Source organism: Triticum urartu, chromosome 7A (assembly GCF_056163025.1).
Source record: "Triticum urartu cultivar PI428250 chromosome 7A, HENAU_Tu73, whole genome shotgun sequence".
NCBI classification, from domain to species: Eukaryota; Viridiplantae; Streptophyta; class Magnoliopsida; order Poales; family Poaceae; genus Triticum; species Triticum urartu.
Window position 1 is genome coordinate 696,873,019 of NC_141879.1, and position 70,048 is coordinate 696,943,066.

At 47.8% G+C, this 70,048-nt stretch overlaps 8 protein-coding genes and 2 pseudogenes across 8 annotated transcripts; 3 read left to right on the forward strand and 7 right to left on the reverse strand.

Moving 5' to 3' along the window:
* Window positions 1–4,937: 4,937 nt before the first annotated feature.
* LOC147961692 (transcription factor IBH1-like 1) lies at window positions 4,938–5,750 on the reverse strand. The gene has a single exon (XM_087537298.1). The coding sequence runs from the start codon at window positions 5,694–5,696 to the stop codon at window positions 5,166–5,168; it is 531 nt and encodes a 176-aa protein (XP_087393424.1). The 5' UTR covers window positions 5,697–5,750; the 3' UTR covers window positions 4,938–5,165.
* A 6,103-nt stretch (window positions 5,751–11,853) lies between these two features.
* On the reverse strand, window positions 11,854–12,666 carry LOC147961693 (transcription factor IBH1-like 1). Its single transcript, XM_087537300.1, has one exon. The coding sequence runs from the start codon at window positions 12,610–12,612 to the stop codon at window positions 12,082–12,084; it is 531 nt and encodes a 176-aa protein (XP_087393426.1). The 5' UTR covers window positions 12,613–12,666; the 3' UTR covers window positions 11,854–12,081.
* Window positions 12,667–18,765: 6,099 nt separating this feature from the next.
* Window positions 18,766–19,578, reverse strand: LOC147961694 (transcription factor IBH1-like 1). Its single transcript, XM_087537299.1, has one exon. The coding sequence runs from the start codon at window positions 19,522–19,524 to the stop codon at window positions 18,994–18,996; it is 531 nt and encodes a 176-aa protein (XP_087393425.1). The 5' UTR covers window positions 19,525–19,578; the 3' UTR covers window positions 18,766–18,993.
* A 6,294-nt stretch (window positions 19,579–25,872) lies between these two features.
* On the reverse strand, window positions 25,873–28,039 carry LOC125555809 (protein FAR1-RELATED SEQUENCE 5-like; annotated as a pseudogene).
* Window positions 28,040–35,794: 7,755 nt separating this feature from the next.
* Window positions 35,795–37,054, forward strand: LOC147961695 (uncharacterized; annotated as a pseudogene).
* Window positions 37,055–38,098: 1,044 nt separating this feature from the next.
* On the forward strand, window positions 38,099–38,770 carry LOC125521000 (histone H2AX-like). The gene is made up of 2 exons (XM_048686038.2): window positions 38,099–38,353; window positions 38,438–38,770. The coding sequence occupies exons 1-2, from the start codon at window positions 38,156–38,158 to the stop codon at window positions 38,657–38,659; spliced, it is 420 nt and encodes a 139-aa protein (XP_048541995.1). The 5' UTR covers window positions 38,099–38,155; the 3' UTR covers window positions 38,660–38,770.
* An 8,466-nt stretch (window positions 38,771–47,236) lies between these two features.
* LOC125508358 (tetraspanin-8-like) lies at window positions 47,237–50,539 on the forward strand. Its single transcript, XM_087535077.1, has 2 exons — window positions 47,237–47,831; window positions 50,008–50,539. The coding sequence occupies exons 1-2, from the start codon at window positions 47,328–47,330 to the stop codon at window positions 50,311–50,313; spliced, it is 810 nt and encodes a 269-aa protein (XP_087391203.1). The 5' UTR covers window positions 47,237–47,327; the 3' UTR covers window positions 50,314–50,539.
* A 6,374-nt stretch (window positions 50,540–56,913) lies between these two features.
* LOC125522923 (transcription factor IBH1-like 1) lies at window positions 56,914–57,868 on the reverse strand. Its single transcript, XM_048687963.2, has one exon. The coding sequence runs from the start codon at window positions 57,810–57,812 to the stop codon at window positions 57,282–57,284; it is 531 nt and encodes a 176-aa protein (XP_048543920.1). The 5' UTR covers window positions 57,813–57,868; the 3' UTR covers window positions 56,914–57,281.
* A 1,453-nt stretch (window positions 57,869–59,321) lies between these two features.
* On the reverse strand, window positions 59,322–60,133 carry LOC147961696 (transcription factor IBH1-like 1). Its single transcript, XM_087537224.1, has one exon. The coding sequence runs from the start codon at window positions 60,077–60,079 to the stop codon at window positions 59,549–59,551; it is 531 nt and encodes a 176-aa protein (XP_087393350.1). The 5' UTR covers window positions 60,080–60,133; the 3' UTR covers window positions 59,322–59,548.
* Window positions 60,134–65,988: 5,855 nt separating this feature from the next.
* Window positions 65,989–66,801, reverse strand: LOC147961697 (transcription factor IBH1-like 1). Its single transcript, XM_087537296.1, has one exon. The coding sequence runs from the start codon at window positions 66,745–66,747 to the stop codon at window positions 66,217–66,219; it is 531 nt and encodes a 176-aa protein (XP_087393422.1). The 5' UTR covers window positions 66,748–66,801; the 3' UTR covers window positions 65,989–66,216.
* Window positions 66,802–70,048: the final 3,247 nt, after the last annotated feature.

Below are 70,048 nucleotides of genomic sequence, written 5' to 3' on the forward strand. Positions count from 1 at the left end.
TGCCATGCACTGTTGGAATACCATCGCCCCCAATAAGAAAAGAGGACTCTCAAGTTACGATGAAATTTGCCTGGCCAGCTTAGAGCAACTCCAATGGGGCGACCCAAACGGACGTCGCATTTATCCGTTTTTTGTCTGTTTGGATCGGCCGCCCGCCTGCCGTCCTCCCAGTTTTGCATTAGGATCGGCAATGCGTCCAACACGCCGACCCATTTCATGTCCGCATTCAACTTTTAAATAAAAAACGCCTGCGGCCGATCATGCCAGCAGCCATGTCTCATGCCAGCGCCGGCATACAATGCCGGATTCAGAAAACACCACAGTTCATGCTGGCACACATGTCAGCACACAAAAAATGGTGGGACTTGAGTTCGACCACGCCATCACGGCTCTCGTAGTCATGCCGGCACACCTGCCGGCATACAAAAAGATGGCCCCTCGACGCCATAGATCACTCGTCGTCGAACTTGAGCATGTCGGCCTGCATCTTCTCGAACCACGACCTCTTCCTTGGCGATAAGGCGTTGAGATCCACCTTCATGATCTCCACCCCGGTCATCATGCTTGCAAGAGCCACTTCTTTCGCCTTTGTCTTGGCGTTGGCGGCCTCGATCTCTAGCATCTTGGCTTGCTTCTCCGCCTCGAGCTCGAACATCTTGGCTTGCTTCTCGGCGTCAAGATCAAGCCTCCTCCTTTGGATCTCCATGAAAGCATCCATTTGCTCCGCCTTGAAACGCCGGCGCTCCTCCTCTCTTGAGTCCTTCTTATTCATCATGCCGTCCACGCTCGCGTTCAAGGCGTTGGTGGCCGCATCTCGCTTGTCCTCCTTGGAGTTGGTCTTCCCCCGCGGCCGTGCCGGCTCGCCCTCCCCAACATCCTCCACGGCGCGCTTCCCCCCACGTGCCTTGAGCGCGGCATATTGTGCCTTGAACTTCTCTTCGTCCTTGATGACCCGATAGCAATGGGAGAGGTTGAAGCACTTGCCATTGTGTTGAACCTTGAATGCCTCTAAAGCTTGAAATGCTTACAAAATGTTTCCATGCAAGCATATGAGCAAGTGATCTTGATGGCACAAAAGAGGGCGGCTTGCTAGCATACCATGTCTTGCACGCCGATGCCGCTCACGGGGCGGACCTTGACGCTCTTAAGGGTGGCGCAAAACTTGTTGCACTCTTGTTGGATCACCCTCCACCGCTTGGAAATGGAGACCCACCCGCGCGTGCTCACAAATTGGTAAGGTGGAAACTTCTTGCGCTCATGAAACTCGCGGTGCGCACGAGTCCAAAAGGTCGAATGCTTTTGCTCGGCGCCCGTCTTTGGGTCTTGTCCAATGTCTCGCCAACACTCACAAAGAAGTTTGTCCTCGACAGCTGTGTACGCCTTCGTGCGCTTGCTCTTGCGCTTCGGCTTAGGACCGGCGGTTTGGTTGGCGAGCTCGTCCTCGAACAAAGGCTCCACTTCAATGTCGCACTCGTCATCTTCCTCTAGCCCATAGTCCTTCGGGAACTCGTGGTCGAGGGGGAAGCCGTCCAGGTCGATGCCGACCTGATCACGCATGAAGGCCGCCTGATCGGGATCATAGCCAGCGGCCGGCGTGAACGCCCCGTGGCCGTCCTGGCTTTGCGTCTCCTCTGGATCGTAGCCAGCGCCCGGCGCACCACCCTCGAAGATGAGGTGTTGCATGAAGTCCTCGTCGACGGCGGACGACATTTCCTCGAACAGGTTACGGGCGTCCGGGAGACCGCCGGCCGGCGTCTGTCGCACGCATTTCCTCATGCCTCCAGACGACGAGCCACCGACCACCGGGTGGCGTTGAGGTCGATGGGCACGGGCGCGGGCGTGCAAGGCGCAACCACGCTCACGTCGGGTGAGCACTCCCCGGAGAGGCGGGAGGCCTGTGGGTAGACGTGGAAGCCGGGGACCGGGTTGCAAGCCGATGCGCAGGGTGAGTCGGGCATCACCATCCGAGGAAACGCCGACGAGCCGGTGCTGGCCGCGGCAACGGCGGCTTGGATGAGGTTGTGCTGGCTAGGGTTTACCCCAAGCATGTAGAGCGCCTCCCTCGTTGCTGCGGCGACGCGGGCGTTGGTGAACTCCTGCTGCGCGGCAGCGACGGCGGCGACTGCGCAGCGGCCTCATCCCTCGCGTCCGCGGCATGCCTCCGGCCCTTCATCTTGGCCGACTCGCTTGCCCGTTGTTCGGGCGTCAGCGCCTTCTTCGGCTTGGTTGCCGCGGCGGTCTTGCGCGGGGCACGAGGCTTGCCTTTCCCGGAGGGGGCGACGGCGCCGGACGAGGCGAGGGAGGCGAGGCCGGCGGCGGCGTCGAGGTCGAGGTCGATGGCGTCCTCCATGGCTGGTCGGGGGGCGGGGGCGCACGCGGGCGGGAGCGTTTTTGGAGAAAATGAGGGGAAATGATGGTGGCTGCCACCGACAGGCGGGCCCGGGAAGAGGAGTAGGCGCGCGCGTCCGTCTCGTGTCCGCACCGACGCAAATCCGGCTCAAAATTGAGCCTGAAATGGGTCGCCCGCGGACGAAAAATGGACGCGCGTCCGTTTGGGTCGGCGCGTTGGGCCGCCACTTTTGTCCGCGCCGACCCAAACGGACACGGGCGTACGAAATGGATCGCTCCATTGGAGTTGCTCTTAGTCCTTCCTATAGATTTGACATTAGACATCATCGTCATGGGATGCTGGAGTACATGGATGGTCAGAAATGATAAGATCTTTAAGCAAGTGCCTGCTCATCCTATCAGCTGGAATTCCTATTTGAAAGAAGGACTCTATTATTCAATGCTGAGAGCTAAACAAGTCAAGGCCAACAAGCTTCAGTCCTGAATTAGTAACAATCTGTAGTCCATGATTAATTTTGATAGAGCTGGTATTGGGTGATTTATGATGTATTCTGGACTTCCTTTGTATATACTTTTTTTAATATAATTGAAATACCGTAAAGCAATTCTTCTACGGTAAGAGTTTAAAAAGAAGTCCGTGCATCGCATATGATTGCTTTTACAAAATTAGCACCCTACCGCGCATGTTTATCCGTAGCATGTGTGACAGTAACACACCTCTAGCAAACCATGCAAGACAATGATTCACATCTGTGTGTGCGATAGTTTTTTTTGAAGTGTATGTAATTACCTTAACTGTACTAGTGCTAGTATTGACCAAGTACAATAAGCTCACTTGGTCGAAAAAGTGCTGGTACAAACCAAAGTTTAAGATCGCGGCCAAAAGGGTTTAGCGGCTGGCTCTTCAAAACGCTACGGCCGCTATGCCATTTAGCGGGAACAGTACATATGCATGTTTGTCTAAAGAAATTTAGGATTTTCAGCAGAAAACAGAGGATTTTCTTGGAAGCAGTGTTGAAAATCTAAGCTACAACCTACAAGTCGTGCAATACCAATAGGCTGACATGCTTGCTTGTATTGAATCAACAAACGATAGAGATTAGAGAGGATCAGAGCAATCCTGTACCTCCTGGAGATATACTGCGAGTTGGAACCGTGTGAGACTGAGCTATCATTATGGAGTGTGGACACATCGACGTCGTCCTGCAGAGGCCTTCGTCGCCGGTCGCAGCGTTGGCGTTACGACAGCAGTGTAGGTTGCGGCTCCTGCCAGGTGCTCTGGTCTCCGCTTTGCTGCCTCGCACATCAGTGCATCCGACTTCCGGCGAAGCAGCCGCCGGCCCACCGAGCGCAGCTGGGAAGAACCGCGCAGCCGCCGCAGCAGCTGAGAAGGGAATGGGGATAGCGATGAGTTAGGTTTTCTGGATGAGCTGCTCCTCTGTCCTCTCCATCGGGGCAAATGTGGGCCTGGCTCTTGTTGGGCCTCTGTTTCAGCCCGTCCCAGCGAAATTGCAGCGAGCGCAAATGAGTTTTGCGCCGTTTCGCGCAGCGATCGCGTGATTAGCCACATATCGCGTTTTTTAAGGCATCGCGTCGCGGGAAGGCTTCCAGCCAGCGATCGCGCAATTTTCGTCCGCGATTTAAAAGTTTGGTACAAACTCAAGCAAACCTAAAGAAAAAGTACAAAAAACCAATTACTCGTCGCCATCCACCTTGTTGATGAGCTGTTATGACATTTATTCTTTTTCGAGCTCCCCATCAAGTGTTGGTGCCTATATATAGTTTCCATCAACCGTGGTTCATAGTGATCATATAGCCAGAATCAGATAACGATAGGATATTCATCCGTTGTGCCCACATAATTTATCTCCGAGTATGCTAGTCATGGCAGATAGTACTCAAGACAATTCCTCTCATTTTATTTTGTTAAAGTCATGTTTTTAGGAAATATGAAATATATATTGGGCCATATGTGCACACTACTACAAATATGTTAATTAGATTTGGGAGGCGTTAGGAAACGATTATCTTGTAGACACTACTCCAAAAGCGGTGAATCAAATGACATTTTTCCTATAAGAATTGAGATGCATGACATCTATTATTCTTTGTTTTTTTTCTATTCCTATCACTATTTTAAATAGCCCGCTATAGCGTTTACAAAAGGTCTTGCGCTAAGAGACTTTGGTCCAAACAAATAAACAAACATTTTAAATAGCGCGCTATAGCATTTGAAGAGGTCCGCCTCTAAGATGCTTAGCGCGCTGTTTAAAACTATGATTCCTATCCTATGAAACAAAGAAGACCTTATATGTGTGCAATATTTTTATAGTAGGCTTTGGTACAATTTCCTGTCACTAGCTACATCCTTGCCCATGAATTTTATTAGACTTAATTTCCTAGCTGTTTTCCATATAGCTGTTTCGGGTGTACTGCAGTAATACGCAGCATACATATGCCAGGTCTCAGTTATTTACATACTTATTAATTTTGGATTTTAGAATTTTACCATTTGTTTCCGTAGTGACAAGACAGTGACCTTCATTTGGAGCCTATGTACGAGCACTTGTGGCCTTCTCCTTTAAATGAGTGAGCACTGCAAGTTGTTTCAGGTTCTGCAGATTTCCTGACTAATGCAAAAGCAGACCTTGCATTTAAACTGCACATGCACGCATGATCTAAATAAGTAACTTTTCACACACTCTAATATCTTTAAATAAGTAACTTTTCACCACTTTTCACAAGGGGCAATATGTTGTGCGTAGCTTGTCCTTCTGTTCGCAGAAGCATTGACAAGCCACCACCTGGTACCTTAATCATGCCTCCTTTGGCAGTGCACGGTTAGAGTCACTGGAGCTAGATGTTTGCACGGTTTTCGAGAGCCAGCGGAGCACGTCGACCTGAGCGCGCAGGTGCATGGCGTAGTCCATGGCCTCGCGTAACAGAGTGGCCTCGTCGACGGTGGAGTTCCGGCCTCCCGGTATCACCTCCCTCAGTGCCATGGTCCTGCTGCTCACCAGCCTCCCCGGAGTGTCGCCACCACCGGCGCGGCCTGATCTCCCCAAGTACCTCTTACGGCGGCAGCACCTCCTCACGGTCCTCCTACACCTCTGCACCTTGCACGCGCTGGACGCCGGTGCCAAGATGGCCTTGGGCCACCTCGCTCCGCCTCCATGCGCAGCCGCCATGGCGACGTCCACGGAGGACTTGACGGCGCGCTTCCTCTCGTGGAGGCTCGTGGCGCCGCGGAAGGTTGTGCTCGTGCGTGCTTGGAGCTGGAGGCTTGGGAGGAGGTTCTTGAGGAACTCCTGCTTGAAGGACTTGATGCTGGTGCTAGGGCCTTGCATGGCTTCTCTTCTCTTTTGACTTTTTGTAAGATGTCTTCTCTTTGCTTGGGCAGACACAAGATGTACTTGCTGTAGTAATTAGTACCAGAAACAGGGGCGCTCCTCCTGCTTAAATAGGACTAGTCTATCACCGGTAGCTGATTCATAATTTCTCACACATGCATGAACGATTTTTGCCGTTGTTGTCGATAATAACATTTTCTGCAGTGCTAGATCCGGCTTCCTTCTTCTTTGTGTCGAATTGTGTTTTTCAAACTGGTCGGCTTAATAGCTCGGTTAGGTTTTGGCGATGGTTGTAAGGGTTGACTCCTTGCCCTGGTGATCGAGGGGGGGGGGGGGGGGTCAGGGATCTAGAACTTGTGTTGTATTCCTGGGGTGCGTTGTCTGAGACTACTAGACTCTGCCTGTTTTTGATTTCGTTAATGAAATCGGAGGAAAACCTCTTTTATTCAAAAAAAAAGATCCGCATGTCGGCGACTTGAAGCTTAAAAGTATGGCAAATTTTAACATGCTCATTACATTTAATTACGATCGCCCTGATGTCGCAGCTAGACATGCTCATATTCTTCCATGATAATGATGTTGATGATGATGTTTTGTCTTATGCTACGCGTGGACGTACAACCGACAAGTACGGCGTGAGATGCCCACAAGCTTAAGGTCCCCCAAGCGCATGATGGTAATGTAATTACTGGTGATCAGCTGGCTTCGCGGGTGTCATGGTCAAACAAAAATGGATTGAAAAGTTGAAAGAGAGTTTTGCAATATACGCACGTTAGAGTACATCACAACACATGCCCACCATTGCAGGTACACTGACATCTCAACGTCTCACATTCCATGTGTGTTTACTACGTGTAGTATCATTGTGTGTTGTCGTTGCGTGCATGGATACAAGATGGGCAAGTATGATACGAGATGCCCACAAGATCTTCCAAAGTCTCAAGCGCATGATGATGAAAATAATAATAATAACAAACATAATCAGTGAGCTGGCTCCCGTGTCATGGTCCCCAGCACCAGAAAAAAATGGGTCTTCAAAGTTGGAGACACGGGAGCTCTGGGAGAGGTAAACACAAGACGCACACACATATTCTTGACAACGAAATGTCTGGGACATTGGCCGCTGCGTAAATTATTTTGTTTCTTGCTTCCTGTTTGTGATAGGTCCGTGCTGTGCAATGAGCACACGGAAGAGATATCCATTGGGACTGCAGTTTTGCCATGCACTGTTGGAATACCATCGCCCCCAATAAGAAAAGAGGACTCTCAAGTTACGATGAAATTTGCCTGGCCAGCTTAGAGCAACTCCAATGGGGCGACCCAAACGGACGTCGCATTTATCCGTTTTTTGTCTGTTTGGATCGGCCGCCCGCCTGCCGTCCTCCCAGTTTTGCATTAGGATCGGCAATGCGTCCAACACGCCGACCCATTTCATGTCCGCATTCAACTTTTAAATAAAAAACGCCTGCGGCCGATCATGCCAGCAGCCATGTCTCATGCCAGCGCCGGCATACAATGCCGGATTCAGAAAACACCACAGTTCATGCTGGCACACATGTCAGCACACAAAAAATGGTGGGACTTGAGTTCGACCACGCCATCACGGCTCTCGTAGTCATGCCGGCACACCTGCCGGCATACAAAAAGATGGCCCCTCGACGCCATAGATCACTCGTCGTCGAACTTGAGCATGTCGGCCTGCATCTTCTCGAACCACGACCTCTTCCTTGGCGATAAGGCGTTGAGATCCACCTTCATGATCTCCACCCCGGTCATCATGCTTGCAAGAGCCACTTCTTTCGCCTTTGTCTTGGCGTTGGCGGCCTCGATCTCTAGCATCTTGGCTTGCTTCTCCGCCTCGAGCTCGAACATCTTGGCTTGCTTCTCGGCGTCAAGATCAAGCCTCCTCCTTTGGATCTCCATGAAAGCATCCATTTGCTCCGCCTTGAAACGCCGGCGCTCCTCCTCTCTTGAGTCCTTCTTATTCATCATGCCGTCCACGCTCGCGTTCAAGGCGTTGGTGGCCGCATCTCGCTTGTCCTCCTTGGAGTTGGTCTTCCCCCGCGGCCGTGCCGGCTCGCCCTCCCCAACATCCTCCACGGCGCGCTTCCCCCCACGTGCCTTGAGCGCGGCATATTGTGCCTTGAACTTCTCTTCGTCCTTGATGACCCGATAGCAATGGGAGAGGTTGAAGCACTTGCCATTGTGTTGAACCTTGAATGCCTCTAAAGCTTGAAATGCTTACAAAATGTTTCCATGCAAGCATATGAGCAAGTGATCTTGATGGCACAAAAGAGGGCGGCTTGCTAGCATACCATGTCTTGCACGCCGATGCCGCTCACGGGGCGGACCTTGACGCTCTTAAGGGTGGCGCAAAACTTGTTGCACTCTTGTTGGATCACCCTCCACCGCTTGGAAATGGAGACCCACCCGCGCGTGCTCACAAATTGGTAAGGTGGAAACTTCTTGCGCTCATGAAACTCGCGGTGCGCACGAGTCCAAAAGGTCGAATGCTTTTGCTCGGCGCCCGTCTTTGGGTCTTGTCCAATGTCTCGCCAACACTCACAAAGAAGTTTGTCCTCGACAGCTGTGTACGCCTTCGTGCGCTTGCTCTTGCGCTTCGGCTTAGGACCGGCGGTTTGGTTGGCGAGCTCGTCCTCGAACAAAGGCTCCACTTCAATGTCGCACTCGTCATCTTCCTCTAGCCCATAGTCCTTCGGGAACTCGTGGTCGAGGGGGAAGCCGTCCAGGTCGATGCCGACCTGATCACGCATGAAGGCCGCCTGATCGGGATCATAGCCAGCGGCCGGCGTGAACGCCCCGTGGCCGTCCTGGCTTTGCGTCTCCTCTGGATCGTAGCCAGCGCCCGGCGCACCACCCTCGAAGATGAGGTGTTGCATGAAGTCCTCGTCGACGGCGGACGACATTTCCTCGAACAGGTTACGGGCGTCCGGGAGACCGCCGGCCGGCGTCTGTCGCACGCATTTCCTCATGCCTCCAGACGACGAGCCACCGACCACCGGGTGGCGTTGAGGTCGATGGGCACGGGCGCGGGCGTGCAAGGCGCAACCACGCTCACGTCGGGTGAGCACTCCCCGGAGAGGCGGGAGGCCTGTGGGTAGACGTGGAAGCCGGGGACCGGGTTGCAAGCCGATGCGCAGGGTGAGTCGGGCATCACCATCCGAGGAAACGCCGACGAGCCGGTGCTGGCCGCGGCAACGGCGGCTTGGATGAGGTTGTGCTGGCTAGGGTTTACCCCAAGCATGTAGAGCGCCTCCCTCGTTGCTGCGGCGACGCGGGCGTTGGTGAACTCCTGCTGCGCGGCAGCGACGGCGGCGACTGCGCAGCGGCCTCATCCCTCGCGTCCGCGGCATGCCTCCGGCCCTTCATCTTGGCCGACTCGCTTGCCCGTTGTTCGGGCGTCAGCGCCTTCTTCGGCTTGGTTGCCGCGGCGGTCTTGCGCGGGGCACGAGGCTTGCCTTTCCCGGAGGGGGCGACGGCGCCGGACGAGGCGAGGGAGGCGAGGCCGGCGGCGGCGTCGAGGTCGAGGTCGATGGCGTCCTCCATGGCTGGTCGGGGGGCGGGGGCGCACGCGGGCGGGAGCGTTTTTGGAGAAAATGAGGGGAAATGATGGTGGCTGCCACCGACAGGCGGGCCCGGGAAGAGGAGTAGGCGCGCGCGTCCGTCTCGTGTCCGCACCGACGCAAATCCGGCTCAAAATTGAGCCTGAAATGGGTCGCCCGCGGACGAAAAATGGACGCGCGTCCGTTTGGGTCGGCGCGTTGGGCCGCCACTTTTGTCCGCGCCGACCCAAACGGACACGGGCGTACGAAATGGATCGCTCCATTGGAGTTGCTCTTAGTCCTTCCTATAGATTTGACATTAGACATCATCGTCATGGGATGCTGGAGTACATGGATGGTCAGAAATGATAAGATCTTTAAGCAAGTGCCTGCTCATCCTATCAGCTGGAATTCCTATTTGAAAGAAGGACTCTATTATTCAATGCTGAGAGCTAAACAAGTCAAGGCCAACAAGCTTCAGTCCTGAATTAGTAACAATCTGTAGTCCATGATTAATTTTGATAGAGCTGGTATTGGGTGATTTATGATGTATTCTGGACTTCCTTTGTATATACTTTTTTTAATATAATTGAAATACCGTAAAGCAATTCTTCTACGGTAAGAGTTTAAAAAGAAGTCCGTGCATCGCATATGATTGCTTTTACAAAATTAGCACCCTACCGCGCATGTTTATCCGTAGCATGTGTGACAGTAACACACCTCTAGCAAACCATGCAAGACAATGATTCACATCTGTGTGTGCGATAGTTTTTTTTGAAGTGTATGTAATTACCTTAACTGTACTAGTGCTAGTATTGACCAAGTACAATAAGCTCACTTGGTCGAAAAAGTGCTGGTACAAACCAAAGTTTAAGATCGCGGCCAAAAGGGTTTAGCGGCTGGCTCTTCAAAACGCTACGGCCGCTATGCCATTTAGCGGGAACAGTACATATGCATGTTTGTCTAAAGAAATTTAGGATTTTCAGCAGAAAACAGAGGATTTTCTTGGAAGCAGTGTTGAAAATCTAAGCTACAACCTACAAGTCGTGCAATACCAATAGGCTGACATGCTTGCTTGTATTGAATCAACAAACGATAGAGATTAGAGAGGATCAGAGCAATCCTGTACCTCCTGGAGATATACTGCGAGTTGGAACCGTGTGAGACTGAGCTATCATTATGGAGTGTGGACACATCGACGTCGTCCTGCAGAGGCCTTCGTCGCCGGTCGCAGCGTTGGCGTTACGACAGCAGTGTAGGTTGCGGCTCCTGCCAGGTGCTCTGGTCTCCGCTTTGCTGCCTCGCACATCAGTGCATCCGACTTCCGGCGAAGCAGCCGCCGGCCCACCGAGCGCAGCTGGGAAGAACCGCGCAGCCGCCGCAGCAGCTGAGAAGGGAATGGGGATAGCGATGAGTTAGGTTTTCTGGATGAGCTGCTCCTCTGTCCTCTCCATCGGGGCAAATGTGGGCCTGGCTCTTGTTGGGCCTCTGTTTCAGCCCGTCCCAGCGAAATTGCAGCGAGCGCAAATGAGTTTTGCGCCGTTTCGCGCAGCGATCGCGTGATTAGCCACATATCGCGTTTTTTAAGGCATCGCGTCGCGGGAAGGCTTCCAGCCAGCGATCGCGCAATTTTCGTCCGCGATTTAAAAGTTTGGTACAAACTCAAGCAAACCTAAAGAAAAAGTACAAAAAACCAATTACTCGTCGCCATCCACCTTGTTGATGAGCTGTTATGACATTTATTCTTTTTCGAGCTCCCCATCAAGTGTTGGTGCCTATATATAGTTTCCATCAACCGTGGTTCATAGTGATCATATAGCCAGAATCAGATAACGATAGGATATTCATCCGTTGTGCCCACATAATTTATCTCCGAGTATGCTAGTCATGGCAGATAGTACTCAAGACAATTCCTCTCATTTTATTTTGTTAAAGTCATGTTTTTAGGAAATATGAAATATATATTGGGCCATATGTGCACACTACTACAAATATGTTAATTAGATTTGGGAGGCGTTAGGAAACGATTATCTTGTAGACACTACTCCAAAAGCGGTGAATCAAATGACATTTTTCCTATAAGAATTGAGATGCATGACATCTATTATTCTTTGTTTTTTTTCTATTCCTATCACTATTTTAAATAGCCCGCTATAGCGTTTACAAAAGGTCTTGCGCTAAGAGACTTTGGTCCAAACAAATAAACAAACATTTTAAATAGCGCGCTATAGCATTTGAAGAGGTCCGCCTCTAAGATGCTTAGCGCGCTGTTTAAAACTATGATTCCTATCCTATGAAACAAAGAAGACCTTATATGTGTGCAATATTTTTATAGTAGGCTTTGGTACAATTTCCTGTCACTAGCTACATCCTTGCCCATGAATTTTATTAGACTTAATTTCCTAGCTGTTTTCCATATAGCTGTTTCGGGTGTACTGCAGTAATACGCAGCATACATATGCCAGGTCTCAGTTATTTACATACTTATTAATTTTGGATTTTAGAATTTTACCATTTGTTTCCGTAGTGACAAGACAGTGACCTTCATTTGGAGCCTATGTACGAGCACTTGTGGCCTTCTCCTTTAAATGAGTGAGCACTGCAAGTTGTTTCAGGTTCTGCAGATTTCCTGACTAATGCAAAAGCAGACCTTGCATTTAAACTGCACATGCACGCATGATCTAAATAAGTAACTTTTCACACACTCTAATATCTTTAAATAAGTAACTTTTCACCACTTTTCACAAGGGGCAATATGTTGTGCGTAGCTTGTCCTTCTGTTCGCAGAAGCATTGACAAGCCACCACCTGGTACCTTAATCATGCCTCCTTTGGCAGTGCACGGTTAGAGTCACTGGAGCTAGATGTTTGCACGGTTTTCGAGAGCCAGCGGAGCACGTCGACCTGAGCGCGCAGGTGCATGGCGTAGTCCATGGCCTCGCGTAACAGAGTGGCCTCGTCGACGGTGGAGTTCCGGCCTCCCGGTATCACCTCCCTCAGTGCCATGGTCCTGCTGCTCACCAGCCTCCCCGGAGTGTCGCCACCACCGGCGCGGCCTGATCTCCCCAAGTACCTCTTACGGCGGCAGCACCTCCTCACGGTCCTCCTACACCTCTGCACCTTGCACGCGCTGGACGCCGGTGCCAAGATGGCCTTGGGCCACCTCGCTCCGCCTCCATGCGCAGCCGCCATGGCGACGTCCACGGAGGACTTGACGGCGCGCTTCCTCTCGTGGAGGCTCGTGGCGCCGCGGAAGGTTGTGCTCGTGCGTGCTTGGAGCTGGAGGCTTGGGAGGAGGTTCTTGAGGAACTCCTGCTTGAAGGACTTGATGCTGGTGCTAGGGCCTTGCATGGCTTCTCTTCTCTTTTGACTTTTTGTAAGATGTCTTCTCTTTGCTTGGGCAGACACAAGATGTACTTGCTGTAGTAATTAGTACCAGAAACAGGGGCGCTCCTCCTGCTTAAATAGGACTAGTCTATCACCGGTAGCTGATTCATAATTTCTCACACATGCATGAACGATTTTTGCCGTTGTTGTCGATAATAACATTTTCTGCAGTGCTAGATCCGGCTTCCTTCTTCTTTGTGTCGAATTGTGTTTTTCAAACTGGTCGGCTTAATAGCTCGGTTAGGTTTTGGCGATGGTTGTAAGGGTTGACTCCTTGCCCTGGTGATCGAGGGGGGGGGGGGTCAGGGATCTAGAACTTGTGTTGTATTCCTGGGGTGCGTTGTCTGAGACTACTAGACTCTGCCTGTTTTTGATTTCGTTAATGAAATCGGAGGAAAACCTCTTTTATTCAAAAAAAAAGATCCGCATGTCGGCGACTTGAAGCTTAAAAGTATGGCAAATTTTAACATGCTCATTACATTTAATTACGATCGCCCTGATGTCGCAGCTAGACATGCTCATATTCTTCCATGATAATGATGTTGATGATGATGTTTTGTCTTATGCTACGCGTGGACGTACAACCGACAAGTACGGCGTGAGATGCCCACAAGCTTAAGGTCCCCCAAGCGCATGATGGTAATGTAATTACTGGTGATCAGCTGGCTTCGCGGGTGTCATGGTCAAACAAAAATGGATTGAAAAGTTGAAAGAGAGTTTTGCAATATACGCACGTTAGAGTACATCACAACACATGCCCACCATTGCAGGTACACTGACATCTCAACGTCTCACATTCCATGTGTGTTTACTACGTGTAGTATCATTGTGTGTTGTCGTTGCGTGCATGGATACAAGATGGGCAAGTATGATACGAGATGCCCACAAGATCTTCCAAAGTCTCAAGCGCATGATGATGAAAATAATAATAATAACAAACATAATCAGTGAGCTGGCTCCCGTGTCATGGTCCCCAGCACCAGAAAAAAATGGGTCTTCAAAGTTGGAGACACGGGAGCTCTGGGAGAGGTAAACACAAGACGCACACACATATTCTTGACAACGAAATGTCTGGGACATTGGCCGCTGCGTAAATTATTTTGTTTCTTGCTTCCTGTTTGTGATAGGTCCGTGCTGTGCAATGAGCACACGGAAGAGATATCCATTGGGACTGCAGTTTTGCCATGCACTGTTGGAATACCATCGCCCCCAATAAGAAAAGAGGACTCTCAAGTTACGATGAAATTTGCCTGGCCAGCTTAGAGCAACTCCAATGGGGCGACCCAAACGGACGTCGCATTTATCCGTTTTTTGTCTGTTTGGATCGGCCGCCCGCCTGCCGTCCTCCCAGTTTTGCATTAGGATCGGCAATGCGTCCAACACGCCGACCCATTTCATGTCCGCATTCAACTTTTAAATAAAAAACGCCTGCGGCCGATCATGCCAGCAGCCATGTCTCATGCCAGCGCCGGCATACAATGCCGGATTCAGAAAACACCACAGTTCATGCTGGCACACATGTCAGCACACAAAAAATGGTGGGACTTGAGTTCGACCACGCCATCACGGCTCTCGTAGTCATGCCGGCACACCTGCCGGCATACAAAAAGATGGCCCCTCGACGCCATAGATCACTCGTCGTCGAACTTGAGCATGTCGGCCTGCATCTTCTCGAACCACGACCTCTTCCTTGGCGATAAGGCGTTGAGATCCACCTTCATGATCTCCACCCCGGTCATCATGCTTGCAAGAGCCACTTCTTTCGCCTTTGTCTTGGCGTTGGCGGCCTCGATCTCTAGCATCTTGGCTTGCTTCTCCGCCTCGAGCTCGAACATCTTGGCTTGCTTCTCGGCGTCAAGATCAAGCCTCCTCCTTTGGATCTCCATGAAAGCATCCATTTGCTCCGCCTTGAAACGCCGGCGCTCCTCCTCTCTTGAGTCCTTCTTATTCATCATGCCGTCCACGCTCGCGTTCAAGGCGTTGGTGGCCGCATCTCGCTTGTCCTCCTTGGAGTTGGTCTTCCCCCGCGGCCGTGCCGGCTCGCCCTCCCCAACATCCTCCACGGCGCGCTTCCCCCCACGTGCCTTGAGCGCGGCATATTGTGCCTTGAACTTCTCTTCGTCCTTGATGACCCGATAGCAATGGGAGAGGTTGAAGCACTTGCCATTGTGTTGAACCTTGAATGCCTCTAAAGCTTGAAATGCTTACAAAATGTTTCCATGCAAGCATATGAGCAAGTGATCTTGATGGCACAAAAGAGGGCGGCTTGCTAGCATACCATGTCTTGCACGCCGATGCCGCTCACGGGGCGGACCTTGACGCTCTTAAGGGTGGCGCAAAACTTGTTGCACTCTTGTTGGATCACCCTCCACCGCTTGGAAATGGAGACCCACCCGCGCGTGCTCACAAATTGGTAAGGTGGAAACTTCTTGCGCTCATGAAACTCGCGGTGCGCACGAGTCCAAAAGGTCGAATGCTTTTGCTCGGCGCCCGTCTTTGGGTCTTGTCCAATGTCTCGCCAACACTCACAAAGAAGTTTGTCCTCGACAGCTGTGTACGCCTTCGTGCGCTTGCTCTTGCGCTTCGGCTTAGGACCGGCGGTTTGGTTGGCGAGCTCGTCCTCGAACAAAGGCTCCACTTCAATGTCGCACTCGTCATCTTCCTCTAGCCCATAGTCCTTCGGGAACTCGTGGTCGAGGGGGAAGCCGTCCAGGTCGATGCCGACCTGATCACGCATGAAGGCCGCCTGATCGGGATCATAGCCAGCGGCCGGCGTGAACGCCCCGTGGCCGTCCTGGCTTTGCGTCTCCTCTGGATCGTAGCCAGCGCCCGGCGCACCACCCTCGAAGATGAGGTGTTGCATGAAGTCCTCGTCGACGGCGGACGACATTTCCTCGAACAGGTTACGGGCGTCCGGGAGACCGCCGGCCGGCGTCTGTCGCACGCATTTCCTCATGCCTCCAGACGACGAGCCACCGACCACCGGGTGGCGTTGAGGTCGATGGGCACGGGCGCGGGCGTGCAAGGCGCAACCACGCTCACGTCGGGTGAGCACTCCCCGGAGAGGCGGGAGGCCTGTGGGTAGACGTGGAAGCCGGGGACCGGGTTGCAAGCCGATGCGCAGGGTGAGTCGGGCATCACCATCCGAGGAAACGCCGACGAGCCGGTGCTGGCCGCGGCAACGGCGGCTTGGATGAGGTTGTGCTGGCTAGGGTTTACCCCAAGCATGTAGAGCGCCTCCCTCGTTGCTGCGGCGACGCGGGCGTTGGTGAACTCCTGCTGCGCGGCAGCGACGGCGGCGACTGCGCAGCGGCCTCATCCCTCGCGTCCGCGGCATGCCTCCGGCCCTTCATCTTGGCCGACTCGCTTGCCCGTTGTTCGGGCGTCAGCGCCTTCTTCGGCTTGGTTGCCGCGGCGGTCTTGCGCGGGGCACGAGGCTTGCCTTTCCCGGAGGGGGCGACGGCGCCGGACGAGGCGAGGGAGGCGAGGCCGGCGGCGGCGTCGAGGTCGAGGTCGATGGCGTCCTCCATGGCTGGTCGGGGGGCGGGGGCGCACGCGGGCGGGAGCGTTTTTGGAGAAAATGAGGGGAAATGATGGTGGCTGCCACCGACAGGCGGGCCCGGGAAGAGGAGTAGGCGCGCGCGTCCGTCTCGTGTCCGCACCGACGCAAATCCGGCTCAAAATTGAGCCTGAAATGGGTCGCCCGCGGACGAAAAATGGACGCGCGTCCGTTTGGGTCGGCGCGTTGGGCCGCCACTTTTGTCCGCGCCGACCCAAACGGACACGGGCGTACGAAATGGATCGCTCCATTGGAGTTGCTCTTAGTCCTTCCTATAGATTTGACATTAGACATCATCGTCATGGGATGCTGGAGTACATGGATGGTCAGAAATGATAAGATCTTTAAGCAAGTGCCTGCTCATCCTATCAGCTGGAATTCCTATTTGAAAGAAGGACTCTATTATTCAATGCTGAGAGCTAAACAAGTCAAGGCCAACAAGCTTCAGTCCTGAATTAGTAACAATCTGTAGTCCATGATTAATTTTGATAGAGCTGGTATTGGGTGATTTATGATGTATTCTGGACTTCCTTTGTATATACTTTTTTTAATATAATTGAAATACCGTAAAGCAATTCTTCTACGGTAAGAGTTTAAAAAGAAGTCCGTGCATCGCATATGATTGCTTTTACAAAATTAGCACCCTACCGCGCATGTTTATCCGTAGCATGTGTGACAGTAACACACCTCTAGCAAACCATGCAAGACAATGATTCACATCTGTGTGTGCGATAGTTTTTTTTGAAGTGTATGTAATTACCTTAACTGTACTAGTGCTAGTATTGACCAAGTACAATAAGCTCACTTGGTCGAAAAAGTGCTGGTACAAACCAAAGTTTAAGATCGCGGCCAAAAGGGTTTAGCGGCTGGCTCTTCAAAACGCTACGGCCGCTATGCCATTTAGCGGGAACAGTACATATGCATGTTTGTCTAAAGAAATTTAGGATTTTCAGCAGAAAACAGAGGATTTTCTTGGAAGCAGTGTTGAAAATCTAAGCTACAACCTACAAGTCGTGCAATACCAATAGGCTGACATGCTTGCTTGTATTGAATCAACAAACGATAGAGATTAGAGAGGATCAGAGCAATCCTGTACCTCCTGGAGATATACTGCGAGTTGGAACCGTGTGAGACTGAGCTATCATTATGGAGTGTGGACACATCGACGTCGTCCTGCAGAGGCCTTCGTCGCCGGTCGCAGCGTTGGCGTTACGACAGCAGTGTAGGTTGCGGCTCCTGCCAGGTGCTCTGGTCTCCGCTTTGCTGCCTCGCACATCAGTGCATCCGACTTCCGGCGAAGCAGCCGCCGGCCCACCGAGCGCAGCTGGGAAGAACCGCGCAGCCGCCGCAGCAGCTGAGAAGGGAATGGGGATAGCGATGAGTTAGGTTTTCTGGATGAGCTGCTCCTCTGTCCTCTCCATCGGGGCAAATGTGGGCCTGGCTCTTGTTGGGCCTCTGTTTCAGCCCGTCCCAGCGAAATTGCAGCGAGCGCAAATGAGTTTTGCGCCGTTTCGCGCAGCGATCGCGTGATTAGCCACATATCGCGTTTTTTAAGGCATCGCGTCGCGGGAAGGCTTCCAGCCAGCGATCGCGCAATTTTCGTCCGCGATTTAAAAGTTTGGTACAAACTCAAGCAAACCTAAAGAAAAAGTACAAAAAACCAATTACTCGTCGCCATCCACCTTGTTGATGAGCTGTTATGACATTTATTCTTTTTCGAGCTCCCCATCAAGTGTTGGTGCCTATATATAGTTTCCATCAACCGTGGTTCATAGTGATCATATAGCCAGAATCAGATAACGATAGGATATTCATCCGTTGTGCCCACATAATTTATCTCCGAGTATGCTAGTCATGGCAGATAGTACTCAAGACAATTCCTCTCATTTTATTTTGTTAAAGTCATGTTTTTAGGAAATATGAAATATATATTGGGCCATATGTGCACACTACTACAAATATGTTAATTAGATTTGGGAGGCGTTAGGAAACGATTATCTTGTAGACACTACTCCAAAAGCGGTGAATCAAATGACATTTTTCCTATAAGAATTGAGATGCATGACATCTATTATTCTTTGTTTTTTTTCTATTCCTATCACTATTTTAAATAGCCCGCTATAGCGTTTACAAAAGGTCTTGCGCTAAGAGACTTTGGTCCAAACAAATAAACAAACATTTTAAATAGCGCGCTATAGCATTTGAAGAGGTCCGCCTCTAAGATGCTTAGCGCGCTGTTTAAAACTATGATTCCTATCCTATGAAACAAAGAAGACCTTATATGTGTGCAATATTTTTATAGTAGGCTTTGGTACAATTTCCTGTCACTAGCTACATCCTTGCCCATGAATTTTATTAGACTTAATTTCCTAGCTGTTTTCCATATAGCTGTTTCGGGTGTACTGCAGTAATACGCAGCATACATATGCCAGGTCTCAGTTATTTACATACTTATTAATTTTGGATTTTAGAATTTTACCATTTGTTTCCGTAGTGACAAGACAGTGACCTTCATTTGGAGCCTATGTACGAGCACTTGTGGCCTTCTCCTTTAAATGAGTGAGCACTGCAAGTTGTTTCAGGTTCTGCAGATTTCCTGACTAATGCAAAAGCAGACCTTGCATTTAAACTGCACATGCACGCATGATCTAAATAAGTAACTTTTCACACACTCTAATATCTTTAAATAAGTAACTTTTCACCACTTTTCACAAGGGGCAATATGTTGTGCGTAGCTTGTCCTTCTGTTCGCAGAAGCATTGACAAGCCACCACCTGGTACCTTAATCATGCCTCCTTTGGCAGTGCACGGTTAGAGTCACTGGAGCTAGATGTTTGCACGGTTTTCGAGAGCCAGCGGAGCACGTCGACCTGAGCGCGCAGGTGCATGGCGTAGTCCATGGCCTCGCGTAACAGAGTGGCCTCGTCGACGGTGGAGTTCCGGCCTCCCGGTATCACCTCCCTCAGTGCCATGGTCCTGCTGCTCACCAGCCTCCCCGGAGTGTCGCCACCACCGGCGCGGCCTGATCTCCCCAAGTACCTCTTACGGCGGCAGCACCTCCTCACGGTCCTCCTACACCTCTGCACCTTGCACGCGCTGGACGCCGGTGCCAAGATGGCCTTGGGCCACCTCGCTCCGCCTCCATGCGCAGCCGCCATGGCGACGTCCACGGAGGACTTGACGGCGCGCTTCCTCTCGTGGAGGCTCGTGGCGCCGCGGAAGGTTGTGCTCGTGCGTGCTTGGAGCTGGAGGCTTGGGAGGAGGTTCTTGAGGAACTCCTGCTTGAAGGACTTGATGCTGGTGCTAGGGCCTTGCATGGCTTCTCTTCTCTTTTGACTTTTTGTAAGATGTCTTCTCTTTGCTTGGGCAGACACAAGATGTACTTGCTGTAGTAATTAGTACCAGAAACAGGGGCGCTCCTCCTGCTTAAATAGGACTAGTCTATCACCGGTAGCTGATTCATAATTTCTCACACATGCATGAACGATTTTTGCCGTTGTTGTCGATAATAACATTTTCTGCAGTGCTAGATCCGGCTTCCTTCTTCTTTGTGTCGAATTGTGTTTTTCAAACTGGTCGGCTTAATAGCTCGGTTAGGTTTTGGCGATGGTTGTAAGGGTTGACTCCTTGCCCTGGTGATCGAGGGGGGGGGGGGGGTCAGGGATCTAGAACTTGTGTTGTATTCCTGGGGTGCGTTGTCTGAGACTACTAGACTCTGCCTGTTTTTGATTTCGTTAATGAAATCGGAGGAAAACCTCTTTTATTCAAAAAAAAAGATCCGCATGTCGGCGACTTGAAGCTTAAAAGTATGGCAAATTTTAACATGCTCATTACATTTAATTACGATCGCCCTGATGTCGCAGCTAGACATGCTCATATTCTTCCATGATAATGATGTTGATGATGATGTTTTGTCTTATGCTACGCGTGGACGTACAACCGACAAGTACGGCGTGAGATGCCCACAAGCTTAAGGTCCCCCAAGCGCATGATGGTAATGTAATTACTGGTGATCAGCTGGCTTCGCGGGTGTCATGGTCAAACAAAAATGGATTGAAAAGTTGAAAGAGAGTTTTGCAATATACGCACGTTAGAGTACATCACAACACATGCCCACCATTGCAGGTACACTGACATCTCAACGTCTCACATCAAGAAATCTCGGGCTGCTCCCACAGAGCCCTTGATGGTTGAACCCCTCTCTCTCATTCACCCCAATGCAGAAAGACGACTGACAGTTCATGAGCCTACTCCCACAGAGGCTCCTGAAGCTGAAGACATACCAGCAGCCGACCCAATAGCTGCTGAAGACATTGGTCATCAAGACAATGTACAAGATGATGCAGCCCTTCCTCAGCTTGAGACAAGCGAACTCGTCAGTATTGGTCGTCCTCTGACGCCAATGGCACAAGATGAGTCATGGGCAGATCACCCTCAGGAGGAAGAAGACTTTGAGGTCCAGCCCACTCCGACCCCACAAGCGTCGTCTGCATTCCGTAGGCTTCGCAAAGGTCCACGGCCTCAAGTCCATACTGCAGAAATTCCGGCTGCATCAGCCGAAGACAATGAAGAAGCACCACCAGAAACCACTTCCCCGCTCCATCAAGATGCAGTTCTCCAGGAGAACGTGCCTGGGTTTGCTCCTCCAACTACACAAGCGGAGGAAGAAAATGTTGCGGCTGCCACCACAAACACTGAAGCCAATGTGGAGCCCGCCCCACCAAATGCTTCAGCGGACAGCGAAGCTACTGAGCCAGACACTTCTGTTCCTGAGTCTGCCGCAGGTCCACAGTTTGATTATCATATTGAGCACAGGCCTCATGTCCAGAAGCCAATCCCAAGGCTTCCAAGGTTCCCAGGTCCTGCATCAGCACCTGGCTCCTTTGATATTAACAGCTTCAAGGCAGACAATACATTTTTCAACAGCTCCAAGAACCCCTATTCAAGGGAAAGGATTGTATCAGACAGGTTCTGGAGCTACCCTCAGTGCAGCTACTACTCAAGCATCTTATACAACCAAGGTCGCATCTTCCCGCACAAGCGCCTTGAGGTTGAAGCCATTGCTGGTCTGCCATGTCTTGAGGAAGCCTTGGATTGCTTCAAACAAGTGGGTCTGCTGCCGTTTGTGACTGATGAAGAGCACTGGAATGAAGAGTTTCTGCTTCAGTTTTATGCCACCCTCCATATAAAAGGATACAACAGAGATCCGAAAACTTGGGTCCTGGAGTGGATGACCGGCAATGTCCATCATGAAGCCAATGCATTTGATATCATTGAGCTCACCGGCCTACCCACTCCTGGCGAACTCTTTGAGGAAGGCTGTCAACTACATTCTGAAGCCATTGAAAGCATATTCCAGAGGCCTGAACCAAATATGAGTCAGATGCTCTCAATGATGAAGCCATTGCCTCAGGATGCACCCTATCCAACTGAGTTCTTCGTTGAAGACTTTGAGTATCTGCCCAGGACCATATATCACATCATCCGGCGGACTCTCTGGCCCATTAAGGGACACTCACCACATGCCAAAATTGAGGTTGCAATGAAGACTCTCATATTCTATATCCTACATGGCAAATGCTTCAACGCACAGGATCTCTTCATACGTCAACTTGCCGCGTCAGGCTCAGAATTATTTGGTTTGAAGTTCTATGCTCCTTGGGTGATGAGGCTAATCAAACTGCACTCTGCGATATCGTATCAGCCCTCTGCCCGAAACCATCGGATCTTCTTGCCATATGTGGATACCTCTGCTGAAGCAATATATCCTGAGCCTGCCAAGCAACCGATAAGTCTTCAGAATGCAGAACACCAGAGCTTCACGCAGAATGTTGAAGGTGTTGAAGCCATATCCAGGGTATATCCGTTGGCTGGCACTACACGTGCACCAGCATCTACTGAAGCCACAGACAGCACAAATGCTCCAAGACCCAAGAAGCGTGCTCGTGTCCTCACTGACCGAGAGCTTCTTGTGGCCCTTCACCAAAAGCAGGATAGGCATCACGACTGGCTAAAACGTCAGATGAAGAGCCTCTTGGTGGATGTCAATCGTCTCCGAAACCTTGCCACCAAGAATGCCTTCGTTACACACGAAACCTGCCGTCGTACATGGAAAGGGCTCTCAATGATATGTACTGAAGCTGAACTTGAAGAGGATGGCTTCATAGAGCGTTTCAAGTTTGACACCACACCTCCTAGAAGGGTTGTGATGCGCAACACATCATCACTAGAAGACTCTGAGTTCTCTTCATCTGCTGCCACAGTTACTGCAAGGATCATTGATAAAGACGACGATGCTACATCACCGCCATCTGCTTCAGCACATCCCAACTCTGCACCGCCAAACAACTCCACCGACCCTGCTGTGCCTGGGAACGCGTAGCAACCTCTATGTCTTCAAACCTTTTTGGTCATTACTGACAAAAGGGGGAGAAGCGTATGATGTTTATAGTCTTCAAGAGGGTCAATATGGGCGGGTGCCTTATGTTTTGTTATATTTTGCTTCGTGTTTACAACTCTTGTTTTTGCTTCATTTGGTTCTTTGAGTTGTAAACACTAAAACTTGATGGTCGTCTGCTACTTGTTTGCCACTCTGTTTGCGAAGATAAATTCCGCATGTGCGACGATAAATTCCGCACTTATCTCATTCTGCAGACATCCATTTTCATTATGCATGTCATTATCTTCATATACTTTCACATGCATAGTGGATTGTCATCATAAGCTGAAGTGGATCTCCACAAGTACAACCTGCCATGTGCAATTGCATTCCAAAAGCAAATTAACTTATATGCACATCTTCAGGGGGAGCCCTTGCAACTTATGAAGACATTCCCTATCCTTTACAAACTTCACACATTATATTCCCCGTTGAAAACTTCAACTAGTTTGTCATCAATCACCAAAAAGGGGGAGATTGTAAGTGCATCTAGTGCCACCCCTATTTGGTTTTGGAGTATTGACGACAAACCTAGTTGAGGGACTAATGTGTTTGTGAGAATTGCAGGAAAACACAGGTAGAAGTCCCTCATTGATTCGGTTTTACTACCAGAGATGACCCCTAAAAATGTATGAAGACATTGAAGACAAAGGTGGTATATGAAGATATTCACATTGAAGACTATGACAAAAGAAGACACGTTATGAAGCCTATGGAGCTCGAAGACTTAGATCTTTCGTAGTTCTTTTTCTTTTGTGTTGAGTCATAGGAACCACCGTATTGTTAAGTGGGGTCCAGGAGAACCAGTCAGAATGACTAAAGTGATGCCTAAATCAAAAACCTATGTCTTCAAGCGAAGACAATGAGAGCGAATCTTGTCCAGAGCCGGACAAGTCAGCTTTGCTTGTAGCCCAAGCGAAGTTGCCATGAGAGTTTGAAATCTGACCGTTGAGACACGTGTCAGTTCCTTAGTGACCCAGGGTCATTTCGGACAAATCAGGTCGGGTTGCCAAGTGGCTATAAATAGCCCACCCCCACAACCATAAACGGTTGGCTGCTCAGATTTCAGTGCACGGCTTTTGTCGTTTGAGAGCAACCCACCTCGAAGCCTTTGAGAGAAAAATTCCTAGTGAGGAGAAAAGCCCTAACCACCCAGAGTCAGAGTAAATTGGGCATCACTTAAGTCTTCGTGTCTGTGTGATCTGAAGACTTATTACACTTGAGGACTGTGAATCCTCCAGACGGTTAGGCGTCGCGTTCAGAGCATCCAAGAGACATTGTGGATTGCTAGTGAACGAAGTCTGTGAAGGTTTGGGAGTCTACCTTGAAGACTTACCAGAGTGATTGGGCGAGGACTAAGTGACCTTAGCTCAAGGAGAATACGGTGAGGACTTGGTGTCCTGGACTGTGTGTTCAGGACTGGGTGTCCGGGACTGTGTGTCCTAAGGTTTAAATACCTAGCCGCTCCAACCAGACGTACAGTTGTCACAGCAACTGGAACTGGTCCAACATATAATTGTCTTCAACGAGTCATTGGTTTCATCTTCACTTCCTTTTCTTACTGTTACTCATTGTGAAGCCATTGCATGTTTGCTTTATCTTTTGTCTTCACAACGTGAATGTATGATCTGTTTGGCTTCATAACTTCTTCCTACCTGATCCTTATTACACTGAAGCTGTTTGTCATTGTGCTTTCACTCTATTGAATATATGACCATGGCTGGCCTAGTGTAATCTAACTTCCGCTGCATAGTAATAGGCATAATCTTCGCTGTTTGTCTTCATAACTCTCACGTTTTGAAAACTTTAATAAAAATCGCCTATTCACCCCCCCCTCTAGTCGATATAACGCACTTTCACGTTTGGTGTCCAAATTCATTCATATTTTGCAGCAGGGCCTACGACGTGCATGCCCACCCGCTGCCAAAATTACGTTTCGTTTTGTGCATGCCGGCAAGTACATCATGTTCAACCGGGACCGTTCGGGTAGACCGGTAAAGACAATTCTACAAGCACTTTTTCCCACATCCATCAACCTGATCCATTTTTTTCCAGACACTGGAGTCGTCATGGCAAGTAGGCATGCCAAGTTTCGGTGATATCTGACATTCTATGCATTTTGTAACATTTTCCCAATGAAAAACCCCTAAAATACTGGCCGGTCGTGACGCAACGTGCGTTTGATGTCTGAATTCGTTCATATTTTGCAGCAGAGCCTACGACGTACATTCCCACCCGCTGCCAAAATTACGTTTCGTTTCGTGCATGTCAGCAAGTACACCATGTTCAACCGGGACCGTTCGGGTAGACCGGTAAAGGCAATTCTAGAAGCACTTTTGCCCACATCCATGACATTCTATGCAGAACCAAAAAAGACTTATTTGATAGGTCTAGGTTGCACGCTAGACTCATGCACCATTTTTCACTAAAATAACGAGTGTAATGCACAATTTATTCTATCTTCTCCCCCCGAATAAATCTCAGGTACAAACAGACGAGGACCACTAACATGGCCGCCTCCTCGTAAAAATCAGATCTACCAAACAGATCGTCGGATATCTCGTAATTTGCATTTTTCGTGCATCGTCCAACTCTCGACGGCGCCAGGCACGAACCAATCCACGGTTCATCTACTACTTGCTGGTGTACATTCATCAGGCGGCGGTGCATCTGCATATATCGTCTTCCGTCTCGACCAATCATCTTGCCTGCCCCGCTCATAAATAGCAGCACATACAAACTCTAACCATGCATAACCCTCAACACTTGAAGCTGATTTTTAGACTAAACACAAATTTGTGCTTACAATTCATTAAATAACCTGGAGCCAGTACATAGCAAAACAAACCGAGCAGATATGAAAAAAATCAATAGTCGTCAAGTATCACGACCAAAGTGATAAGTGTCTGCAAGCAAACTAAACAAGGTTCAACGATAGCCATGGATGATAACAAAACATAAACTCTGTCACGCCAACAGATTTATCAGGTCCATAAAAATGTCTACTGCCAACATAGTTCTCGATCTTCTTGGGGCTCAGTTGGTTGATGTGACCACACTTGTGCCAGCTGAAATAACTTCGATGCACGCGTGTATACCATCTGCCTGCATATAAGTTAAAATATGATATTGTATGATATATAAAAAAGAAAAACATACTTCAAACCCAAATCCATAAAAAGGCCATGAACATCAACTTACATTTGGTACTGTGCTTCTATCAATTTTATTTCCCTAAATCTGGACATTTCCGCCTGTCATGTTCGGAACTTTTACATTGGCCGCAGCTTCTAGTTCTCTTCTTTCGCCCGTTCGTTTCCCTCAACGTCTCGTGAAATGGCTTCATTCTCTTCTTGCATGGAGCACCTTTTGTGTCGACTATTTTTGGATCAAGGACTCTCTTCGTTGAAGCTTGGCTTGCGGCAGAGTAGTGAGAGGGTATAGGACCAAATGTTGTCTCCTCGGTGTTATCATCATTCTCGATGGGCCCATCGATGATACTTTGGAGATAATCTTTCACCTGCTGCGAACGCTCCCCGCTTTTTGATACTTTGAATAGGGCCATACTAGCTATGTTTCTCAGTTCACGGTAACGACTCATCTTTTCTGACCACACATGTGTATTTGCATTTCTCACTGACACGAATGCAGCCTTGGCTTCCATTGTCCACCTTTTGCTAACACAACATGGAGGAATGGTCGCTGCCCCTACGAAAACCAGAACAGCAAAAATGTGCGCGCAAGGGATGGCTTCACACTCCATCTTACGGCATGGACAGAAGGCACCATTCATCAACGAACCATCAAAAGAACACTCTACAGAGAACAGACGTCTGCTCCCTCCTTCCGCTCCATCTTTTAACACTACTTCATATCTGATCAAGTCATTTACTGTTGTTTGCTCTTGAATCACCCATGCACATGATCTCCGGATACAATCTCTTACCATCTTGAAAAATTTTGGTGTATAAATACGAGCAGCATTTATCTCCAATAGACAAGCATCTATTCTAGTGAAAGGAACTGACTGCGAACATATTGCATCCAACTCGGCCTCGTTCCTCCGCATACGTGATATGCAGTGCTCAATGTGCTCCACCACATCAACCAACGACATTTTCCGGTCAGATGATTGTGGAGCCTAGAGTTCAGACTCTCACTACGCTGGTTGCTCTGCATACCCAAGAAATATCGTCCCTTGGTATAAGCTGTGGCCCACTTTTTCCTAAGTTTGTACATTCTGGACATCCATTCATTCTCCTCTTCGATCTCATAATTCGCCTTGCACTCAGCCCATGATTTCTCAAACTGGTAAACTCCCATTCGACATTATATGAGTTTTCTGCAGTCATCAAGCATTGGATTACGCAGGTGGCGTATCATGTTCTGCTCAATGTGCCAACTGCATAGCCGATGGTCTGTCCTTGGCAAAATCTTCCTAATTGCTTTTCTCATTGCCGAGTCTCCATCTGTGATAACAGATATGGGCTCCTTATGACCCATCGCCTCTACAAAGGTCTGAAGTAGCCACTCGTATGACTTGTGGGTCTCATCTGAAACAACACCAATCCCGAAAACAACAGTACTACGATGATGGTTCAGTCCAACAAATGCAACAAAAGGGAGATTGTAGCGGTTGACCCGATAAGTGCTGTCAAACACAACTACATCGCCGAATGCTTCATAATCAATCTGAGACTGTGAATCTGCCCAGAATAAATTTCGAAGATGTCCTTCATCATCTGTGGTGTATTTGAAGAAAAACTCAGCATCTCGTTCTTCCTGTACTCTCATATGGTTCAGCACAAAGTCAGCATCCCTGCCTAAGATTCTTTTTTCTTGTACCTGGCGAAGAAATTGTAGAGGTCTCGAGAAATATACCCAACATGAGGATAGCCGCCGTTTTGTTTCTCTGCCACATTCATGATTTGGAACGTACGGAGACCACCAAGTCCGTATTCCACTGCATCAGCCTTGTGAGCATCGTTCATCCGACGGTGAGACCGTAGAAAAGCAAATTGGTCCGGGTCAGCTAGCGGGTGGTTATGGACATCAACAAACTTCTTAACAAACCACTGACCCCTGCCTGCATCATGTTGGATCTCAAGCATAGCTTTGCAACCACAACGGGTCAGCGCCCGTGGCTCCCTTTTTTGGTCAGTCGCTTGAAAGTACTTCTCCAATCGGTGCCCTTCTTTAGAGCAGCAGAAACGTCTTGCTTTCACCTCTCTGGTGCCCTTCACGTACTCCTTGTCATCCAATCTGACACTAAAACCTTTTACTCTTGCATATCTATTGTAGTGCTCGTAACCTTGCTTCTCGCTTGCAAACATCTGACTAACCATCATGTGATATTCTTCTATCTCCTCCAAGCTAGCACTATGACCATCCATCCTCCAAACCTGCCATTATTAAAGCATCATACTTAGCGCATTTATTCTATCAATGTCATATAAACTGTCTGAATTTAGGTGATTCTTCAGATAAACAGAAATTTAAACAGAAAACTAACACAAATTCTAGAGGAATTATAACATGTCTTCTATATACATTGCAACATTCATTATATACAAAATCTCAAGGATAGGTTGTGCTGTACCAGTGTCACCCTTTATGACATTCTAGTTTATCTGACGCAAATTGAAGGTGATCCACGATTTCAACTAATACGAATGACACTGTATAACTGTATACTCTGATAAAGATCAATTTATGGGTCATGTATCCATACAGATTGCAAGATATGGCTGGAGAAAAACGGGCGACGAACTTGTTCTCTAATTATCCGGCAGGCGATTGTCTGGCAGGTGGCGGCGCAGCCTAAAATTATGCGGCGTGTGGGCGCGTCGGCAGGTGGCGGCGGCAGGAACCACTAGAGGGATGGCGAGGGCAGGACTCGGGTGGCGGGGTCGAAGAACGTCGACCTGGACGGCAAATGGCGGTGGTGCGCGCTGGTGTCGGACGGAGGCGCTCGGGATGTCAGACGGCCGCACTCTCTGGGTCGGACGGGGGTGTGGAACGGCGCACGTCGGCCCCAAGCGGGGGTGTACGACGGCGGGACGTCGGCGCCACGCAGCGAACGGTGGTGGCGCGCGGTGGTGTCGGACGGCGGCGCTCGGGGATGTCTGGGGCGCCGCACAGCCTTATCGCGAGGGTCACGCCGCCACCACAGAAACGAAATGGGATTTAGATCGAGTGTTCTGTTTTTTTTTCTTCAGAATCGCCCGTGATGCGCTTTGGACTGTCTGTGTGTGCGGACTGTAGTTTGGGAAATGACTTCCTTGCCCCTCCGTGCGGACGGCCAGATCTGCACGGTACTCCTGGGTGTCGTTTGGGAGTACCAGGGTACCGTAAAAGAGCTCATATAGTTTAAGTCCTGTTGTAAGATGCTTTGTCTTGTTGCTTTGATCAATATAGCATCTGGGTTGTTTGGGACCCTTTATGTGTTGAAAAAACCCAAGTACAAGCAACTCACCTGGTTGAAAAACTGGATGTACAAACTCAATCAAACCTCTATAGTATTTTCAAAAAAAAAAGTACAAAAAACCAATGACTCGTCACCACCCACTCCGTTGATGAGTTGTTATGACATATATATTTTTTCTAACCTTTCCATAAGTATTAGTGCATATATATAGTTCGCATCGACCGTGGCTCATAGTGATCACACAGGGAGTAGCAGATAAAGACAATTCCCGTCATTTTATTTTATTCAAGTCATGTTCTTAGGCAATACAAAATATACGTTGAGCCACACACGCACTCTAGTACTCTACCACAAACATGTTAGTTAGGCTTGGGAGGCATTAGGAAACAATTAGCTTGTAGCAGACTTTGCTCATGTGGTGCATCTCCTCTGCATCATTACTCTAAACATCCGTGATGCACGTCGTCTGTCTCATAAGCTAACCAGAGTCGCCATGCGTATCCTTCGCCACCATCGGGTCAAACAACCATGCCCAGAACACCCGCGGTCACGCAGCCAGGAGGGACATGTGAGCGTGGAACTCCTGACCGCCCGTCCGAAACTTGACGTCTGCGCCTCTCCCGTCCCCGAGGATGGGCTCGATGTGTACGGGCAGCTCATGCGACGGCGACTGACACGGCGTCGTATTGGGAAGCAGCCATCCCCGAGTCCAGCATGGACTTCTAGACGAATTTGCGGCAGCCCCACCACCCACCACCCACCAGTGCTTCCCCTGAAACTGAGAGAAGACGTGCCTCGGCATAAAGAAGTTGGGTAATGTGCGTGGCTGGGTCCAAAGCGCCTGAGATTGCAGCCTGAAACAATCGTGCCAAAAAGATTGGTGTAGAACATATAGTACGAGAGGCAATTCAATTTTTTTAACACGGTACAAGACAGATGTCTACATACGCATTATTGGTGACATGCATAAATATTTTGTTAGTTAAAATTATAGTCAAAATATGACACGGATTATAATAGGATCAACAAACCAAAACGGAGGTAGTACATACATACATTCATCTCAATAAACGCACCTGAATCAATTTCAGTGAGAATGAGTTCACTTAGAGCAACTCCAACCGGGCGACCCATTTCACCAGCCCACGTCCGTTTGGGTCACAGTGCACCAAAACACTGGCCCAATGCACGGACCAAAACCCAAAATGCGTTTGCTTCATGTCCGCGTCGACCCATTTCACGCTCAAATTTGGGCCTGAAATGCGTCGGTGCGGACACGAAGCGGGCGCGACGCGCGTCCCTTCGATGTCCGCCGCGGTCCCAAATGGCGGCCGGCCAACGACCGAACGCACTCATATTAATAGCATCCATTGACGCCGGGCCCACGCATCAGCCAGTGGAAGCGTTGGGAGGCCGTCCTTTTTTAATCCATGCATGCAGGGGTGGGGCGGCCTCATCCACTTCCACTACGTCCACATCTAGCAGCCCCCACGTGCTTCCTCGCCGGCGACAATCAAACCCTAGCCATGTGTTTATTCAATGGCTCCGGGAAGAGCAGGGGGAAGTTCACCCCCGGCGCTTCCTCCTCCCGCTCTCTTCCTTCTCTGCCGCCGCCGGTGACTGCCCGCCCCGCGAGGCAGCGGCTGCACATCCCGGTGCACCAAACACAGTGGCACCGGGTGTTCAGGCAACCGATGTCGTACCCTGACGTGACGTTGCCGCACGACTGGTATCTCGATCCGCAGCAGAGCTCGATGCCGGAGGTGCGCAGGCACCGGGCGCAGCTCACGCTGGAGCAGCAACGAATGCCGGAGTACGCGGCAGACTCTCCCCATTGGGAGGTCTGGTTTGCCTCGAGCACGAGGAGCAACGCCGGCTCGGCGTGCAGCACCACCACGTCAACCCCCCTCCCCCAGTCGTCAAGCCGGAGGAACAGGAGGAGGAGGCTACCTACCAGGCCGCGCCGACGACGGCCTGGGAGACCTCCATCGAGGAGGAGCGGCTGAAGGCAGAAGCGGAGGAGGCGGACTACTAGGCGACGCTGGCGGAGGCCATCACCCACTCTGCGGTCGGCGGCTGCGTGGTGTCGTCGCCGTCACCGTCGCTCACCCCCCAACGCCTACGCCCGAGCCGACCGATCGGTACATCTGGACCGGCCAGCTGCGGGAGTGGGTCAGCACCCTCCCCCCCCCCCCCCCCGGTTTTGGCTCGGTACGATGCCGGCGCAGGAGGTCGCGTACCTCGACCATTGAAGGCAGCGCGGGGTGGTGGGGGAGCGCGTCGACGGTGAGCGGCGCATGCAGAGGGAGTGGGAGGAGGAGGACAATTATCGCCGGAAGGAGGAGGAGGAGAAGTGCGCCCGCATTGCCGCCGCCGCAGCAGACGCTGGAGGAGGCAGCCCACACGGACTAGGGCAGCGTGCGGGCGGTTTTTATGTTTAATTAAATGTTTAAGAGGACTTTGGTCGGTGTTGACCAGCCACTTATGTTTAATTTAATGTTTCTAAATTTATTTCGGCCACGCGGGTCAAAAATAGGTCTGCCTCCCGTTGGCGACACATGCCGAACCAAATCGAAAAATCGACACACACGTCCGCTTGGCCGATCCAAACGAACGAAAAAGAACAAAACGCAAATCTATTTGGATCGGCACATTAAAGTTGCTCGTACTACACTTCTTTTATAACATACAGATTTGGATGAGTCGGTACATCCACCCATCCAACTAAATGAGGTTCTATCATATCCATGCGAAAAACAAGATGGAAAAATCGATAGAACACCCGATCATGTCCGCAGTCAGGGCCGTCGGCGGTGTGTGGACAAAAAAGACTTGCATCCCATTTTATAAATAAAGTCATCACCAAGTAATACATATGAGAAGACCATAAATAGAAAAGAAAATGACAAAGATACATGACGCTATAGCACAACTAACGGGATCCAAATGTGCCAAGCGCAAGCTTGAGCATTGAAGCCCTCGTAGAGCCCCAGGTCCTGCCATTGATATAGCGTAGCCAAGGGAGCAACCCATCGCCGGAGGATCGCCGCCCTCTATCACCTTTCATGTGACCACCACTGTAGACCCGCCATCTGTCGCCGGCGTGTGAGACACAATGGCACGCAAAAAACATAAACAAAAGAAATCAACCATATAACCGCGAGCGCCCCCGCTATACCTCTCTCTGTGTGTGTTCGTGTGTGTCCATAGCTCTTCATGTGGTTCTAACATTTTGTAAAGAAATAGAATCCCCCTTGGGGCTTCTCCAATGCGGAACCTCGGTGCTTGTATATGTTCAGACCACGGTATGCGGACAATTTTTGCCAATAGGACCTCCTAAATGTCCACGCATCAGTCCACGTGTCCTTCTTTCTGTATCCCGGCAACAATTATGAGGGGGCTATGCAGGAGTTCGGGCATCCTCTTGACTAATAAAAATAAACCATGTGGCCCTCATCTATTTTCTCTCTCTTTTTCCAACCGCACACCACACACACGATCCAACCAAAAGTAACCACATGGTCCCCCTCTCACCACTTTCTTTTTCTTGCAACATCACAAGGCGACGATTAATCACACTTGCATGTGTGCTAGATTGTTTAACCGTGTATGATGACCATATTTGTACTAGTGTTAGTATCAACCAAGTACAAGAAGCTTACTTGGTTGAAAAAGTTGTTGTACAAACTCAAGCAAACGTAAACAAAAAGTACAACAAACCAATGACTAGTCGCCACCCACCTTGTCGATGAATTGTTATGGCATTTATCTTTTGTTGACCTCCCCATCAAGTGTTCGTGCATATATATGGTTTCCATCAACTGTGGTTCATAGTGATTGCATAGCAAGAAGCAGATAAAGAAAGATACCCATCTGGTGCGCCAACATAAGTTATCTTCGAGTGAGCTGGTCATGGTAGATAGTTCTCAAGACAATTTCACTCATTTTATTTTGTTAAAGCCATGTTTTAGGCAAATAAATAACATACATTGGGCCACATGGCACACTCACACAAATATGTTAGTGAGATTTGGGAGGCATTAGGAAATGATTAGTTTGTAGTACCAGTTAGTCCGGTGGTGCATCCATGCTGCATCATTATCCCACAATGTTCGGCTGTACAATATCTTTGGCCTCCACAACGGGATGTAGAAACAGGAGCAACTAGAGTTGCCTTGGCTACATGGTTGGTAAAGGGACTCCGTGTCGAAGAACTACTATGGGGCTGTTTGGATCCTAGCCTAAGCGTGCCACGCCTAAGGTGAGGCGTGCCACAGCCTCTTAGGCGTGCGTTTGGTTCTGAACAAAAGTTAGGCTCGCCACAACGTCAAGGGTCGTCCGCCGCTGAAATTTCGTCAAAAAGTGTGGCGCTCGTTTCACCCGCCACACTCGCCGCGGCGCGCCAACTGAGCCATAAAAATCCCCGCGAACTGATAAAAGTCACCGCTTCCCTGTTCGTCCTCAGTCCAAAAATCCCCCACCCCTTCAGTCTTGACCCCATGGCTGAGAGCCCTTCTCTCTCCCCTTCCAGATCCAGCTGAGGACGACCTTGCCGCTGCACTCGATCTGCTCCTCCCTGGTACGAATCCTCATCACCGCAGCATCTATCTCCTCCACCTCCTCCATCTCATCACGTCAGATTCATCTCATACATGCAGATCTGGGCGTCCTTGATTTTCTCAAGAGAAAAATACCAGCTTTCTTCCGTGATTTGTGGGATTTCCCGTTGCTTGTTCCTGCCCTTGTTGCATCCAGACTAGGAACTTCCATCTCATAGTGAAAGGTCAACTATTTGTTAAGAGGAAAGGTAACACCGTAATCCCCCTTTGCAATTGTTGCATGCTTGTACGAGTGAGATTATAAGTTAGTAATTTCTTGTAAGTATGTGGTGTTGATGTAAGATTTGACATCTCTCTGTGTTCTTTTCTTAGATATGTATTGTACAATTTATTGTCTGAGTAATATACTGTCCTCTGTATAATTTGCCTTGGATAAAAAATTTATATATAGTTCCACTCACTGATGTCATCTGATTTTTTAATGCTATTATTGTTTCATAGATGGACCAAAGAACATTATGCTTACAGTATTACATGCATTATTATCACTACTACATGTGGAGGAGAAGATTGCTTGCTGCCATTATTGTGTGTTTAGGGATGTACTGGTACAAGATTAATGTCCGAAAAAGGAAGAGAAAATCTATAACTTATGATCCCATGTTCGAATGAGATGTTGAAAGGATGTCACGCCTGAACCGTATGTATTATGGAACCGAGGCTAATTGCATAAGTGAGCTGCGCATGCGGAAATTTGTTTTTCACAAATTGTGTGCCAACCTAAGACGTCGTGGTCTACTGGTAGACACATTCCATGTAACTGTGGAGGAGCAAGTTGCCATGTTCATCCATGTTGTGGGTCATAACTGGAAAAATAGATCGATTGGTTTCGAGTTTTATCGATCGGGCGAGACTGTTAGTAGGTACTTCAATGCTGTTTTAGATGCCCTGTGTCTCCTTGCTCGTGATGTCATATGCATCAGAACCATCGAAACACATTCAAAGATAACAAGTAGCTCCAAATTTCACCCTTACTTTGAGGTACATCCAAAATTATTCACAAGTATCTGCAATGTATTTATAGGTTCCATTCAGTCTGTTTGAAACTGGTTCTCTCTTTTCGTAGGGATGCATAGGAGCTCTGGATGGTACTCATATACCGGCATGTGTGCCAATCCACATGCAAGATAGGTTTAGGGGTAGAAAGTCCTTTCCCACACAAAATGTGCTAGCAGCCGTTGATTTTGACCTAAGATTTACATATGTTCTTGCTGGATGGGAGGGATCGGCTCATGATTCTTATGTGCTCCAAGATGCCCTATCACGTCCCAATGGCCTTAAAATACCAGAAGGTGGGATTCTAACCCATGGCTTCAAACTGAAACTTTCTTTAGTTCTTAGCTAATGTGTTAGCATCATCATGATGTAGGTAAATATTTCCTAGCGGATGCGGGATATGCTGCAAGACCCGGTATACTACCCCCATATCGTGGTGTCCGATATCACCTAAAGGAATACAGGGGAAGTAGAGAGCCTGAGAACCCAAGGGAGTTATTCAACCATCGCCATTCCTCACTTAGAACAACCGTCGAAAGAGCATTTGGTACCTTGAAGAATCGATTTAAAATATTTGCAAGTCAGCCATTCTTCCCTCTAAAAACACAAGTAAAAATTGTGTTTGCTTGTTGTGCGCTCCATAACTGGATCCTAGATGATGGTCCTGATGAGTATGTTTATGATGATGCTACTTGGTACTCGGCCCTTCCACGGAGTAGACGACACCGTCGTGACGTTTACCAGGAGAGCCAGGCATGGGCACACAAAAGGGATGTACTAGCTCAAAAAATGTGGGAGGATAATTTAGCAGCTCAAGATCAAGATGATTAAGAAGTTAGTATGTAAGGCTGATGTTGATGGGTTTTATTTTAGGTTCCATTCAGTATGTTTGAAACTAGAGTTCTGCCTTATTTCTATGTATCAAACATGAGTGCTATTTTGTTACATTTGGTCATTATGTATGTGATTCATGTGAAACTATGTTGGTTGTACCTCTGTAAACTTATATCACTTATTTTATCTTTAGTAAATTGTTGGTTGTTTCATGCTTATTTGCCTCACCTATTATCTTTTAATTAAAATGGCTCATTGTATGAGAAACAACGATGGCCAAGGGAAAGGGGAAGTCTGATGGTGATGGGTGCTCTCGTGAGAGGACTATTTCCTGGGCTGATGATCAGACCAAGTTTATGTTGGATTGGTGCATTGAATACATGAAGGAACAATATGCGGGATTTAGGTTCAGGAAGCATCATCTTTTGAAGTGTGTTGATGCTTTAAATAGAAAATTTGCTATGGGGGTGACACTTGCTCAAGTTGATCGTCACTTCAGGCACTACAAAGAAAATTGGAAGTACATTGCCGCCGCAATTAGCAAGAGTGGCAATGTTTTCGATGATATTAGATGTGTGGTAACTATCTCCGAGTCTGAAAAGTCTTGCCTCAATGTACGTATAATTTAGTTTCTTTTTAAAACTTAATATGGCTAATTTAATTAGGATCTTAATGAGTGTGTGCTTGTAATGCAGGATAGAGCAAGGCGCTTGCTTTCTAAGCCCATCAAGTTCTACTATGAGATGCAGGAGCTATTCACAGGCACTAGTGCTGATGGTTCTTTGGCCATGGACCAGCATACATGCACAATTGATTCCGATGACTCGGACAATGATGAAGGGTTGTATGATCTCAACTGCTATCCACAGTATGAGGGCCCTCTTGAGGAGGATTCTGACACTTTGCCAACAACACATTGTCCTAAAAGACCTCCAGTACGTGTAGGTGGTGATAATTCAACATCTAGCACTAGACGAGTTGGTAAGAAGCGCCCAAGAGGTAGCAAGTCACCTACTAAGAAGCCACCAAGAACCAAGAGTCGTTTCGTGGAGTCCGCTGAAGAAATCAACTCTACATTGAGGTCACTCCAGCAATCCCTTGCTGCCGCTCCTCCTCCAATGCCCCAAGTTGTTGATCCTTATACTAGTTTATGGAAGAGGTTGGAGGAACTCCCAATTACCACAGATCAAAGAATTACTGTTGGTGTGCACTTATCTTGCAAGGACAATGAAGGTTTGCGTGGTTGATTATGCAGTGCAAGTGAAAAAACTTTTGAAACTTGGGTTTGCAAGTTCTTTGCTGACAAAGATCATGTTTATAGCAACATGTGAAGTTATCTAGTTGCTAACCTGTCATGTCTAGAAGTTGGCAACCTGTGAAGTTTAGAAGATGGCAACTTTTGGTATTTAGGAGATGAACTTGTGCTACGGCTACTGCTTTTGGGAAGTAGATCTTTTGATGTGTGGTGAAACACTTTAATGTAACTTGGCCAGAACTTGTGTTATTGCTATGAATGACTATCACTTGACTTTATAATGATGGACGAAACTTGCACGTATCTATCTTATTTTCTATCTTGATTATGAGTTTGCATTTTGAATTATTTTGTACAGATGGGATTAATAGAAAATGCTCCATGTTACTTTTTATGGTTATTATTATTGCGACAAAATCTTCTTACATTTACTGGAGCATGTTGTAGTATGATTGCTTTGCGAGACAAATGGCAAGTAATCTCATCACCGTGGAGTCTAGCAGTAAGGTGATTCTAACCACCTGTGGCAGGAAACCGTGGCAGAAAACCAAACGCAAACCATAACTTTTTGCCAAACATTTGTGGAAGCCATCCAAACACACGCCACACAAAATCTGCCACACCTAACCTAAGGCATGACTACCAACCAAACAGTTTGATTTTGCCACACATTATGGCAAGCCACAGGTGTGGCTAGTACCTCACCTTAGGCGTGGCAATTTGAGTCTCCAACCAAACAGCCCCTATATCTCATTGTAGCAAACCTCCGTGTCGAAGAACTACTATATCTTTTTCGTCAGCGAAACTCGAAACCGATCTCCCCTGCAAAATAAAAAGAAAGAAACTGAAACTGATATAGAGTTTGGAGGAAACCTTGTCGAGACTAATAAATAAATTGGGACCAAATCAAGTGAACTACTAGTACATGGCTACATCTTGCATGGGCAGGGGATGCTGATCCAATTTTTCTGGTTTGTGGGTTATTCTGGCATCAGCCTAAACCCATGCCGCTGGCCGCTGGATGCATCGGCTCTGGAACGGACGGCACGAGGCCTGTCCGACTAACGGCTAGCATCGGATAGACGGTTTCCCTCATTTAGTTATTGCTTTTCTGCAAAAAATTCCCGTCACCCGAAATTCCCAATTCGCGCCAAGCCCGACGGAAAATCCGGCTCCCCCTCCACGTCACTGATCCGCGGCCTCGCGCTCCTAGCCAATCACGCGCGGCCTCCCCTCCTCTTTATAATCTGCCGCCGCCCCCTCTGTTCTGCCATCCCAAGCACACCCTGCGCCCTCCACCTTCTTCTCAGATCCCGGCCATCTCTCCACTCCGGCGACCACCGCACGAGCGAGTTCACGCTCCACCGCGAACAAGAAGATGGCCATTGCCGGCAGCGGGAGGGGCAAGGCGAAGCCCGCGGCCAGCGCCAAGTCCGTGTCCCGGTCGTCCAAGGCCGGCCTGCAGTTCCCCGTCGGCCGCGTCGCCCGGTACCTCAAGGTCGGCAAGTACGCGCAGCGCGTCGGCGCCGGCGCCCCCGTCTACCTCGCCGCCGTCCTCGAGTACCTCGCCGCAGAGGTACGCGTGCCCTCCCCGGCTGCTCCTTTCCCCATGTCCTGTCACTCTGGATCTGACCGCTTCTTTCTTTCTCTTCTGATTCAGACCCTGGAGCTCGCCGGGAACGCGGCGCGGGACAACAAGAAGAACCGGATCGTGCCGCGCCACATCCAGCTGGCGGTGCGCAACGACGAGGAGCTGAGCCGGCTGCTGGGCTCGGTCACCATCGCCGCCGGCGGGGTGCTGCCCAGCATCCACACCACGCTGCTCCCCAAGAAGGCCGGCAAGGGCAAGGGCGACATCGGCTCCGCTTCCCAGGAGTTCTAGATTAGATTAGTATGGTCCTTGTGAATGGTCTGGGTTTGTGTGTCATCGGTGACCATGGTGGATCTGGTTTGAACGGAATGCAGCTCGCAATCTTGTTCTTGTCGTTGCTAATCCGCGTGAAGCCGAGATGCTACCGCTTTCTCCGTCGCTCAAACCGTGGCGTGTTTTCTTTAGTCTGAAAAATCCAGTTCGAGGTTCAGAGTCCATCTCGCTGTAGCACTGAGGCGGGCACTACACGTGTCCGGGACTTCCACTCGTGGCAGCACGGGAGGGCCGGTGCTGGGGCGGCGACACTCTCGTTGTTGCAGCTGTAGGTGGTCGGCCATCTCTCATCGGCTGGGCCCGTGCGTGACGTGCAGTGATGTGCGTTTGTGGCGTTAGCTACGCGTACTGCCGTGACCCTAGTCTCATCGGCTATGCGTGAAGCTCACCTTATACACGTTCTAAGCCTTTCATGTAGGTAAAAAAATCTGATGTGGCTTCTTATTTAAGAAGAGAGAGATGAGTATGATGACCAGAAAGAAGCGATGCTAAATCATTAAATGAAATAAGCTTAGCAACCATAAGTCATAAAGAACAGCTCATCTAAGCACCCATACATCAGCAATAGCTTCAGAACTCAGAAGCACGATCCACTAATTTTTTTCCGGGTAGAATAGAAGCGCAATCCACGTTGGCTGACTACTGATGTGACCATTAATATACTTATTTCTATTTAAATTGTACATACACGCTAGTTCTAAATAAATGAAAACCACTCACGTAATTCCATAAATGAATAGGCTTCATCTCCATATGAGATGCATGGAAGTTTCCAAGTTCCGAAGACAAAGCTGGCAAAAATACCCATTGGGCCATCCTCTCCTCTGCAACCGATCATTATTACACCAAAGTCGGTTGTTGTGCAACAACCACATAAACATCTTCACTTCTTCTTCGATACAACTCCTAAAAAATAGTAGCATGCAGCAGGAATCGACCAGGACCACAAACACATAGACAAGCAGTACCACTACGATGAGCCAGTTATCTTGACTAATGAACAGCACCGAGATTTAAGAACTCGAGCATCGACGTAATTGAACATTTTTCTGGAAATTTAAACACGACATTTTTAAATGCAAACATTTTTAAAAATTGTGAAAAAAAATGCAAACACAATTCAGAAACATGGAACACATTTTAAATCCTGAAAAAATATTGTTAATTCTGAATTTCTTTTGAAAACACAAACAATTTTGAAACCCTAAATTTTTTAAAACACGATTTCTTTTTGGTATTTTTGGACTTTTTTGAGAAATACGAATAAAAAAATTAATTGATGAACATTTTTTTGAACTTTGCGAATTTGAAAATGAAAAAAAAAGATTCATAAACCTTCTTAAACGTCTAGAGGTTCCCAAAACCGGCATCTACATAGGCAATGGACAAATTAATATGGGCTCGCCCATGTTCACTCGTATCAATTGGGTATGTGTGAAACAGCGACTGTTTGACGTCATATGCATCTAATAGGGTTTCCCCTCAACAGGCGCCTGACTGGATCGATGTTGTCGCCTAGTTAGGCCAATGCCAATGCATTTTTTTCTTTTTTGTCAAACAACTTGGCATGGTGCCTTGTATTGGCCATATAATCTCATGGAATAAATTTGGGTCATGTGACGGATGCCGGAAAAAAAATGTGGTCTCAAACGGACCCTTCTCGCCTACCCGAGCACTCTCCGTTGAATATGGTTTATTTTTGAACATGCATAAAAATGAACTAACTTTTGCCAGTAGGCAGGCATACCCATGGTAGGCACCCATGCGAGGTTTGAGTTAATTCCGACACAGTATGCAAGTTGTGTCACGTCGAACCATTTATTGACCATTTTTTCACCGAGAAAATTCCAGAAAATGCAAGAATTGTCGGAAACTCAAACAACTTGGCATGGTGTTTTGAATTGGTCATACAAGGCCATGAATAAAAATGGACTCTCAAACAGACCATTTTGGCCTACTCGAACTCCCTCCGTTGAACATGTCTATTTTCACATGCATGAACTGACCCCGACTTTTGCAAGTAGGTGGACATGCCCATGGTAGTCATCTATGCCAAGTTTGAACGAATTTTGACACCGTATGCAATTTGCGTCACGTCCGGCCATTTATCGTCGAAAACTTCAGAAAAGATGCAAGAATTGTTGAAAACTTTGACATGGTTCCTTGAATTGGTCATACAATACCAAGAAAAAAGTGTAGCCATTTTAAAGATGTTATGAAACAAAGTGCTCCCAAATAGACCCTTCTGGCCTACTCAAACACCCTCTGTTGAACATGTTCTATTTTTTGACATGTGTAAAATGAACCCAACTTTTGAAAGAAGGTGGCCATACCCATAGAAGGCATTCATGTCAGGTTTGAATAAATTCCGACACCATATGCAAGTTGCGTCATGTCCGTCCATATATTAGGCATTTTTCACAAAGAAAACTCAAGAAAATGCAAGAATTGCCAAAAACTTAAACATCTTGGCATGATGCCTTGAATTGATCATATAAGCTCATGTTTATGGCGCTCAGGCGCCGAGGTGGACGATGGCCATCGGAGGTGGAGAGGAGGGCAAGGGGTAGGATGTGTGCAAGGGTGAACGCCACAAAATTAGAACATATGGCCTTTTAGGAGCGGCTGTGCAAAAGGTTGTCACATCAGAGTAGTCAATGTCCCACCCCCGTGCAAGTCAAAGCTGATGCACATGGATAGGACTACGGGCGACACACTCGGCAAACTGTTAGGATCCATATATGCATTTTCATAGCATTCAGACTAATTTGACACACAACAAATAGTTTTAAGACTTATGGTTTATTTTACACTTAAAAATATATTCAAGAATTTTAAAAAATGTTTGGCGCTTCCAAAAAAAATTCACATTTTTTCTAGTTTAAAAACTTTTCTCACAAAATAAAAAATGTACCCTTTTTCCAAAATTTATTCACATATTCAAAAAATGTTCGTGGAGTTTCAAATAACGTTCGTGCTTTCAATTTTTTTGGAATTTTTAAAAAATTCTTGCTTTCAATTTGTTTTGTTCACAAATACAACAAATTGTTCGAGGAAATTCAGAAAACATTTTTGGTTTCAATTTTTTGTTATACTTATTGAAAAAATGTTTGAAAATTCCAATTTTTGTTCGTGTTTTTTAAAAGTTATTGGTTTTCAAAATTTTGTTCATACTGTTAAAAAATGTTCATATTTTATCATTCTGAACAATCTTTTAAGGACACGAACATTTTAAAAAAATTCTTGTACATTTTCTGAAAATGCGATTTTTTAAATTTATAACAAAATTGGGAAAAACGAACATTTTCTAAAATTTTGAATTTTTTTTTAAAAGCGTTAATTTTTTTTGAAAAAAATAAAACTTGAAAGAGGAAAGAAACAAAAAAAAAAGAAAAAGAAACAAAGGAAAAAATGGTTCGTTACACTAAACTGGTTGCTGTGATTATTCTTATAGCTGGCGTTTCTGTATTGAACAGCGAACTCATCAGCTGGACAGGTTAGCGATGAGTGCTTACCAAACTGAGGTGCACGGTTCAAATCCTTTGGCTGTCATTTCTTTATCGGTGTTTTTTTCCATAGTTTTCACGTGATAATGGGCCGGCCCAGTCAGGAGGCATGCTAAAAAAACATACATACAGAGTCGTCAAAAGACTATATTGCCCTTTATACGTTTTATTAGGAGGGGGTTGTACCGAAGCGGGAGTCAAACATCTTCACTTTTCCAGGGGGCAAAACCTTCTAGAGCATTGTCTGCTGAAACTGCATTTTGTAGGCAGAGCTTGCAGAGCAACAACCCTCCTTCCCCTCTATCAATCTGATTTTGTCGCTCTCATTTATTTTTTGATATGTATGTCCGTATTGTGCAACAAGCGCCACAGTCTCAGAATGTCGGCAGCGATTTCCGTTGTGTTTCCATGCTGAAGATCAAGAATCCACTGATCATTATTCAAGGCCTTGGCCACAATTCTGCTTTCGCGCCGCGCGTGACTGAAGAGTGTCGGGGAGGCCGTGCGCAGCGGTGACCCTCCAACCCATGTACTCTTCCAAAAGGTAGTTGAACCCAAGTGGAGGTAAAGAAGACGTGGGAGGTAAGCGCCGAACCCAAGTGCAATACCATGGATCGTCACAATGTCCAGGGTTGGCCTTTTGAGGAGGTGTGTTGCCTCTGCCTCACGAAATTTGAAGCTAACGCGCACCTCGTGTGTGGGTGCTGTTTTATTTGAGGCGTTTGGGGCATAGTTGCGGACTAGCTTCCGTTCATTACAAATTGAACGTCAGTTTTCACCACCTCCCTACAGGCAGTGGCGGAGCTTGCTTCGAAAAGCTGGGCGGGCTGGGTTGGCCTGGCAGCAAGGGATTGTTACTAGCAGGCTTGATGGGCTGGATAGTCTGGCTATAAATGTGAGGTGGAGGTCCAGAGCTGGGCGGGCCATGGCCCATTCGGCCTTGCTTAAGCTCCGCCAGTGCCTACAGGAATGGTGGAACCGGCACATTCAACTCTTTGACTCAATAAAGTGCAACCTTTAGCAAGATTCTCATGTATTTCCTCCGTTTCTTTTTACTCAGCATGTAAGATTTGTTTGAAGTTGAATTACGCAGAGTTTGAACAAATTTATATTAAAAATATCAACGTTTACAATACTGAAATTGTATAGTATGAAAATTCATTTCATGATGCATCTAACAATATGGATTTCATATTGTGAATGTTGATATTATTTGATATAAAGTTAATCAAACTTTACAGAGGTTGATTTGACCAAATTTTATATGCAGGCTAAAAAATAAATGAAGGGAGTACTATGTGTTAGCGTCATATTTTTCAGAACTCCTCCCTCCTCATCGTGATTGATGGTGTGTTTCTTGTAAAAGTGGACCTTGAGCAGCATAGGTTGTCTCTGACAACCATCATGTAGTTTCAGTAGTTCCTCTTTTCCTTGTCTTAATGAAAAATTGACGGAGCGTCTGTCTTGCATTGTCAAAAAATAAATTCACAACTACTATTTTAAAAATTAGGGGAAAATATATATCTATCGTTTAATATTTGGCCGTCGATTGACAAGATTTCTTCATGTTTACTATTTTGAATAATATGTTACAAATATCAATTTATTTCAAAACAAGCATTCATTAATGAAAAGGATAAAAATCCAAAAAGATATAAATGCAATAAAAGTTATATATATTGAATTAAGATTTATTAGTTTCTAAAAGAAAATGTTTACACACATGTGAAAGTTGTTTTTATTAAGGATTGAGTGATATAGTTCTTGAATTGCATAGATATCACAGTTGCAATCTCTAGGGTCTAGAACGACGGCTTCTGGTTCAACTTTGATTTTTTTGTCTGTGCCATTCTATCATTTGTACCGATGTACATTGCCTTATTAAATACTGATGGTGCAGACTAAATGCATCGCTAGGACTCAACTATCTACAAGCTGATCTTTTCCTAACACCTCCCACATCTAATGTGTACGTCGGACAACACGTGTTACATATTCCCTCAGAACATGAATTCAACAACAATAAAAAATGAGAGGGGGGGGGGGGGGTCATGTCTACCACTATCCGTGTTGGTTATCTTCTTGGATGTTTGTATAAACCATGTCGGATGTGAGCGGTATATATAGACATATGCACGCGCGCGATAGGAGGTAGGAAGAAATAAATGAGATCACAACTCAAAGACAAGGTGGATGGTTGTAGGTGTAGCACCCGAAGATGAGTTATTGACTTAGCTTGCTACATATTTTATTAAATGAACTATAGGAGTCTTAGTGGGATTGTACATCCACTCCTCTAACAAAGTGAGGTTGTTGTGATTGTCTAGAGATATTGAGATCAAAGATAGAATCTAAAATAATAATAATTTATCTAGCTACAATATGTTGTGTTAAGATCTTTTCAAAGAAAATATACCAACTCTTGTTATCTATAGAATCAATTTGACCAAGAAAATCAATGGTTGAATGATGTTGTGATACAATATAAACATTTAAAGAGTATCATATGTTATAATAAGTGTCCACTGTATTTATCTCAGGCGACGACGTGGATCAATCACATGCGACGACCCCAGTGGTCGATGGTTTCTTTCTTCCTCCCGACCACTATGCCAAAGGAAGGCAATGCAATCTTCAAGTTGAGTCCATGGCTTGCACCAGTGGAGGTTTAGTCGGACCAAGTGAGCCGGCAAAATTTGTTCAATTTGGGTATTGTTTTGGACTTGATAGCAACTATATTTGCTTCCTAAGGTCCTCTATATGTAAACTAGGGGACTTTGTTTTAATTTTTGTTTTAGTCCTGGTCCTTCTGTAAGATGCACTGTACCACCACTTCCGAAGTGCATTTGGGGCCTTCGAGCCCCTTCCTCGTGTAAAAAAGAGAGAGCGCACCAAATCAATTTTAAGAGAGTCCAAAAAAAATTGATTTCATTGACAAAATGAAATGTCCAAGCTATTCTTGAAAATTATTCCTTTCAATACATAACTTTTTATTACCATGATAACACTATATCTTGATTATAATATATATTGCAAAATACTTTTATTACGATAAAAGAATGTATAAAGGGGAGGCGGCGATGATTGCTTCTCTTTGCAGTTTGGTCCTCTGGACGGCCTCCGTGACATCATTATGACCGTACTGGGGTGAGGCATGACAAATACTGGAGTATGGTTCTTGGATCTGCAACTCTTCCACAATTTCTTCTCGAGGGAGGGCGCTGGTCTAGAAAGTTGTGGCCTTGATGGCTTCTTGTTCGCTCGCGATCAACAACGACATGCTCACTTCGGTGATAAAGCGGCATGCGATGGCGTGCCATCAACCCGTATGGGGAGGATGAAGACCGTCGACCCAGAGACATTGTTGTGTTTTTTCTTTCTATTTTTTGATAGTGTCTGTACTGCTAGTTTGGTTATTATATCTCACAGTTTTTCTCGCAAAAAAAGAGAGATATTTACATATCGAAAAAGGACACACTTCATCCTAAAAAAAAAGGACACACTTATATTGTGGAATAAACGCTCATGTATTTAAGACAAAGTCTTACATATCGCAAAAAGGGCGTTTGGATATTTGCTGCAAAAAAGGATAACATATGAAAGTGAACAAAAACGTAGCATGTCGGCGCGTGTCACAGAAATGCAAATCAATAGAGTTGGTGGGTGTAGAAAAACACCGCTGGCTGCACGTGTTGCTATTAACCTTCATTCATCAACGAGTTCTGTTTGCTGCAAAAAGGAGTTCGCGTCTTGATGAAGTCGTGCTCGCGGACTTAGATTATTAGGGCATGGCCAACGCTCCACTCTAGATCGGTGCTCCACCCCTTCACGTCGGATTTAATGGTCCAGACTACAAAAAGATGCTGCTTGCAGAATGAAACGAGCGCCTGCAGAGGAGGCGGCCTCTTCCTTGACAAAAGGCAGCTTCAACTCTCTTCTGGCCAATGCCCTGACGACCTTCCTTGCTTTAGCTCACCTGCGTCCAGGGAGGGGAGAGAGAGAGAGATGATGTAAAGACGTGGACCACTAGGGAGGCTGCAGCGTTGGGTCATTCTCATCTCATACGGTGGTTTCGGTCCGAAATATCTATGTGGAAGTTGGGGCATCTGTATAGTGATGCTTTCATTGTACATGCCCTTAACATATTGTTCCCCACTTCCCTTCCCCTTTTTCCCGTGCCAAGCATGCACGCAGACGCAAGAGCTGGGATTTCTGGCACGCACACTGAAGCGTGTATAGCCTGCAAAGTGCCAAGAAAGACGGTAGCATCTCGTCATCAAGTAGGAACAGAAAGGCTTTGGCCTTTCTGGCATGTCACATCTACCCACCCACTTTATACGTGCAGCTGCTTTTGTCACTCGTTTGTTGGCATGGAGTCCTACAATGCAAAACGATGATAAAAACATACTCCGAGCATGAGGAGATGCCTTGTCAAATTCAGCAATAAGATTATTTACATATGCGTTTCATGCCGGTTAAAACACCGCAAACTATTCAAAATTTGTACTTGAACTGCCAAAACGCCATATGTTTACGAATGGAGGGAGTAGAAAATAATAAGTTACACGTAGAAGATGGTAAATGTTCGTTTATAACTATGAAGTTGCACAAGAAGACATAAAAAGAAAAATACCGGGTTAGTATTATCATCCGCGTGCGCGGACTCTCATTTCCACCTGTACTCGAACCTCGCACCGAGGAAAAATGAGAGCATACACATTCTTTGGTGAAACACCTGGAATAGTCTGCAAGACGCGGCATTTTGCACCTATCCGGCAGTAATTTGGATTGCTTGCAAAAAGGAAAACATCACTTCAAAGTTAGCATTTCTGATGAAAAAAGAATCTGAATTGTGGCCGGTCTAAATGATAAATGATATAATGATAAAAGTAAGAAAAGGTAGAAAAAGAAGGCCGCCTTTCCGAATCTCCTTTTTGTTTTCCCGGACGCCCTTTTCGAATCCCAAATTCGAATTCCACCACGCTAAAAACCCCACACCGCCCACCGCACGCCCTCCCACCTACTCGAAACCCCCACCCCACCCCCACCACCCCCACCCCACCCCATCACGCGCACGCCCCACGAGGAAGAGGGAGCACCGAGCGGCGGCGGCAGCGGCCATGGCGCGGTGCAGCAACGGGCTGCTGGGCCTGCTGAACGCGGGGGTGCTGGTGCTCGCCCTCGTCGTCCTCGGCGGCGGCATCTGGCTGAGCCACCGGGCCTCCACCACCGACTGCGAGCGGTTCCTGGAGCGGCCGGTCATCGCGCTCGGCGCCCTCCTCCTCGCGCTCTCCCTCGCGGGCCTCGCCGGCTCCCTCTGCCGCGCCTCCTGCCTCCTCTGGCTCTACCTCGTCGCGCTCTTCCTCCTCATCGCGCTCCTCCTCGTCTTCACCGTCTTCGCCTTCGTCGTCACCAACCGCGGCGCCGGCTCCGTCGTCTCCGGCCGCGGCTACAAGGAGTACCGCCTCGGAGAGTACTCCACCTGGCTCCAGCGCCGGGTCGAGAGCGCCGACAACTGGGCCAAGATCCGCAGCTGCCTCCGCGACGGCGGCGTCTGCCAGAGGTTCGGGGCCAGGGGGGAGTCGCTGCAGCAGTTCGTCACCAACAACCTCTCCCCGATTCAGGTCGATTTCCCCTTCTGTTCTTCGCCCTTGCGTTTAATTAATCCTTGTTGTTATGAGCACATTTGGTTGGGAAATAAATCCCCTGCTGCTAGTGCTAGTTGAAATTTGGGGATGCGAATCGATTGGTCTCGCCCGGGGGATGCGGAATTTCATCTCCACTGAAAAATTGTACTAGGATGATCGGTAGGTCGAACGAGTGGCAGTGCATCTGGAGTTGGTACAGATTGTGTGTTGAGTGTTCCACAGGACCGGTGGAAGAATCGTCGGATCCCATCTCCGCAAGGACCACCACACGTGACACTTCAGTTCGCATGAGTAATTGCTCTGCAATTTCCATGCTATGCTACATTGTCGATTAGTGACTTAATTTCTGTACCACTGTCTTCCACTGTGCTGTACTGCTGTTGTTTGCCCTCTTTGCTTTATTGCTTGGCTGTCTACTTGTCTATTATGTGCTAAACTGCCTTTTCTGGTTGCATGGCAATGCATTATATCGGGATAGGGGTCTGGTAAAGGCTAATGGAAGATTTGAGCAGTGGCCACTACTAGTGCTAGCAATTCAGCTTGATTCGTTGAGTTTTGTTCATGGCATGTTTGGATACAAATCGATGCCACTAGATCTTACTACTTCTTTGCGAATGTTCATGAGATTGTTTGCATAGTTGTCTGGTAAACATTAATGGAAGATTTGAGCAGTGGTCACTACTACTGCTAGCAATTCGACTTGATTTACTGAGTTTGGTTCATGGCATGTTTGGGTACAAATCGTTGGCACTTGATTTGAGTGCTTTTTGAGGACGTTCATGAGATTGCTGTTTATTTGTACACCATTCTGATCTAGGAATGACCTTGCAGTAGGATTTGCATAAACTTTTACTCAATTGTGGACTTAGTGTGCCCTTGAAATTTCTCACATTGCATAGACCCTACTCAATTGTGGGAATATCTTGTTCACGTCAATTATAGTGTCCACTTGCGAAATTGAAACTGTTGACATTATTGTACCCAAGACCTACTGCATCTGTGACTTGCTTTTCCTGGAGGTGGTTTCTTTGGAGTGCCATTTTAGCTTTTGCGAAATGCAAATATAGGATGTAGCTTGCCTGAAATCCTGAATGCATCATTCTTTCTGTATGTGTAATCCACTAGTATTACAGCATTGTATTACCTACAATTTCTATGCTACATTGTCAACTAGCTACTTAATTTCTGTACCATTGTCTTCCACTGTGTTGTACTGCTGTGGTTTCCTCTCTTGCTGTTGCTTGGCTGTCTATTTGTCTAATAGTATCATGCCAAATAGATACAGCTAGCCTGGCTTTTCTGGCTGCATGGTAATGTGTTATGTTGCGATAGGGTCTGGTAAATTTTAGTGGAAGATTCGAGCAGTGGTAGAGACTAGTGCGAGCTATTCAACTTGATTTATTCAGTTTGGTCATGGCATGTTTCTGTACAAGTTGATTCAACTTGATTTCCCTAATTTTGAGGATGTCCTTGCTATGTTTTTGCTGTACTCTATTCTGATGAAGGAATGGCCTTGTGATAGAATTTGCATAAACTTTACTGAATTGCAGACTTAGTGCTGTGTAACTTCTCACATTGCAATTTCCTTGTTGCGTGTGGGAGTACCTTGTTCATGTCAATTATAGCATTCACATGTGAAACTGGAACCTTCGACATTATTGTATTGACTTGCTTTTCCTGGAGGTGGTTTCTTTGGAGTGCCACCTTAGCTTTTGCCAAATGCAAATATAGGGTGTAGCTTACCTGAATACAGTATTCTTTCTTATGTGTAAACCACTGTTATTACTTTTTGTGGCTTCATTAGCACTATACCTGCACTTTCATGGTATGCATTGTCATGTTACCCCTCCCCTCCTGTGAAGCTTCTGCCATTTGTGGCTTCATAAGCACTATACGTGCACTTCCATGGAGGGACTATGCATTCTTGCAAACCAATATACTGATGTTTTATCTTTGGTCTGACCCTGAATGAATGCTTCTGTACTGTTGTCATTGATACTCGCATGCAGACCATCAAATATTTTGTATTTGTCTTGTGCATTTCTGCCTTGACATTTGTCTTTGAATTGTGTTTTCGCCAATGCTAAAACTGTTGCCGAATTACCAAGTCGTGTTTTCTGCAACTAACACACACTATCTATCTTGTGTTCAGTCTGGATGCTGCAAGCCCCCAACCGGGTGCAACTTCACCTACCAGAGCGAGACCGTCTGGGCCAAACCTACTGGCCTCAACTCTACCAACGACCCTGACTGCAACACGTGGTCGAATGATCAGAGGGCCCTCTGCTACGACTGCCAGTCATGCAAGGCCGGCGTGCTTGCCAACCTGAAGAACGACTGGAAGAAGATCGCCACCGTCAACATCATATTCCTCATCTTCCTCATCATCGTCTACTCTGTTGGGTGCTGCGCTTTCAGGAACAACAGGCGGGACAACTCGTACCCAGCCTGGAAGTGAGTGAGATGCCTGGCGAGGCTTAGGTAATTAGGCTGATGTTCAGCGTTAGCAGTTGGCTCGTTGTCCTGTGTCAAGCAACACTATCGTCTATCCTGTAGCTCCGATGATGTTTGAACCGTCGATAGTTGGTAATGGCGCATGCTTGCTATATTTGCTATGCTGACCTCAAACATATCATATATGGAGGTTCCTATTATCATGATATGAGATATGTTCATAAGTTGTCTGTGATCTTTTCTGCCCTTTGCATGGCCAATACCTGTGCTTAGAGTCAGTCTATTGCTTCTGTCTGCAAATGCATTATTGCTCCATGGATTCTTGCAACTGGGAACCCCAGAGACCATGGTCAACTTTACAGGATCCTCCAGAATGTACAAACTGAGAAGCTGCACTCATTCTACTGGCCATAGGTGCTTGCTTTGATCTGCATCCATGGTAACTTTGTCTCGCTACCTCAGTTTCTATCTTGCTCCTTTTTTCACCTATCAACCATGTCTCACATGCACCTCAAAGTTTTCAATAGCTCAAGTTTCTTAGTGCGTCTTGGTTTACTAAAATGCCAGTCAACCCAAGGTGAGCTCTCTGCCCAGGATTTCTTTACATGCTACATGTGGCCCTTATTATAGACTGTTAAAAATTGCATGTTTTTTGGGAGAACAAATTAACATTGTACTCCACTCTCAACTGCTTTAGGAAGCGTGTAGCTATCTCGCTAGCACTGTACAATGATCGGACCTCCATGAAGAACAAGAGAGAATCCTGATGCATATTCTTCACCGCTTTGCACATGGCAAGTTGAATCTGGCTGTTTCCCTGATCATCATGGAGACCATGTCTTAGTTTCCTCAGAGGAACCTCCACCATGTAACTTTCTCTCCTTTTCTCAAGTACACGGTGAGTCAGTTAGACCCAGATTTACTGCATGCCAATGGAGCAAGTGAATTACTCCCTTTGTCTGGGACTATTAGCCCGATCATATTTAGGATCAAGCTTTCCTCGAGGACGAATGTTGCAGACTAGGTAAATCACCATGAATGAAGTATCTACAAGTTGTTCTTTTCCTAATGCCTTCCAAATCTAATGTGCACGTGGTACAACGTGTGTTCCGTATTTCCTTGGAACACGACATCAACAAGATAGAAATGAGGGGGGGGGGGGGGGGGGGGGGGTCGTCTAGCAATTTTCGTGGTGGTTCGCTTCTTGTGTACACCACATCGGATGGGAGCAACACCACATCGGATGGGAGCAATATATATATGTACACACAGTCACACACAGGCGGGAGGTAGGACGAAGTAAATGCGATAACAACTCAGCGACATGGTAGATGGAGAGTAAGTGTAGAACTAAAGATGAGTTATTGACTTAACTTGCTATAATCTTTTTCTAAATGAACTATAGGAGTCTTGTTGAGATTGTACATCCACTCCTCCAACAAGGTGAGATTGTTGTAGTCGGCTAGATTTTTAGATTGAAGGTACAGCATACAAGAAATTAATTTCATTTAGCTACATTAGGTTCTGTCAAGATCTTTCGAAGCCAATATATCATCTCTTGTTCTCTACAGAATACGTTTCATTTAGAAGATCAATGGTTGAATAATGTTGTGAAACAATATCAACATCTAAAGAGTATCATGTGTTATAAGAAGAGTCCAGCGTACTGATTGTCTGAAGATGTTTAGTACAATGATGATGATATAAGAGACGTGCTCCATTGACTAAAAGAGTCTCCACTGAATTAGTTGTATTTTCTTAGCTACCTTGACTGAAAGAGAGTCCACATTCATTGACTAACTGAAATGTTCAGCCTAGCCCTGAATTTTTTCCTTATGTTGCAAAACTTCTTTGTCATAAAATTATTATTAATTATAATATCTATTAAAATACCATATATTTCAAAATAGGCTTTCATCAATACCAAATACCAGGAAGAAATATTTACAAATCAATCATGGAGCAAATTGCTTCTCTTCCCCAACCGTCACTCTCCAAACCCTAGGAGAGGGCCAATCCCTGGGGGCACCATGCTGCCACCTCTCATCTGCCGGTAGGTCGCCTCTCCCTCTTCCCCCACTGGATGTGTTAGTGTGGGAGTGTCGGGAGGCTCCGATCTACTGGATGGAGTTGTAGTTTTTTCTATTTTGAGATTTTAGGCAGGATTTTGTCGGCCGCTTTGGCATTTCCGGCGGCGATGGTGGCAGTGCTTAATAAAGTCTTCTCCGACACCACATCGTTGGTGGTGGCTACTATCCTCCGCAGTTTGGTCGCCCGGCCTCGCCTACATCGCAATTGCGAATTCTTGACATTTGGCTTTGACTTGTGTTTTCGTCAATGCTAAAACTGTTGCTGAATTACTAAGTTGGTTGCGTTTTCTGAAACTAACACACACCTATCTTCTGTCCAGTCGGGAAGCTACAACCCCCTACTTGGTGCAACTTCACCTACCAGAATGAAACCATGTGGATCAAACCTCTTGGCTTCAACTCTACCAATGACCCGGCTGCAACACGTGGTCGAATGATCAGAGGGCCCTCTGCTACGACTGCCAGTCATACAAGGCCGGCGTGCTCTCTAACCTGAAGAACGACTGGAAGAAGATCGCCACCGTCAACATAGTATTCCTCATCTTCCTCATCATCGTCTACTCTGCTGCGCTTTCAGGAACAACAGGCGGGACAACTCGTACCCAGCCTGGAAGTGAGTGAGATGCCTGGCAGAGGCTTAAGTAATTAGGATGATGTTCAGTGTTAATGGTTGGTTGGCTCATGGCCGTGTGTCAAGCAATACTATCGTCTATGCTATAGCGCCGATGATGTTTGAACCGTCGATAGTTGGTAATGGTGCATGCTTGCTATATTTGCTATGCCGACCTCAAACATATCGTATATGGAGGTTCCTATTATCATGATATGAGATATGTTTAGAAGGTGTCTGATCTTTTCTGTCCTTTGCACAACAAACACCTATGTTTAGGGTCAGGTCAGTCTATTGCTTCTGTCTGCAAATGCATTGTTGCTCCATGGATTCTTGCAACTAGGAGCCCCAGAGACCATAGTAAACTTTACAGGATCCTCCAGAATGTACAAACAGAGAAGCTGGACTTAATTATTTTACTGGCCGTAGGTGCTTGCTTTGACATGCACCTCAAAGGTTTCAATGGCTCAAGTTTCTTAGTACGTCTTGGTCTACTAAAATGCCAGTCAACCCAAGGTGAGCTCTCCGCCCAGGATTTCTTTACATACTGCATGTGGCCCTTATTATAGACTGTTAAAAATTGCATGTTTTTGGGAGAACAAATCAACATTGTAGTACTTCACTCTCAGCTGCTCTAGTAAGCCTGTAGCCACCTCGCTAGCGCTGTACATTGATCGGACCTCCATGAAGAACAAGAGAGAATCCTGATATATATTCTTCACCGCTTTGCACATGGCAAGGTTGAATCTCACTATTTTCTTGATCATCAGGGAGACCATGTCTTTACTTTTCTCAGAGAAACATCCACCTGGTAACCATGCCTCTTTTTTCAAGTGCACGGTGAGTCGGCCAGACCAAAAATCATTGCAAGCCAATCGAGCGAGTGAATTACTCTGTCCGCCCAGGATTATTTGTCCTATCGTATTTAGGATCAACAACCCATGGAAGATCAATGTGGCAGACTAGGTGCATCACCATGGGTCAAATATTTGCAAGTTGTTCTTTTCCTAATGCCTTCCAAATCTAATGTACACGTGGTACAATGTGTCTTCCGTATTTCCTCGGAACATGACACCACATCGGACGGGAGCAACATATATATGCACACACACTAGACGGGAGGTAGGACGAAGTAAATGCGATAACAACTCAGCGACATGGTAGATGGAGTGTAAGTGTAGAACTAGAGATGAGTTATTGACTTAAGTTGCCATACACTTATTTAACATGAACTATAGAAGTCTTGTTGAGATTGCACATCCACTCCTCCAACAAGGTGAGATTGTTGTACTCGGCTAGATTTTTAGATTGAAGGTAGAGCATAAAGGAAATTAATTTCATTTAGCTACATTAGGTTCTGTCAAGATCTTTCAAAGACAATATATCATCTCTTGTTCTCTACAGAATACATATCATTGAGAAGATCAATGGTTGAATGATGTTGTGAAACAATATCAACATCTAAAGAGTATCATGTGTTATAATAGAAGTCCACCGTACTGATTGTCTAAAGATGTTTAGTACAATATCAACATCTAAAGAGTATCATGTGTTATAATAGAAGTCCACCGTACTGATTGTCTAAAGATGTTTAGTACCATGATGATGATATAATAGACGTGCTCCATTTACTAAAAGAGAGTCCACAGAGAATCAATTGTATATGTTGTAGCTACCATGACTAAAAGAGAGTCCACATTCATTGACTAACTGAAATGTTCAGGCTATCCTTGAAATTTGTTCCTTATGTTACAAAACTTCTTAATCATAAAATTATTATTAGTTATAATATCTATTAAAGATACCATATATTTCAAAATAAATTTGCATCACTATCAAAAATAAATATTTAAAAATCAATAATGGAGCAAATTGCTTCTCTTCCCCAACTGTCACTCTCCAAACCTTTTTGATTTTAGTTTTTAGGCAGGTTTTTTATGTCGGCCGCTTTGGCCTTTCCGGTGGCGACGGTGGAAGCGCTCAATAGTCTTCTTCGGCCACACGTTGTTGGTGGTGGTAGTGACGCAAACCCGGCGAATAAGGTCCCATCTAGCCCCCCTATCAAGAGGGTATTATCTGTGCCGGCGTCGATGGCGAATTTCCTACCGGTCATTCTAGCTGTTGAGGTTAGTCTATAGCATTTGGTCCCCCGACCTTGCCTACATCGTCAGTGCAACTTTTTGACATTTTGCTTTGATTTGTGTTTTAGTCGATGCTATGCTGAACTACTAAGTAAGTTTCCTTCTCTGCAACTAACACACACCTATCTTATGTTCTGTCTGGATGCTACAAGCCCCCAACTGGGTGCAACTAAACTTACCGGAGTCAGACCGTCTGGATCAAACCTCCTGGCCTCAACTCTACCAATGACCATGACTGTAACACGTGGTCGAATGATCAGAGGGTCCTGTGCTATGACTGCCGGTCATGGAAGGCTGGCGTGCTCGCAAACCTGAAGAATGACTGGAAGAAGATCGCCAACGTCAACATCATATTCCTCGCCGTCATCTACTCTGTTGGGTGCTGCACTTTCAGGAACAAGTAATAACAGGCCGAACAACTCGTACCCAGCCTGGAAGTGAGGTGCCTGGCGAGGCTTTGGTAATTAGGCTGGTGTTCAATGTTAATGGTTGGCTCATTGTCCTGTGTCAAGCAACACTATCGCCCGTCCTATAGCTCCAATGATGTTTGAACCGTTGATAGTTGGCACAGTACATGCTTCTATGTTGACCTCAGATATATCACATATGGAGGCTCCTGTTATCATGATATGTTCAGAAGTTGCCTGTGTTCTTTTTTGTCCTTTGCTTAGTAAATACATATTCTTGTACTCTATTCCTTCTGTCTGAAAAAGCATTGTTGAACATCCATGGATTTTTGCAACTAGGAACCCCAGAGACCATAGTCAATGTTAGTGGATCCTCCAGAATGTACAAACTACACACACAGAAGCTGCATTCATTTTACCGGCCATAGGTGCTTTGTTTGATCTGCATCTCTGGTAATTTTGTCTCACTGCATCAAAGGTGGCTTATGAATGTGTGCCTTGGGCCATTGGCCTACATAGGAAGGCACATGATGAGATTTTTAAATCTTTTGCTCCTCTTTTCACCTATCACCCATGTGTATGTGCCTCCAAATTTTTAATGGCTCAAGTTTCTAGTACGTCTTGGTCTACTAGAATGCTAGTCAAACCCAAGGGGAGCTCTCTGCCCAATATTTTTGTACATGGAACATGTGGCCCTTATTATAGGCTGTTAGAATTTTGCATGTTTATGGCTGAAAAACTAATTTCCTGAAGGATTCTGGCTCACAGCTGTTGATGATTACTGAATAAATTAAATTTGGATTCAAGCACGTTGCCATTTCTTCCAATGATCTTTTTTCAGGTACTAAAACTAGTTATACATTGCATTGCCATGTTGATGATAGAACTTATGCATGAACAACTGAACATATTCTGTACCACTACCAGTTGAAGAAAATGTATTTTTTTTTTTGGTCCAAAGACGAAATGTAGCTTTTCTTAGTTTTGATGTATTGTGTTAGAGTACGTAGTATTAGTAGTTAAGTTACCTGGTGCGGATGTTGATGAAAAAATGTACTGCCTCTATATACACTATGTATGACGTTTTGGCGGTTCAAATTTTGAACCGCAACTGGATGCATGTGAATAGGATATATGCGTATAATATTCTTACGTAGGCTGTCAATAGCTACATCCTTCCTGTGAATTTTATTAGACTTAATTTCCCAGTTGTTTATGTACTTTTCGATTTCAGAAATTTCACCATTCGTTTCCATTGTGAAAAGACAGTGACCCTGTTGTCTTACATTTTCATTTGGCAGCTTATTTACGAACACTTGTCAACTTTTCCTTTGAATAAGTGAGCACCGCAAGTAGTTTCAGGTTTTGTAGATTGTCTGACTAATGCAGCAACAGATCTTCAGTTCGAACTACACATGCAATCATGATCCAAATAAGCAACTTTTCACAAACTCAAATACTACTTATTGGACACCACAAAGTTTTACTGCAGCACATAATTCCGGGCTCCCTTTTCTCTATGCTGATCAACAAAGAGTGTAGTCTCTGCACTCAACTAACTATAGTAGCTCCCAAGCACTATACGCTGATTGGACCTCCCGCAAGAACAAGATAAAATCCTGGCAATATATAGTGCCTAGCTATATCCCTGTCTCCGTGATCATCATGGAGACCAAGTGTTTCTGTACGCAAAAGCACTGGCAAAGCCACCACCTGGTACTTAATCATGGCTGCATTCTAAGTGCACGGTCAGAATCACTGGAGCTAGATGTTTGCACGGCTTCCGAGAGCCGTCGGAGCACATCGACCTGAGAGCGCAGGTGCACGGCGTAGTCCATGGCCTCGCGTAACAGAGTGGCCTCGTCGATGGTGGAGTTCCAGCCTCCCGGTATCACCTCCCTCAGCGCCATGGTCCTGCTGCTCACCAGCCTCCCCGGAGTGTCGCCACCACCGGCGCGGCCTGATCTCCCCGAGCACCTCTTACGGCGGCAGCACCTCCTCACGGTCCTCCTACACCTCTGCACCTTGCACGCGCTGGACGCCGGTGCCAAGATGGCCTTGGGCCACCTCGCTCCGCCTCCATGCGCAGCCGCCATGGCGACGTCCACGGAGGACTTGACGGTGCGCTTCCTCTCGTGGAGGCTCGTGGCGCCGCAGAAGGTTGTGCTTGTGCGTGCTTGGAGCTGGAGGCTTGGGAGGAGGTTCTTGAGGAACTCCTGCTTGAAGGACTTGATGCTGGTGCTAGGGCCTTGCATGGCTTCTCTTCTCTTTTGACTTTTTGTAAGATGTCTTCTCTTTGCTTGGGCAGACACAAGATGTACTTGCTGTAGTAATTAGTACCAGAAACAGGGGCGCTCCTCCTGCTTAAATAGGACTAGTCTATCACCGGTAGCTGATTCATAATTTCTCACACATGCATGAACGATTTTTGCCGTTGTTGTCGATAATAACATTTTCTGCAGTGCTAGATCCGGCTTCCTTCTTCTTTGTGTCGAATTGTGTTTTTCAAACTGGTCGGTTTAATAGCTCGGTTAGGTTTTGGCGATGGTTGTAAGGGTTGACTCCTTGCCCTTGCCCTGGTGATCGAGGGGGGGGGGGGGGGGGGGGTCAGGGATCTAGAACTTGTGTTGTGTTCCTGGGGTGCGTTGTCTGAGACTACTACACTCTGCCTGTTTTTGGTTTCATTAATGAAATCGGAGGAAAACCTCTTTTATTCAAAAAAAAAAGATCCGCATGTCGGCGACTTGAAGCTTAAAAGTATGGCAAATTTTAACATGCTCATTACATTTAATTACGATCGCCCTGATGTCGCAGCTAGACATGCTCATATTCTTCCATGATAATGATGTTGATGATGATGTTTTGTCTTATGCTACGCGTGGATGTACAACCGACAAGTACGGTGCGAGATGCCCACAAGCTTAAGGTCCCCCAAGCGCATGATGGTAATGTAATTACTGGTGATCAGCTGGCTTCGCGGGTGTCATGGTCAAACAAAAATGGATTGAAAAGTTGAAAGAGAGTTTTGCAATATACGCACGTTAGAGTACATCTTGTAGACACTACTCCAAAAGCGGTGAATCAAATGACATTTTTCCTATAAGAATTGAGATGCATGACATCTATTATTCTTTGTTTTTTTTCTATTCCTATCACTGTTTTAAATAGCCCGCTATAGCGTTTACAAAAGGTCTTGCGCTAAGAGACTTTGGTCCAAACAAATAAACAAACATTTTAAATAGCGCGCTATAGCACGCTATAGCATTTGAAGAGGTCCGCCTCTAAGATGCTTAGCGCGCTGTTTAAAACTATGATTCCTATCCTATGAAACAAAGAAGACCTTATATGTGTGCAATATTTTTATAGTAGGCTTTGGTACAATTTCCTGTCACTAGCTACATCCTTGCCCGTGAATTTTATTAGACTTAATTTCCTAGCTGTTTTCCATATAGCTGTTCCGGGTGTACTGCAGTAATACGCAGCATATATATGCCAGGTCTCAGTTATTTACATACTTATTAATTTTGGATTTTAGAATTTTACCATTTGTTTCCGTAGTGACAAGACAGTGACCTTCATTTGGAGCCTATGTACGAGCACTTGTGGCCTTCTCCTTTAAATGAGTGAGCACTGCAAGTTGTTTCAGGTTCTGCAGATTTCCTGACTAATGCAAAAGCAGACCTTACATTTAAACTGCACATGCACGCATGATCTAAATAAGTAACTTTTCACACACTCTAATATCTTCATTTGCAACTGACACCACAAAGTTTTGCTACAGTACATACATAATTCCGGGCAGCTTTTTCTCTCTGCTGATCAACAAAGAGTGTAGTCTGCTGCTCGCAAGCACTCTACACTGATAGGAACTTCCGCAAGAGCAAGATAAAATCCTGTTATTTTTCACCGCTTTTCACAAGGGGCAATATGTTGTGCGTAGCTTGTCCTTCTGTTCGCAGAAGCATTGACAAGCCACCACCTGGTACCTTAATCATGCCTCCTTTGGCAGTGCACGGTTAGAGTCACTGGAGCTAGATGTTTGCACGGTTTCCGAGAGCCAGCGGAGCACGTCGACCTGAGCGCGCAGGTGCATGGCGTAGTCCATGGCCTCGCGTAACAGAGTGGCCTCGTCGACGGTGGAATTCCGGCCTCCCGGTATCACCTCCCTCAGTGCCATGGTCCTGCTGCTCACCAGCCTCCCCGGAGTGTCGCCACCACCGGCGCAGCCTGATCTCCCCAAGTACCTCTTACGGCGGCAGCACCTCCTCACGGTCCTCCTACACCTCTGCACCTTGCACGCGCTGGACGCCGGTGCCAAGATGGCCTTGGGCCACCTCGCTCCGCCTCCATGCGCAGCCGCCATGGCGACGTCCACGGAGGACTTGACGGCGCGCTTCCTCTCGTGGAGGCTCGTGGCGCCGCGGAAGGTTGTGCTCGTGCGTGCTTGGAGCTGGAGGCTTGGGAGGAGGTTCTTGAGGAACTCCTGCTTGAAGGACTTGATGCTGGTGCTAGGGCCTTGCATGGCTTCTCTTCTCTTTTGACTTTTTGTAAGATGTCTTCTCTTTGCTTGGGCAGACACAAGATGTACTTGCTGTAGTAATTAGTACCAGAAACAGGGGCGCTCCTCCTGCTTAAATAGGACTAGTCTATCACCGGTAGCTGAATCATAATTTCTAACACATGCATGAACGATTTTTGCCGTTGTTGTCGATAATAACATTTTCTGCAGTGCTAGATCCGGCTTCCTTCTTCTTTGTGTCGAATTGTGTTTTTCAAACTGGTCGGCTTAATAGCTCGGTTAGGTTTTGGCGATGGTTGTAAGGGTTGACTCCTTGCCCTGGTGATCGAGGGGGGGGGGGGGGGTCAGGGATCTAGAACTTGTGTTGTATTCCTGGGGTGCGTTGTCTGAGACTACTAGACTCTGCCTGTTTAAGGTCCCCCAAGCGCATGATGGTAATGTAATTACTGGTGATCAGCTGGCTTCGCGGGTGTCATGGTCAAACAAAAATGGATTGAAAAGTTGAAAGAGAGTTTTGCAATATACGCACGTTAGAGTACATCACAACACATGCCCACCATTGCAGGTACACTGACATCTCAACGTCTCACATTCCATGTGTGTTTACTACGTGTAGTATCATTGTGTGTTGTCGTTGCGTGCATGGATACAAGATGGGCAAGTATGATACGAGATGCCCACAAGATCTTCCAAAGTCTCAAGCGCATGATGATGAAAATAATAATAATAACAAACATAATCAGTGAGCTGGCTCCCGTGTCATGGTCCCCAGCACCAGAAAAAAATGGGTCTTCAAAGTTGGAGACACGGGAGCTCTGGGAGAGGTAAACACAAGACGCACACACATATTCTTGACAACGAAATGTCTGGGACATTGGCCGCTGCGTAAATTATTTTGTTTCTTGCTTCCTGTTTGTGATAGGTCCGTGCTGTGCAATGAGCACACGGAAGAGATATCCATTGGGACTGCAGTTTTGCCATGCACTGTTGGAATACCATCGCCCCCAATAAGAAAAGAGGACTCTCAAGTTACGATGAAATTTGCCTGGCCAGCTTAGAGCAACTCCAATGGGGCGACCCAAACGGACGTCGCATTTATCCGTTTTTTGTCTGTTTGGATCGGCCGCCCGCCTGCCGTCCTCCCAGTTTTGCATTAGGATCGGCAATGCGTCCAACACGCCGACCCATTTCATGTCCGCATTCAACTTTTAAATAAAAAACGCCTGCGGCCGATCATGCCAGCAGCCATGTCTCATGCCAGCGCCGGCATACAATGCCGGATTCAGAAAACACCACAGTTCATGCTGGCACACATGTCAGCACACAAAAAATGGTGGGACTTGAGTTCGACCACGCCATCACGGCTCTCGTAGTCATGCCGGCACACCTGCCGGCATACAAAAAGATGGCCCCTCGACGCCATAGATCACTCGTCGTCGAACTTGAGCATGTCGGCCTGCATCTTCTCGAACCACGACCTCTTCCTTGGCGATAAGGCGTTGAGATCCACCTTCATGATCTCCACCCCGGTCATCATGCTTGCAAGAGCCACTTCTTTCGCCTTTGTCTTGGCGTTGGCGGCCTCGATCTCTAGCATCTTGGCTTGCTTCTCCGCCTCAAGCTCGAACATCTTGGCTTGCTTCTCGGCGTCAAGATCAAGCCTCCTCCTTTGGATCTCCATGAAAGCATCCATTTGCTCCGCCTTGAAACGCCGGCGCTCCTCCTCTCTTGAGTCCTTCTTATTCATCATGCCGTCCACGCTCGCGTTCAAGGCGTTGGTGGCCGCATCTCGCTTGTCCTCCTTGGAGTTGGTCTTCCCCCGCGGCCGTGCCGGCTCGCCCTCCCCAACATCCTCCACGGCGCGCTTCCCCCCACGTGCCTTGAGCGCGGCATATTGTGCCTTGAACTTCTCTTCGTCCTTGATGACCCGATAGCAATGGGAGAGGTTGAAGCACTTGCCATTGTGTTGAACCTTGAATGCCTCTAAAGCTTGAAATGCTTACAAAATGTTTCCATGCAAGCATATGAGCAAGTGATCTTGATGGCACAAAAGAGGGCGGCTTGCTAGCATACCATGTCTTGCACGCCGATGCCGCTCACGGGGCGGACCTTGACGCTCTTAAGGGTGGCGCAAAACTTGTTGCACTCTTGTTGGATCACCCTCCACCGCTTGGAAATGGAGACCCACCCGCGCGTGCTCACAAATTGGTAAGGTGGAAACTTCTTGCGCTCATGAAACTCGCGGTGCGCACGAGTCCAAAAGGTCGAATGCTTTTGCTCGGCGCCCGTCTTTGGGTCTTGTCCAATGTCTCGCCAACACTCACAAAGAAGTTTGTCCTCGACAGCTGTGTACGCCTTCGTGCGCTTGCTCTTGCGCTTCGGCTTAGGACCGGCGGTTTGGTTGGCGAGCTCGTCCTCGAACAAAGGCTCCACTTCAATGTCGCACTCGTCATCTTCCTCTAGCCCATAGTCCTTCGGGAACTCGTGGTCGAGGGGGAAGCCGTCCAGGTCGATGCCGACCTGATCACGCATGAAGGCCGCCTGATCGGGATCATAGCCAGCGGCCGGCGTGAACGCCCCGTGGCCGTCCTGGCTTTGCGTCTCCTCTGGATCGTAGCCAGCGCCCGGCGCACCACCCTCGAAGATGAGGTGTTGCATGAAGTCCTCGTCGACGGCGGACGACATTTCCTCGAACAGGTTACGGGCGTCCGGGAGACCGCCGGCCGGCGTCTGTCGCACGCATTTCCTCATGCCTCCAGACGACGAGCCACCGACCACCGGGTGGCGTTGAGGTCGATGGGCACGGGCGCGGGCGTGCAAGGCGCAACCACGCTCACGTCGGGTGAGCACTCCCCGGAGAGGCGGGAGGCCTGTGGGTAGACGTGGAAGCCGGGGACCGGGTTGCAAGCCGATGCGCAGGGTGAGTCGGGCATCACCATCCGAGGAAACGCCGACGAGCCGGTGCTGGCCGCGGCAACGGCGGCTTGGATGAGGTTGTGCTGGCTAGGGTTTACCCCAAGCATGTAGAGCGCCTCCCTCGTTGCTGCGGCGACGCGGGCGTTGGTGAACTCCTGCTGCGCGGCAGCGACGGCGGCGACTGCGCAGCGGCCTCATCCCTCGCGTCCGCGGCATGCCTCCGGCCCTTCATCTTGGCCGACTCGCTTGCCCGTTGTTCGGGCGTCAGCGCCTTCTTCGGCTTGGTTGCCGCGGCGGTCTTGCGCGGGGCACGAGGCTTGCCTTTCCCGGAGGGGGCGACGGCGCCGGACGAGGCGAGGGAGGCGAGGCCGGCGGCGGCGTCGAGGTCGAGGTCGATGGCGTCCTCCATGGCTGGTCGGGGGGCGGGGGCGCACGCGGGCGGGAGCGTTTTTGGAGAAAATGAGGGGAAATGATGGTGGCTGCCACCGACAGGCGGGCCCGGGAAGAGGAGTAGGCGCGCGCGTCCGTCTCGTGTCCGCACCGACGCAAATCCGGCTCAAAATTGAGCCTGAAATGGGTCGCCCGCGGACGAAAAATGGACGCGCGTCCGTTTGGGTCGGCGCGTTGGGCCGCCACTTTTGTCCGCGCCGACCCAAACGGACACGGGCGTACGAAATGGATCGCTCCATTGGAGTTGCTCTTAGTCCTTCCTATAGATTTGACATTAGACATCATCGTCATGGGATGCTGGAGTACATGGATGGTCAGAAATGATAAGATCTTTAAGCAAGTGCCTGCTCATCCTATCAGCTGGAATTCCTATTTGAAAGAAGGACTCTATTATTCAATGCTGAGAGCTAAACAAGTCAAGGCCAACAAGCTTCAGTCCTGAATTAGTAACAATCTGTAGTCCATGATTAATTTTGATAGAGCTGGTATTGGGTGATTTATGATGTATTCTGGACTTCCTTTGTATATACTTTTTTTAATATAATTGAAATACCGTAAAGCAATTCTTCTACGGTAAGAGTTTAAAAAGAAGTCCGTGCATCGCATATGATTGCTTTTACAAAATTAGCACCCTACCGCGCATGTTTATCCGTAGCATGTGTGACAGTAACACACCTCTAGCAAACCATGCAAGACAATGATTCACATCTGTGTGTGCGATAGTTTTTTTTGAAGTGTATGTAATTACCTTAACTGTACTAGTGCTAGTATTGACCAAGTACAATAAGCTCACTTGGTCGAAAAAGTGCTGGTACAAACCAAAGTTTAAGATCGCGGCCAAAAGGGTTTAGCGGCTGGCTCTTCAAAACGCTACGGCCGCTATGCCATTTAGCGGGAACAGTACATATGCATGTTTGTCTAAAGAAATTTAGGATTTTCAGCAGAAAACAGAGGATTTTCTTGGAAGCAGTGTTGAAAATCTAAGCTACAACCTACAAGTCGTGCAATACCAATAGGCTGACATGCTTGCTTGTATTGAATCAACAAACGATAGAGATTAGAGAGGATCAGAGCAATCCTGTACCTCCTGGAGATATACTGCGAGTTGGAACCGTGTGAGACTGAGCTATCATTATGGAGTGTGGACACATCGACGTCGTCCTGCAGAGGCCTTCGTCGCCGGTCGCAGCGTTGGCGTTACGACAGCAGTGTAGGTTGCGGCTCCTGCCAGGTGCTCTGGTCTCCGCTTTGCTGCCTCGCACATCAGTGCATCCGACTTCCGGCGAAGCAGCCGCCGGCCCACCGAGCGCAGCTGGGAAGAACCGCGCAGCCGCCGCAGCAGCTGAGAAGGGAATGGGGATAGCGATGAGTTAGGTTTTCTGGATGAGCTGCTCCTCTGTCCTCTCCATCGGGGCAAATGTGGGCCTGGCTCTTGTTGGGCCTCTGTTTCAGCCCGTCCCAGCGAAATTGCAGCGAGCGCAAATGAGTTTTGCGCCGTTTCGCGCAGCGATCGCGTGATTAGCCACATATCGCGTTTTTTAAGGCATCGCGTCGCGGGAAGGCTTCCAGCCAGCGATCGCGCAATTTTCGTCCGCGATTTAAAAGTTTGGTACAAACTCAAGCAAACCTAAAGAAAAAGTACAAAAAACCAATTACTCGTCGCCATCCACCTTGTTGATGAGCTGTTATGACATTTATTCTTTTTCGAGCTCCCCATCAAGTGTTGGTGCCTATATATAGTTTCCATCAACCGTGGTTCATAGTGATCATATAGCCAGAATCAGATAACGATAGGATATTCATCCGTTGTGCCCACATAATTTATCTCCGAGTATGCTAGTCATGGCAGATAGTACTCAAGACAATTCCTCTCATTTTATTTTGTTAAAGTCATGTTTTTAGGAAATATGAAATATATATTGGGCCATATGTGCACACTACTACAAATATGTTAATTAGATTTGGGAGGCGTTAGGAAACGATTATCTTGTAGACACTACTCCAAAAGCGGTGAATCAAATGACATTTTTCCTATAAGAATTGAGATGCATGACATCTATTATTCTTTGTTTTTTTTCTATTCCTATCACTATTTTAAATAGCCCGCTATAGCGTTTACAAAAGGTCTTGCGCTAAGAGACTTTGGTCCAAACAAATAAACAAACATTTTAAATAGCGCGCTATAGCATTTGAAGAGGTCCGCCTCTAAGATGCTTAGCGCGCTGTTTAAAACTATGATTCCTATCCTATGAAACAAAGAAGACCTTATATGTGTGCAATATTTTTATAGTAGGCTTTGGTACAATTTCCTGTCACTAGCTACATCCTTGCCCATGAATTTTATTAGACTTAATTTCCTAGCTGTTTTCCATATAGCTGTTTCGGGTGTACTGCAGTAATACGCAGCATACATATGCCAGGTCTCAGTTATTTACATACTTATTAATTTTGGATTTTAGAATTTTACCATTTGTTTCCGTAGTGACAAGACAGTGACCTTCATTTGGAGCCTATGTACGAGCACTTGTGGCCTTCTCCTTTAAATGAGTGAGCACTGCAAGTTGTTTCAGGTTCTGCAGATTTCCTGACTAATGCAAAAGCAGACCTTGCATTTAAACTGCACATGCACGCATGATCTAAATAAGTAACTTTTCACACACTCTAATATCTTTAAATAAGTAACTTTTCACCACTTTTCACAAGGGGCAATATGTTGTGCGTAGCTTGTCCTTCTGTTCGCAGAAGCATTGACAAGCCACCACCTGGTACCTTAATCATGCCTCCTTTGGCAGTGCACGGTTAGAGTCACTGGAGCTAGATGTTTGCACGGTTTTCGAGAGCCAGCGGAGCACGTCGACCTGAGCGCGCAGGTGCATGGCGTAGTCCATGGCCTCGCGTAACAGAGTGGCCTCGTCGACGGTGGAGTTCCGGCCTCCCGGTATCACCTCCCTCAGTGCCATGGTCCTGCTGCTCACCAGCCTCCCCGGAGTGTCGCCACCACCGGCGCGGCCTGATCTCCCCAAGTACCTCTTACGGCGGCAGCACCTCCTCACGGTCCTCCTACACCTCTGCACCTTGCACGCGCTGGACGCCGGTGCCAAGATGGCCTTGGGCCACCTCGCTCCGCCTCCATGCGCAGCCGCCATGGCGACGTCCACGGAGGACTTGACGGCGCGCTTCCTCTCGTGGAGGCTCGTGGCGCCGCGGAAGGTTGTGCTCGTGCGTGCTTGGAGCTGGAGGCTTGGGAGGAGGTTCTTGAGGAACTCCTGCTTGAAGGACTTGATGCTGGTGCTAGGGCCTTGCATGGCTTCTCTTCTCTTTTGACTTTTTGTAAGATGTCTTCTCTTTGCTTGGGCAGACACAAGATGTACTTGCTGTAGTAATTAGTACCAGAAACAGGGGCGCTCCTCCTGCTTAAATAGGACTAGTCTATCACCGGTAGCTGATTCATAATTTCTCACACATGCATGAACGATTTTTGCCGTTGTTGTCGATAATAACATTTTCTGCAGTGCTAGATCCGGCTTCCTTCTTCTTTGTGTCGAATTGTGTTTTTCAAACTGGTCGGCTTAATAGCTCGGTTAGGTTTTGGCGATGGTTGTAAGGGTTGACTCCTTGCCCTGGTGATCGAGGGGGGGGGGGGGGTCAGGGATCTAGAACTTGTGTTGTATTCCTGGGGTGCGTTGTCTGAGACTACTAGACTCTGCCTGTTTTTGATTTCGTTAATGAAATCGGAGGAAAACCTCTTTTATTCAAAAAAAAAGATCCGCATGTCGGCGACTTGAAGCTTAAAAGTATGGCAAATTTTAACATGCTCATTACATTTAATTACGATCGCCCTGATGTCGCAGCTAGACATGCTCATATTCTTCCATGATAATGATGTTGATGATGATGTTTTGTCTTATGCTACGCGTGGACGTACAACCGACAAGTACGGCGTGAGATGCCCACAAGCTTAAGGTCCCCCAAGCGCATGATGGTAATGTAATTACTGGTGATCAGCTGGCTTCGCGGGTGTCATGGTCAAACAAAAATGGATTGAAAAGTTGAAAGAGAGTTTTGCAATATACGCACGTTAGAGTACATCACAACACATGCCCACCATTGCAGGTACACTGACATCTCAACGTCTCACATTCCATGTGTGTTTACTACGTGTAGTATCATTGTGTGTTGTCGTTGCGTGCATGGATACAAGATGGGCAAGTATGATACGAGATGCCCACAAGATCTTCCAAAGTCTCAAGCGCATGATGATGAAAATAATAATAATAACAAACATAATCAGTGAGCTGGCTCCCGTGTCATGGTCCCCAGCACCAGAAAAAAATGGGTCTTCAAAGTTGGAGACACGGGAGCTCTGGGAGAGGTAAACACAAGACGCACACACATATTCTTGACAACGAAATGTCTGGGACATTGGCCGCTGCGTAAATTATTTTGTTTCTTGCTTCCTGTTTGTGATAGGTCCGTGCTGTGCAATGAGCACACGGAAGAGATATCCATTGGGACTGCAGTTTTGCCATGCACTGTTGGAATACCATCGCCCCCAATAAGAAAAGAGGACTCTCAAGTTACGATGAAATTTGCCTGGCCAGCTTAGAGCAACTCCAATGGGGCGACCCAAACGGACGTCGCATTTATCCGTTTTTTGTCTGTTTGGATCGGCCGCCCGCCTGCCGTCCTCCCAGTTTTGCATTAGGATCGGCAATGCGTCCAACACGCCGACCCATTTCATGTCCGCATTCAACTTTTAAATAAAAAACGCCTGCGGCCGATCATGCCAGCAGCCATGTCTCATGCCAGCGCCGGCATACAATGCCGGATTCAGAAAACACCACAGTTCATGCTGGCACACATGTCAGCACACAAAAAATGGTGGGACTTGAGTTCGACCACGCCATCACGGCTCTCGTAGTCATGCCGGCACACCTGCCGGCATACAAAAAGATGGCCCCTCGACGCCATAGATCACTCGTCGTCGAACTTGAGCATGTCGGCCTGCATCTTCTCGAACCACGACCTCTTCCTTGGCGATAAGGCGTTGAGATCCACCTTCATGATCTCCACCCCGGTCATCATGCTTGCAAGAGCCACTTCTTTCGCCTTTGTCTTGGCGTTGGCGGCCTCGATCTCTAGCATCTTGGCTTGCTTCTCCGCCTCGAGCTCGAACATCTTGGCTTGCTTCTCGGCGTCAAGATCAAGCCTCCTCCTTTGGATCTCCATGAAAGCATCCATTTGCTCCGCCTTGAAACGCCGGCGCTCCTCCTCTCTTGAGTCCTTCTTATTCATCATGCCGTCCACGCTCGCGTTCAAGGCGTTGGTGGCCGCATCTCGCTTGTCCTCCTTGGAGTTGGTCTTCCCCCGCGGCCGTGCCGGCTCGCCCTCCCCAACATCCTCCACGGCGCGCTTCCCCCCACGTGCCTTGAGCGCGGCATATTGTGCCTTGAACTTCTCTTCGTCCTTGATGACCCGATAGCAATGGGAGAGGTTGAAGCACTTGCCATTGTGTTGAACCTTGAATGCCTCTAAAGCTTGAAATGCTTACAAAATGTTTCCATGCAAGCATATGAGCAAGTGATCTTGATGGCACAAAAGAGGGCGGCTTGCTAGCATACCATGTCTTGCACGCCGATGCCGCTCACGGGGCGGACCTTGACGCTCTTAAGGGTGGCGCAAAACTTGTTGCACTCTTGTTGGATCACCCTCCACCGCTTGGAAATGGAGACCCACCCGCGCGTGCTCACAAATTGGTAAGGTGGAAACTTCTTGCGCTCATGAAACTCGCGGTGCGCACGAGTCCAAAAGGTCGAATGCTTTTGCTCGGCGCCCGTCTTTGGGTCTTGTCCAATGTCTCGCCAACACTCACAAAGAAGTTTGTCCTCGACAGCTGTGTACGCCTTCGTGCGCTTGCTCTTGCGCTTCGGCTTAGGACCGGCGGTTTGGTTGGCGAGCTCGTCCTCGAACAAAGGCTCCACTTCAATGTCGCACTCGTCATCTTCCTCTAGCCCATAGTCCTTCGGGAACTCGTGGTCGAGGGGGAAGCCGTCCAGGTCGATGCCGACCTGATCACGCATGAAGGCCGCCTGATCGGGATCATAGCCAGCGGCCGGCGTGAACGCCCCGTGGCCGTCCTGGCTTTGCGTCTCCTCTGGATCGTAGCCAGCGCCCGGCGCACCACCCTCGAAGATGAGGTGTTGCATGAAGTCCTCGTCGACGGCGGACGACATTTCCTCGAACAGGTTACGGGCGTCCGGGAGACCGCCGGCCGGCGTCTGTCGCACGCATTTCCTCATGCCTCCAGACGACGAGCCACCGACCACCGGGTGGCGTTGAGGTCGATGGGCACGGGCGCGGGCGTGCAAGGCGCAACCACGCTCACGTCGGGTGAGCACTCCCCGGAGAGGCGGGAGGCCTGTGGGTAGACGTGGAAGCCGGGGACCGGGTTGCAAGCCGATGCGCAGGGTGAGTCGGGCATCACCATCCGAGGAAACGCCGACGAGCCGGTGCTGGCCGCGGCAACGGCGGCTTGGATGAGGTTGTGCTGGCTAGGGTTTACCCCAAGCATGTAGAGCGCCTCCCTCGTTGCTGCGGCGACGCGGG

What these genes read in the sequence shown, in the direction of transcription:
- LOC147961692 (XM_087537298.1), bottom strand. Translation starts at nt 5,696, where the DNA reads ATGCAAGGCCCTAGCACCAGCATCAAGTCCTTCAAGCAGGAGTTCCTC.
- LOC147961693 (XM_087537300.1), bottom strand. Translation starts at nt 12,612, where the DNA reads ATGCAAGGCCCTAGCACCAGCATCAAGTCCTTCAAGCAGGAGTTCCTC.
- LOC147961694 (XM_087537299.1), bottom strand. Translation starts at nt 19,524, where the DNA reads ATGCAAGGCCCTAGCACCAGCATCAAGTCCTTCAAGCAGGAGTTCCTC.
- LOC125521000 (XM_048686038.2), top strand. Translation starts at nt 38,156, where the DNA reads ATGGCCATTGCCGGCAGCGGGAGGGGCAAGGCGAAGCCCGCGGCCAGC. An exon ending in TCGAGTACCTCGCCGCAGAG is followed by an intron (nt 38,354 to 38,437) that starts GTACGCGTGCCC and finishes CTTCTGATTCAG; the next exon opens with ACCCTGGAGCTCGCCGGGAA.
- LOC125508358 (XM_087535077.1), top strand. Translation starts at nt 47,328, where the DNA reads ATGGCGCGGTGCAGCAACGGGCTGCTGGGCCTGCTGAACGCGGGGGTG. An exon ending in ACAACCTCTCCCCGATTCAG is followed by an intron (nt 47,832 to 50,007) that starts GTCGATTTCCCC and finishes TCTTGTGTTCAG; the next exon opens with TCTGGATGCTGCAAGCCCCC.
- LOC125522923 (XM_048687963.2), bottom strand. Translation starts at nt 57,812, where the DNA reads ATGCAAGGCCCTAGCACCAGCATCAAGTCCTTCAAGCAGGAGTTCCTC.
- LOC147961696 (XM_087537224.1), bottom strand. Translation starts at nt 60,079, where the DNA reads ATGCAAGGCCCTAGCACCAGCATCAAGTCCTTCAAGCAGGAGTTCCTC.
- LOC147961697 (XM_087537296.1), bottom strand. Translation starts at nt 66,747, where the DNA reads ATGCAAGGCCCTAGCACCAGCATCAAGTCCTTCAAGCAGGAGTTCCTC.